Source organism: Vanessa atalanta, chromosome 23 (genome assembly GCF_905147765.1).
Source record: "Vanessa atalanta chromosome 23, ilVanAtal1.2, whole genome shotgun sequence".
Taxonomy (NCBI): domain Eukaryota; kingdom Metazoa; phylum Arthropoda; class Insecta; order Lepidoptera; family Nymphalidae; genus Vanessa; species Vanessa atalanta.
The window spans coordinates 5,815,452-5,887,540 of NC_061893.1; the positions used below are offsets into that span (position 1 = coordinate 5,815,452).

The 72,089-nt window shown below is 33.0% G+C and overlaps 4 protein-coding genes across 6 annotated transcripts; 1 reads left to right on the forward strand and 3 right to left on the reverse strand.

Moving 5' to 3' along the window:
- Positions 1-13,232: 13,232 nt before the first annotated feature.
- On the reverse strand, positions 13,233-15,535 carry LOC125073227. Its single transcript, XM_047683969.1, has 4 exons — positions 15,113-15,535; positions 14,620-14,946; positions 13,673-14,545; positions 13,233-13,451 (listed from the first exon to the last, which is right to left on the reverse strand). The coding sequence occupies exons 1-4, from the start codon at positions 15,290-15,292 to the stop codon at positions 13,242-13,244; spliced, it is 1,590 nt and encodes a 529-aa protein (XP_047539925.1). The 5' UTR covers positions 15,293-15,535; the 3' UTR covers positions 13,233-13,241.
- A 905-nt stretch (positions 15,536-16,440) lies between these two features.
- LOC125073014 (protein polybromo-1) lies at positions 16,441-32,163 on the forward strand. Of its 3 annotated transcripts, XM_047683673.1 has the most exons (33): positions 16,441-16,721; positions 16,894-17,043; positions 17,340-17,511; positions 17,929-18,059; positions 18,568-18,822; positions 19,151-19,306; positions 19,825-19,927; positions 20,378-20,609; positions 20,791-20,906; positions 21,278-21,528; positions 21,732-22,005; positions 22,467-22,731; positions 23,100-23,198; positions 23,596-23,757; positions 24,272-24,478; positions 24,893-25,072; positions 25,331-25,479; positions 25,612-25,730; positions 25,881-25,994; positions 26,492-26,658; positions 26,843-26,909; positions 26,988-27,093; positions 27,359-27,492; positions 27,882-28,001; positions 28,300-28,423; positions 28,801-28,992; positions 29,227-29,366; positions 29,667-29,769; positions 30,160-30,201; positions 30,554-30,782; positions 30,874-30,950; positions 31,357-31,486; positions 31,818-32,163. In XM_047683673.1, the coding sequence occupies exons 1-33, from the start codon at positions 16,596-16,598 to the stop codon at positions 32,095-32,097; spliced, it is 5,172 nt and encodes a 1,723-aa protein (XP_047539629.1). In that variant the 5' UTR covers positions 16,441-16,595; the 3' UTR covers positions 32,098-32,163. The 3 variants fall into 3 exon arrangements, with proteins under 3 accessions (XP_047539629.1, XP_047539630.1, XP_047539631.1); XM_047683674.1 differs by lacking the exon at positions 30,160-30,201 and having other exon boundaries at positions 30,542-30,782; XM_047683675.1 differs by lacking the exon at positions 30,160-30,201.
- Positions 32,164-32,905: 742 nt separating this feature from the next.
- On the reverse strand, positions 32,906-35,721 carry LOC125073086 (protein BCCIP homolog). The gene is made up of 7 exons (XM_047683777.1): positions 35,488-35,721; positions 34,983-35,109; positions 34,774-34,901; positions 34,076-34,212; positions 33,658-33,794; positions 33,347-33,492; positions 32,906-33,086 (listed from the first exon to the last, which is right to left on the reverse strand). The coding sequence occupies exons 1-7, from the start codon at positions 35,605-35,607 to the stop codon at positions 33,015-33,017; spliced, it is 867 nt and encodes a 288-aa protein (XP_047539733.1). The 5' UTR covers positions 35,608-35,721; the 3' UTR covers positions 32,906-33,014.
- A 457-nt stretch (positions 35,722-36,178) lies between these two features.
- On the reverse strand, positions 36,179-43,339 carry LOC125072983 (odorant receptor 4-like). Its single transcript, XM_047683619.1, has 12 exons — positions 43,286-43,339; positions 42,511-42,617; positions 41,727-41,875; positions 40,820-40,972; positions 39,693-39,872; positions 38,692-38,844; positions 38,018-38,141; positions 37,441-37,537; positions 37,141-37,242; positions 36,671-36,759; positions 36,309-36,375; positions 36,179-36,235 (listed from the first exon to the last, which is right to left on the reverse strand). Exons 1-12 carry the CDS (start codon positions 43,337-43,339, stop codon positions 36,179-36,181), a joined length of 1,332 nt encoding a protein of 443 aa, XP_047539575.1.
- Positions 43,340-72,089: the final 28,750 nt, after the last annotated feature.

Here is a 72,089-nt window from a genome sequence, read left to right on the forward strand (position 1 = left end):
CCACAATAACATAAGTTATAGATATCATTATTGCATGAATAAACTCAATCCTCAATACAGTTGACCACAAAAGTTATTTACAATTTAACTCAATAACAAACCTTATTTTAAAGACGTTTGTGCTAATACTAATAAGAATATTTTGCTCTTCACTGTACTGCTTATAATCGATGAGACAGTATCAAAATTGCATTAATTCGATCTTATCCGATATCGATGCGTGGACGATTAATCACTCGATGAAACTTGAATCGATTTTATTCATCGTAAATTTTCAGGCACGTAAAATGATGCATGGTCGAATATTTACTGATTTTTATTTACCAGTTACCTACGTCTGAAATGAAAGTTGATACAAAACCGTGTCATTTTTTTTTTTAATTTATTGTTTTGCCTGTGCACGCCTTGTAATTTTTTTTGTAATAAAATTCCTTAACATAAAAAAAATATCTATATAATACAATTTTTTATTAATAAATACATAAATAAATAAGTAAAATATATTAGTATAGATTTATATTTAAAAGCATTTGAGTCGTTGATTGATGTAAATTTACAAAACGTAGCGAAAAAATTAGATGCTGAACTTTTGAATAAAGAATACCCAGTCATCTAAAATAATATAAGCAGTATGCTAAATAGTTGCCGAAACTTCGTCACAGCGCAACATGTTATTAAATTAAAACCATCCTATTATATAATTACGTCTTGACCTTTGGCCATTACCCGTCACATCAAGCCGGGACATATTGGGACACGTTCGCACGTTTTTCCCGTCACCCGTCATTGAGGGCATGGCGTGTAATGGCAGTTTTGTGATGCGAAGACGTACAATCAATCATTCCGACGTGTATCAATAAGATTTTATGGTGTTCGTGGACAGAGTACTGTTGTTCCGTACAATGGGAAAATAGGAAAAAGGTTTACTAAGATCAGTCATACTTCAGCCCAGTCGAGTTACTGGGGTTTTTACGGTGATGAGTGTTCGAATCACGGACGGAATTTTCTAGGCACTATAATTTTACAACTTCGAAAAAATGTTACGGAATTGATCTTTTTTTAACATTACACCTACTTATTTGAAGTATAAGGTTAAATTAACTTCTTAACCTGATTTTACATTTATGATTATTTTTAATTCAGGTCCTTTTCATACGTGATTTATTTCTTTATCAGTTTGAGTCTGCGTTTACGCACATACACTACAATGATTTACACACATAATTACTTAGTAATAGGGCACTCAACCAGGGTCGGATATGGCTTTTTGGGCTTCAGCCCAGGGCCCCGTGGATTCAAGGGGGCCCCAGTTAAGTCAAGTCAAAGACAAAAATAGACGATAATGCGAAAGAATCCATAACTTTATTAAATTAAACATATCGTGTCGTTTGCGCCTTGCGAGTCCTGCAATTAATCAAACCCATTCAATTAATTTAATTAAAGTCTATCTTCAGATACGTCTTAGGTGTGCCCCTAAGTAGTGTTAGCCCAGGGCCCCCTAAACCTACGGCCCGGCCCTGCACTCAACATACATTCTACCGCCAAACAACAATACTTGATGTTGTCGTGTTCCGGCTTAAAAGGTGAGTGTGCCGAAATAAATAAAGGCACAGGGCATATAACATATTAGTTCCCAAGGTTATTGGTGCACTGGTGATGTAAGAAATGGTGAATAATTGTTACTACCCCTCGTCCGTGGGCGGTGGTGACGGTTCACCATCACTTGACACATTTGGCCATAGCTAACTCAATCCAAACAAAAAATATTTTTTTGGACGATCTAATTAAAACAAAAAAATATTCGCTTCACTTGTTAATTTGATTGATACCACTGTATAAACATCGAAATAAAATACTTTAAGCCAATTACTATCTTCAAAGAAAATAGTAATTGGCATAAAGTATTTTAGAAGTAGTATAGAGTATTTTAGAATAGAAAGAAAAACTTGAGTCTAGTCCTTAGATACCTAACTCTATTTTTAATTTATTTCTTGGACTTTAGACAAAGCTCTATCTACCTACCTAGACGACTAGCGACCTGATAAACGTGCAGGTATTTTCTTTCAACTAATATAAACTACATATTGTCATAATTATTAGTTCATGTTGTGAATAATTATTATTAAGAAAACATTTAATTAAAAGGTAAAAGAGAAGAACTGGAAAATTATTTAAGTATTATGATTTGTTCCGTCATCGATATCCGGAATCCATGTTGAGTTTAGTCTCTGTGTTTCAAGTGTTCCGGCGTTGTTTACCCCCCTGCTTCCGGCCACCAACGCCCTCTAGATTAGTTTCGCTCTTTGTCCGCAGAGAGTTTTGGTGGCCACATTTATAGTTTTATTTCCACATTATAGCGTCGTTTTTCAAAGTGTTCAGACGTGTTTCCTAATACTACCTACTTTTTGAATATAAAGTAGATTAATACTTTCGAATACAGTTTTGCGTTAAATTTGTAAAAGTTAAAGTAGAATAGGAATCCCCTTGCTTTTACAATGAATAATAACGAGGAAGAAATAGTGGTTCGACGAGCTGAGAAGAGACAAAGGAATGACAGTGAGGCTTCGGATACATCATCATGTTCGAGTAGCGTGGAACGAGAAAGGTCTGATGAATCAGAAGGTAGGCAATCTGAACCAAGACCAAGGAAGCGGGCGCGATCGGTGAGTCAGTTGCAATTTGAAATTTTGTCACAACAAGTAGCGTTCTTAACGAGTTTGATAACGCAGTCTCATAAAGAAGTGAATGCTAGTAATATTAATGAGTCATCCTCGAAAGCCGTACCTATTTCAAACGATAATATGGTCGAGGGAATCAATTTACAACTACCCGCCAATGTTTGTGTAGAAAAGGCTCGGTTAAATATTTCGGATTACACGACGGTAGTTAAAGATCCAATTTTTCCAAAATCAAAAGAAAGTTATTTGAAAAGGTTAGAAGAGTTACAAAGATTTCAGTCGGAAGAATGGAGTTCAATTAGATTTGCAGAAGTACAGAAAAAGTACCTTACTTCTCCGGGCTTTGTAGAACTCAGTGTTAATGACGAACTAAAACGTTATTTACCGTCTACTAGTGAACGCATTCGTTTAGACTTAATGGAACGTTCTTTTGCGGCAATCACTCACGCGCTTTTAGTTCAGAAAGATGAATTACGCAATACTTTACAATGCCTTATTAATTGGTCAACTGAAAAGGAAACGGTATTGACGGCCACAACCCTTTTTGAGAAGGTAGAAGGTTTATTTTGTAAAGATTCGAATTTTATGAAAACAAGTGACGACATATTACAAATAGTATGCGGTAGAAGAGCGGATTTAATTCAGTTACGTAGAGATTCGATTCTTAAACAAATTTCTGATGAATACATTAGTGCTATTTTAGAAAGGGTACCCCCTAATTCAATTAACTTATTTGACAGTAACTCGCTTAATAGTTACATGCAAAAAGTAGGGGGGGCTGAGAAACTTTATCAAAATATGGGCCCAGCAAATTCAATGCAAAATCAAAACTTCGATGCGGGTCGTCCCAGTACTAGCAGTGGATACAGAGGTAATTTGTCTAATTATAAGCACAACAAGGAAAGTTCCTTTCGAGGTTCCCGAGGCCCTCAGGGAAAAGCTAAATCTAGCAACCGAAAAGGAACTAAAGGTAAGAAATCCAGTGCGAGACCTGCAGGATATCCAAAAGGCAAGACATCTCGTTCCCGCTCTCCCGTTAAAAACAAAACTCGACGTGCATGACTACAAACGCTTTCAAGGTGGGTGTCTTATGCAATATCGACATATTTGGAAAGATCTAGGAGCTCCACGCCATATCTGCAAACTTCTAGGCGGTATTCACATTCCTTTCATAATGAAGCCGCCTCTGGTATATCCAAGCCAAATAACAATGTCCAGTTTTGCAACAAAGATATCTCCGGTAATGTCACAACAAATCAAAAGCATGATAGACAACCAGATTCTCGAAAAAGTAGAAGTCTCTCCCAGCTACCTGTCCAACTTTTTTCTAATACCAAAACAAGATGGATCGGTACGTCCAATCTTCAACCTGAAAAGATTGAACAATTTCGTGAAAGTCGGAAATTTTCGGCTATTCAGTCATTTCCGGATACCGTCTTTCCTACAAAGCAAGGACTGGATGGTGAAATTAGATTTGAGCCAGGCTTATTTTCATCTGCCAATCGCGCCTCAACATCGCAGATTTCTCAGAATGAGCTACGAAGGGTCGCTTTATCAAATGACGTGTCTACCTTTTGGTTTATCATCAGCGCCCAAGACATTCGCGATGGTCACAAATTGGATAGCGGAGTATCTAAGAAGCAACAAAATACGATGTGTTGTTTACCTAGACGACTTCCTGCTGGCCAGCCAATCCTACGAGCAGCTTCAGCATCAGGTAACATTTACAATATGCCTGCTGCAGCATCTAGGATGGACGATCAACTTCGACAAATCTGTTCTGGTTCCGACACAACACCTAGAATTTCTAGGTGTTACTTGGGATACACGGAACAATTCCAAATCCCTGTCGGAACCAAAGTGCCGGACGCTACGCATGGCATTACAAAAACAGATGTCGGAAGGCAGTTGGTCCCTCAGACAGGCCCAGTCCCTAATGGGGAGACTCAACTTTGCCTCCTTCGTTGTTCCCAGAGGGCGACTTCATTGTCGAACCATACAATACCACAGTCGACATTTTCCGAAAAGTCACCCTTACTATCAGGTGATGATTCCGAAACCAGTTCTTATCGAAATGGAATGGTGGATGAAGATGGCAACCAGCACATTACCGATACATTCGAAACCCATCACACATCTACTCACGACGGATGCATCCGATATAGGTTGGGGAGCCCAACTAGGACACATGAAGTTAGCAGGTCAGTGGACAACAGCTCAGCTATCCTGGCATGTGAACTGCAAGGAGTTATATGCGGTCCACGCAGCGGTATATCACGAACGACGATTGCTGAAAAATGCTCACATATTACTTCAGTCCGACAATCGTACTGTTGTAGCATACATAAACAAGGAAGGTGGAACGCGATCAAAAAACCTTCTGAAGTTAACCAGACAACTGCTAGTTCTATTGGACCAATTAAATGTACATCTGACTGCACAATATCTCCCAGGCCGATACAATACCGAAGTAGACGCATTGTCACGCAGAAGAACAGCCCCAGAATGGCATCTCCTAGAACCAGCGACGAAAGTCATATTCAAAATGTGGGGGACGCCGGTGGTGGATCTGTTTGCATCAGAGACAGCTCATGTCGTAGCCAGGTATGTAGCATTAGATCCAGACGAAAAAGCCCTAACTCGCAATGCTTTTCTGCATCGCTGGAACTACAGCCTAGGCTGGCTATTTCCACCGCCGAATCTGATACCGCAGGTGCTGTCTCATCTGAACTCTGCCCAAGGTCAGTACATATTAATAGTTCCGAAATGGAACAAACCTTTTTGGACTGCAGACCTACAACAGCGAGCTCTTCAACAACCGTTCCTGATACCAGATCTGTCGCAAGTCTTAATAGACACAAAAACTGGCCGTCATCCGCCAGAGATGAGGAACATACTCTTGGAAGCATGGTTGATTCGAGGTGGGTAGATTTAATTCAAGATTGGTCTGAGGAAGAAAAATCATTATTACTAACGAGCTGGAGGAAATCAACCATACGTACTTACATACCGGCTTGGAACAAATGGAAAAAGTGGTGTATAGATCAATCAGTTGATTTTAAAGATCCACACCCGTCATCTGTAGCTCGCTATCTAGCATATCTCCATAATAATCAAAGGTTAGCATATCGAACAATTCTCGTGCATAAATCGGCTATATCTACCTTTACAAAGACTAGTGAACAAAATATATCATCTAATTTCCTAGTAAAGCAAATTTTAAAAGCAATTTCTACAAAAAATTTAAAATCACCAAAACCTCCAATTTGGAATCCCAGAGTACTTTTAAAGTTTTTAAAGAATCAGAGTCCCGATGAAGAAAATTTCTTTCATGTTTCGAAACGCACAGCCATCTTGCTTCTTCTTGCTTCGGGTCGAAGAGTGCATGATCTAACATTATTAAGATGTGATCCAGAGCATCTAATAGATGAAGGTAATGTTATTATTATGTGGCCAGCTTTTGGTTCCAAGACAGATTCCGCTATTCATAGACAATCTGGCTGGAAAGTGACACAGCATCCCGAGAAGAACTTAAATATAGTATATTGGATTCGTCGATTATTGGAAATATCACAGGAAAGGCGTAATGAAGGTAAATTCTTAGAATTATTTATTACACCTCGAAGGCAATGTAAACCAGCATCGAGGACAATTATTGGAGGATGGATCAAAAGTGTACTTCGGGAAGCTGGGATTGAAGCGACTCCTGGCTCGGTACGTTCAGCTGTCTCATCATTAAATTGGTTAGAAAACTATTCAATTGATCAAATTCTAGCTACTGGTAATTGGAAACAGGAACATACTTTTAGAAATTATTACCAAAGACAGATAAGAAGTTCTGATAATATTGATTTAAATAAAGAATTATCATTGTCACAATATTTTGAGGCAGTATAGAATTTTTACGTTGATTTAATCAATAATTTAATCAAATATGATATGTAGTTAAGTATAAAAGGATTTTACTTGAATTAATTCAGAAGTAATGATTGTTTTGTATTACAACAAATTACAACACATTATAGCATTAATAGTATAATTATATAAGGTACCAGGAGAAAACAAACACATCACTCAACATGGATTCCGGATATCGATGACGGAACAAATAATAGAGAGTTTTACCTACCAATAAAACTTACCTATTATTTTTTCTGAGATATCCGGAATCCAAATAATTCCTACCTGGTACATACGCTTATAATGAGGAAATAAAACTATAAATGTGGCCACCAAAACTCTCTGCGGACAAAGAGCGAAACTAATCTAGAGGGCGTTGGTGGCCGGAAGCAGGGGGGTAAACAACGCCGGAACACTTGAAAAACAGAGACTAAACTCAACATGGATTCCGGATATCTCAGAAAAAATAATAGGTAAGTTTTATTGGTAGGTAAAACTCTCTATTATGTCGCAAAGAACATACTCCTATAATATAAAATACTAAGGAAAGTATTTTCATTGTGTTCATTTATACTTATATAGAGTAAGAAAATTAACTCAAAATAAAGTTAGTGGTTTTTAGATTCTCAGCCGGTCTGCGAAAGTTCCATTCTTCCATCCTCGGTAGTTATTCTACCACCAAACATCAAACCTTTGTGCTATTCTGTTCCGGGGTGAAAGGTGATTGAGCAGGTATACTCGCACAAGGGACTTAACATCTTAGATCCCATAGAATATTGTGCCTTGATTTTTTTTTTTAAACTTTTATTTAACTTGCGGTGTTATTAGTCAGTTTGTTTTGATCAAATCTTGTGAGCTGATTTAGAGCTAATTTCACGTATCTTACAGACCTGACATTTTGCTTTATGTATCAGTTACGATAGTTATGTATTTATATGATAAGCATGACCTAATTTTTCCCAGGATAGACCTGGATTAACAGTAAAGACAAGAAATATTGTGAATTTATGTTATTGTGATAACCTGTTCTAAGTTTCAACATGATATGAGTGCTGAATTTAGAGTTAGCTCGCGACGAGTGCACTCCTCAACAAACAACAGCACATACCTACACTAATTTTATATACCTACACATTTAACTGTAATAGCTTGTTCTGCGTGCTATCTTGCCTTACAATAGCTACTGCACTCGGAGTTGACTTCTGACAAGGTGCTTCTTAAATGCCAGCAGTGCCAGTTTTGTATAAGTACACATTCGCCGATGACAGCTTGTATTAAAGTCTGACATAACTGAAATGGCGTTCACATATTAAGTCTAAAATTAATTCATTATTGCAATTATAGCAAAAAATAATTACGATACTACTATAAGTATGTAGATTTTTTTTTTCATATTATATTATGCTGGCCAGTACACAATGGCCGATGGAAATAGACATGCAGGGCCAATGATCAGACTTTCAATTATTTCCAGTGAAAACTAAAAAATAAATAAATAAATTCATATTTAGTTTAAAAATATTTTTAAACTGTATTTTTTTTTTTTTTTACTAAAAAATCTAAATATTAAAAGAGTGTCTCGGGAGGATTTATTATATCTTACAAGTATATAATTCAAAGTATAAATTTATTCATTTATTATAAAAAAGACATACATTATAATCTCGGTACAAGTTTCTATACCATCTACATTATATTCGGTTAACTAATTTCGAAGATTATTTTCTCTTATTTCAATAATTAAAAAAAGCTTTTTTTATTTTTAAATATTGCTGGCAACACTTTTTATATAAGTTACCTGATTTGATCTTCTAATCGAATACATTAAATTACAAAACCACATGTAATATCTTAACTTATGTCTAGCTTCACTGGTGCTATAAGTAGGCGAACGGTTAAATAGGCCACCTGATAGTAAGTGGTCACCATCGCCCATAGACATTCACACTGTAAGAAATTTTACCTATTCCTTACATCGCGAATGCGCCACGAACCTTATGATTACACTGGCTCACTAACAATATATAGTTTGATGTTTATACATATATAGGTAGATGAGGATATTTCATTTAAAAAATTTCATTGAAAATATATGAGATGAGAGATGCGAGCCGAGATGGCGCAGTGGTTAAGTCGCGTGCATCTTAACCTATAATTTCGGGTTCAAACCCAGCAAACACCACTGAATTTTCATGTGCTTAATTTGTGTTTATAATTCATCTCGTGCTCGGCGGTGAAGAAGAACATTGCGAGGAAACCCCTAATCTAAATCTAATCTAAGTTTAATTTCAACGAAATTCTGCCACATGTATACTCCACCCGTATGGAGCAGCGTGGTGGAATATGATCCATACCTTCTCCTCAAAGGGAGATGAGGTCTTAGCCCAGTAGTGGGAAATTTGCAGGCTGTTCATGTATTGTAATATAATGACCATCAGTATAGTTATTTTTCCAACAAAATTAAACACTTGAAAACTAAATTTGCTGTTAATATCGTCATATTATTTCCGCTGTCAGACACATAAAGATTTCTACAGACTAAAATCTACCACACGCGTACCCAGTAACTTACACTGGAGTAGTGGAGTCAGATCTAAACCATTTCAACAGAAGGATCATGCCTTAGCTTAGAAGTGGTTCAGGTTCATCTACAGAATGTTTTATTACTTATTTGTATAAAATTAACGCCTTATATACTTGTTATAATAATTTAATCAAGCCCGCTATCTGTGATCACAGATAGCGTAAATTAAAACAATGTGTGTTTATTAATAAGCAGGTAAGTAAAATAATATAATATGTATTAACCTAAACCTAAGATTTAAGATATACCTATGTAGTGTTGCTTTTTTTTGCTAGGATTTATATTTTTATTACTTCTAGAATTATTTCTTTAGTCATCAATCCTAATAGGTATAGGTAAAATTCAAAAGCTGCTATAAAAAAAAGAATCCAACTTCTAAAATATAGATAGCTACATAGTAAAGTGGATGAGCTTATAACATACTATTGTTAGTTTGTCCGTTGAGTGGCGTTGATAAGGATTTCTTTTTATTTACTTATTACTTTTTATTTACTACTTACTTACTTACTTATTTTGTTTTTTTTTTTTTCTTTTAAACTCGTCGTCAAAAACTATGTACCTATATTATTATTATTGCATGTGTAAAAATATTCTAAGCCCAACCTATACAATATAATATATAAAAATAAAGATTAGAAGTTGCTTACTAAAAAAATGTTGCTGGTTTAAAAACAAATATATGTTTTTTTTTTTACTTACGAAATACTCTAGAAGATATAACGTACTTAGACATCATATTTTAAATTTATTTAAATACCAACAGGGAAAAACGTCTTCAACTAAAAATTACACGTCGTTTACTGTCAACATTAAATACATAAAATGATTATTTGTTTTAAATAACAACAAAAACCACTCTCAACCAAACAAACATTTACATACAAAGCTGCAAGTTCGCAATCCATATACATTGTTAAAGACATTATTTTGTACTGGTCTTACGTATGAGAGAGAGGGACTGTCATCTCTCTCGTACTCGGGCGGGGCTCTACGCGGAGTTGCCCACGTATTTAGAGGTCTCTATGTGAGGTCCCGAAAGTAATTTATTAAAAGGCCCCACAAATGCAGCTTTCGAAACACGATTCAAAAATTACCGTACGAATTAAGATGTAACGATACTTTCCTCGACACTGTAACACTGCAAATTTATATTAATTATTTTAATGTGTTGCCTTATCACTGCTCTAATAAAACAGACTATTAAAATTATATACAAACACGATTCTAGAAAGTCTCGATAAATATTAATAGAATTTGTAACATTAGTAGGCGTTTATGAAATGTTTTATGGCCTATTCGTGATTTATAATGTTTGGGAAAGCTAATAAACATTAGTGGCAAAGTGCATGTTATTTTATTATTCAATGAGAATAAAACATAACTCTAGGTCGTTACGAAATATTAGATGTTCGAAGTCAAGCCGAAACAAAAAACAATTTTATTTATTATAATTAATTATAATTTAAGTTCTTAGACAATATTAACCAAATCTTTCATACATGAATGAACATTCAACTACAATTAACTTATACTACATATTATGGAATTATTTAAAAAAAAAAAAAAATTTTGAAAATTTCTTGAATCTAGTTGTCTAAAGTGAATATCGAAAAATGTTTACATAGAGTCTTACGAGCAATTTTAACGAAAAGGAACTAATCTTGAAAAGTCATGACATATAAATAAATAATCCCCTTCATATTTTCATATATTAACAATACGGCAATACTGTAATTAGTAATTACTTAAATCACTCTTGTATTTCAATAAACATTTGGATTTAACGTGCAATCGTGCAATAACGGCAATCAAGATTAGATACAGGTTACATCATTTTTAAATCTTAATAATGTTATTGACATTATAGGTGTGTAGGTGTGACTCTGTAGAATAGATTAGTAGTAGATAGAGTAGAACAAAGTTGTTTCTTTGGTTGACTTTGGTAATTTTTTTTTTGCAATAGGTCCGCCCACTTTTGTCTGGTTGATAAGTGCTCATTACCTCCCAGCGATATTGGCACTAAGAAATATTAACCATCTCCAACATCGTTAATGCGCCACGAACCTCGAGGCTATATGATATTATGTCCCTTGTGCCTGTAAATAGACTGGCTCGATAACCCTTTAAACCTGAACACAGCAATATTAAGAATTGTTGTTTGGCGGTAGAAACCGTTGGCAGTTGGACTGATTTACAAAAAGCCATAATAATTTATCATCAGTTAATTTATATTGTAACGATATGTTTAAATACATAATCAATTATTTTAAGTTTTATTCTAAAAGGTAAAGAGTACAAAGTAAATGAACTTGAAAGACACTAAAAACAAAATTAAATTACTCAAAAATACATGGTTCTTTATACTAAATATTTATTTAAATCTTTATGTAAATCTTAGATTACAAAACAATAGGTTTTAAATCTCCAGATTTACGTTACAACATACAAACTATACCCATATAGATTGTCTGGTTTTTAAAAATTAAAAGAAATATAATATAATAAAAAAGGGTCCATGTCCGTTGAATATAACGTTGATTATAATTTTACATCGACCAATCAGCTTAGATTACCATCTAGCGTCTACAATATACATCTTTCTTTTATATACGCTACTGGACGCTAGATGGAATTAGCTATTAACATTATTTTGTTTAACCTTTTCCAAATAAAATTTATTTACATTATTTATTTAAAATGCATTAATTAAAACCATTTAATAAAATCAACTTTGGATAGAGGCAAATATAAAATAGATAATATAATCATGAAAGCTGTCAGCCTGCTGTGTCATCTGTCAGAAAATAGTAAACTCTAAATATATTTAATACAATCATTCTTTTCTTTTTAAATCTAATAATAAAAACTATAATAATGAACGTTGAATTAATTAAGAGATTGATTGAATCAAATAATGAAACCAGTCCAGAATTAACGTATTCCAACCCACTATTAGACAAAAATGTAACTAGAGCATTGTCGAAGAGCTTTCTGAAAATTCTAAACATTTCAAAAGAGAACTCAAATAAGAATTTAAGACTCGCGGTCTTAGAAAATATTCGTAAAATGTGTAAAATAGAACCAGACGAACATGTTAAGATTGATGAATCCTTAACTGAACTCCTAGTTAGTTATTATGAAAAACAAATTGAAGGTGTGAATAATCCAAACAATATTGACGCTATCGATAAAAGGCTAGACGCTTTTCTTATTCGAAAATCTAGAGAAATATCAATAAATTCTTCTTTTCAATCAACTATGAACCCTGAAGTAACACAGGCTTTATTAAATTTAGATGAAAAAGCGACACTAAAAGACAACATAGCAAAGGACATTATTCACTGGAATCAAGATGACAAAAGATGCTTAAAACTTTTAAACGAACTCTGGAACTCAGATATGCCTAATAGTGGCAGTGACATTTGTGATGATATATCTATAAAAATTAAAACTGAAATAGAAAAATTACTTCTTGACATTTCATACAATTTACTTCATGATGATAACATAGAAATTGAAGAACTATTAGCTTGGGATACTTATAAAACTTTAATTAAAACATGCTCAGTTTCAGTGGACTGTTTCCAAATATGTACATGCATACTTAATACTTTATTTCTTATGAATAATTTTCACTATAAAATACAAAATTTAATTTTTATTTTCATACAAAAAGTAAAGTCAGCATGCACAGAAGTAACTTTTTCTATTCTGTATCCAACACATCTCACCCACTTAGTTACACTTTTAGATATTAATTTAGATGAATTACCATCATCAATAAGAGCAAATTATATTCAGTCAACAGTCACATATTTAAAGACATTACATGAAAAATCTCAAAGTGATTTAATATTATTATTTTCCCATTTCCCCCAATGGGACGATATTTATTTCGAACAATAAAATTATTGTAACATTAACAACACACACCTGTCTAATCTTTTATTTTAAACAACAAGAATTTTCCAAGAAAAACACTAAGTAATTTTAAACATTTTTTTATTCATAATATTTTAATTAACAACAACTTACAAACTACAACTTTTATTTAAGTAAGTTTCAAAATAAAAATGTAATCAACCAAAAAATTCTCTTAATAACTTGTATTCTTTTATGTCTGCCAAAGAGCATAATGGATCCAGATACAATTTAGCACATATGCAACTTATAAGTTTTGATTTTTGACGTTGGACTGTATGTGGACGGCTTTTCAAGTGTTTCATCAAATTCTCCCAAAATGGAAAAGTCTTATTACAATATCCACAATGATATAGTCCTGGGTGTATCTGAAATTAATTAAATCTTATTGAACCTTGTACTTATTTACAAATTTTAAATTTGTTATGGTTAGTATGAAAGTTATTTGTCTGCCTTTTACACTTTGACACAAATTAACTGAAATACTTAATTAAACTTTTTCATTGTAATATTATTTATAAAATGTAAAATACTGAAAATAATTACACCCTCACTTAAATATAAACAATATTAAATTTATCTAATGTACCTGTCGAACAAATTCATCATCATCATCCTTTATTATGATAGGTAAAACTTTACATCCGGACAATATTTCTTTATGTTCATTTGTTTTTGCATGTTCTTTCAAATTGTGCACATCAATTATTGAATCACAACCAAAGCATTTTGTTGTACTTTTAAAATCATCTATGACACAGATTAGCATGTAACTTAGAGTGTCGATGCAGATACCATTATTTATAACAACAAAACTTAAGCCATCAATTTGAAATGGACCAAACATAGCATCTAAAAATGACTTATATGGAACACTTTTTATGGTAGGTTTGTCATGCTTTTGATCTTTAATTAAGCCTTTAAGTTCTAAATGTCCTCTATGACAAGCTCCTGCCACATGTTGTTTTGCAATGTTAATATGTGCAGACAGCCATATATTACATAGTGAGCAATAACCCTTGCTTCCACCCTCATTCAATCTTATAAAATTGTCTCTTCCATATTTAGCTAACTCTGCCCTTGCCTTGCCCTTATCTCGTCTAAGCCAAACTAAATCTGCCTCTACTATATCATCTAGTGACTGATGAAACTTCTTATGTTCCGATAATGCATCATATGTAGCATCTACAATTTCCTGACATTTTAAACATGTAGCTTTGTTTTCAATTTCGAAACTGAAATATGTCTTTTCAATTTTTTTTAATATTTTTATGGCAACTGAATCTATGTTGTTATTCGTATCCACATTTGCGTTTGATTTATTTTTAATATGTTCTTGAGATATTTTGTGTTTATTGATTTCATTTTTATTACTATTGTGATTATCAACCCAATGTGTTTCTAGAGATTTGTTATCCAATACTTTAAAACATGTAAAGCAATAAAAGTTATTATCTCCTACCTATAAGAGAAATGTAAAGTATTTTAGTACCTTAAATAAATATTATTTAGCAGTTAAATATATAAAAATTGTACCTGTCTATAGAGCTGACTATCCTTAACCATTGTTCCACATTGTATCAGTCTCATCATATGACTAAACGACTTCATATGAGTCAAGATTCTTTCAACTGGTTCATCGCATATGAAACACATACCATCTGCAATGCCGTGCCATTGCTGTTTAGTGATAACTCTATCTTGTATTCTTATAGACCCATCTTCATCACGATGTACATTCAATGTCCTTTGCTTATTATTATCAGAAATTTTAAATTCTAGATGATTATTTCCTTTTATGTGTTCTGCTGCATTTTGGAACACTAAATTACAAATTTCACAATAGAAATATTCATCAGCAATCTAAGAAAAGAAAACACAATTTTAGTTAAAAAAATATTAATGACTTCTACAACTGACCTGGCTACGAGTCTTCATCATGAGGCACGTATTAAATTCAAAACATATTAATCTGCAGTTTCATATCTACGACGGAAATAACTCGTATAATTATAAAATTGTTTATTACCTTATAAATACGATCTTTCTTAAATTTATGAGCATATTCCTGTTTTTTAATATTGTTTCTATGTTTCTCCCACCGCAGATGCTTTTCTACATGTGTTTTAATTTCAAAACCTTCTTGACATAAAATGCAATAGAAATTGGCTTCGCCGCACAATATGAAGTTTTTATAATACTTATCCATTACCGTTTTTTTTTAATAATTTTAATCAAATGTAACAGTTCGAACCTTCAGATAAATTGTAATAAACAAACGTTGCAATGAATGAGGGTAGAATGCAATAATACTTTGTCAAGAAATCTTTACTTAATCACTTACTACCATCTTCCAACACTTATTATTGGAACAAGCTTTATTCAAGTTTATAAGATATTTGCAAACACTATTAGAGGGCTAGAAGCCGTAACTACCATTACAATGAAATTATGATATTTTGGTTTAAATTTAAAATGCAAGTTAACGAATTTTTTAATCATTAGTTTTGACATTTGTATGCTCAGTAACCATTTTAATATTTAGAAAAATGTAAACAATATCGAAATATTTAATATAGCTTCTACTTCTTTTAGGAGAATCCAAAAAAAAATATAACTATATTAATGTACAAATATAAGTAAATTCTGGTGATAATAGATTTTTTTTCAGTATAATTATAATATCTTAAAAAGAAAGCCAATTAAGTAGGTAATATAAATAAAATTAGAAAAGATTATTCTGAAATAATGAAAGTAAAGTTTTTAATGCTTTGAAAATTTCAACTCCGTTTCTTCAATATGCGAAAAAATGACATGCTGGGTATTGGGCTAATGGGCAGGTAGTAGGTACCACCTCAATCACATCACATATTCCACCGCCAAAACATAGTATTCAATATGACTCGACTGATTACCATTCTAGCCGAAGTTGACGAAAATATTTCATATTATGTGACGATTGGGAGGATATAATCAAACCCCTTCCAATAAGTAAAAATTTCCATTTTCCATCCTTTCATGAAATCATTCCCACAGATTGCAGGTGTGAGGAAAATGGAAAGATAATAAATAAAGTACCTTGTTTTGGTTTTAGCAACTAGCAAAAAGCCATATGAACAAAAATGAGGCAAGTTTTCGAAATCACAAAAACTGTAAATTTTATTTATTTGTATTTTATATTTCTAAATATTTTCCACAAACGGTTTTTCGGAATTTAAGCATAAGGCAGTTAAAGTAATCTTTTTCATTTTAAAACAGACTAATAAAATACAAAATTTGACAACATATTATGAATTTAAGAATAGTGGCAAATGGCAATACTAAGCGTTTCCTTTCATAATATAATAAATGGCTTCCTTTCGTAAATTGTTGATATTTGTTATATGGACACAATTTTTATGATCTTGATTCACCTAATTTGTTGTTTATTATTGTAATGTTACTTTAATGTTGTTAAATTCACAAATTCGCTTTTTGAGCGGGTAAGCAGAGGGTCTTGAATATATAAGACAATGAGTAAAAGACGACGCGCGTCGTCGGTAGCAAGTAGAGGTGCTGATGGTGACGAAAGTGATGATGGAATAGAGCTTAGTAATCCTGGACCTCCACCAGCACGAAAAAAGAAGAAATTGGAGCCGGTATTTATATAATAATTTAATCAATTAAAAAATAAACACAAAAATAGGTCATTAAACGTGAATCTTGAATATATGTATATACAGTATAAAAATATGCCGGTATACTTAAGTGTTAAAAAAACCCATATAATTAATAAAAGTGCGGTATTTTAATGGACGTGTGTTATTGCAGAGTGAAATTTGCCAGCAATTGTATGACATTATTCGTACATATAAGAAGGAGGATGGTACGTTATTATGCGACTCTTTTATAAGAGCTCCAAAGAGGCGGCAAGAACCCCAATATTATGAAGTTGTATCTCAACCAATTGATTTGTTACGAGTAAGTAATTGAAAATATTAATATTAATGTCTTTAAGTTATAAAGTAAAGGTGTTAATGTTTTAGTTACATCTCCAACTAATTTCCATCACAGTTATACTATTATATTCCAACACATTATTTTAATTAACCTCGAAACTGAATTTGGTTCATGCATGTACAATCTATTGTATCTTAACATTACTTTTAAGATTAACATAAAATATATTGTGGCTATAATATTTATTCCCATCAAATTATATAGACTGTGTGAAACAATTAAATATTTATTTTATGTGTTTATTATCCTATTCATAGGTACAACAAAAACTCAAAACAGACACTTATGAGGATATTGAAGAACTATCAGCGGACATTGAATTATTAGTCAATAATGCCAAGGCCTTTTATAAGTCTGATTCTGATGAATACAAAGATGCCTGCGAACTTTGGAAACTGTATTCTAAACATAGAATGGCACTTGAAAGTGGTAATTATTATTATTTAATACCCATACACATACTCTGAACATTTTACCTCAAACATGTTGATAATACATAACACAGACAAAACACAGACATAACTTTACATTTAACACTGTAACTTGATTATTCAATAGAGCTTTTGTGAGCCTACTTGAATAAAGAATAATTTAATTTGATATTTTTTGAAACAAAATCATATATATAAATGTGCAACAAACTAAAATGGGTAATATAAAAATATCTATATTATGTGATTTAAACAATAATTATGATATCACATCATAATGTGCTGTGTTTCACGTGCTTTATAAGTATATACAAATAATTTTTTTTTATACTCTAGTTGCAATGATGTTTTAACATAAATATATATAAATACATCTAATTCTTCAAAAAAATATTCATGTTTTTTTTACATGCAGGTGAAGAGGCTAAAACACAGAAATTATCACGAAATGGCTCTTCCAGTCGGAGATCAGACGTTGCTGAGGATTTATCTGAGACATCCACTAACAATGAGGAGGAAAATATCTTTGAAGAACTATTTAATGCTGTAAGTAAAAGAAAGAATTGAATATATTTTATGTATACTTTTATTGTATTTTGTATTGCAAGAAGAAATACTTATTGATTAACTGTTTGATATAGAAGTAAAGAAGATTAAAAGAAAATATGATTGGATTATTGGAAAGGATTAATAATAGTAGATACAACTATAGACAGAAAAGCTGGCAAAAATATATGCTGGAATGTGTGCGTTGTGTCTGTACACTCACATGTGTACACTTTTGTGGCATTAGCATAAGTACTTCAATCTCCTATTAATCTATATTAATATTATAAATATGAAAATAAGTCTGTCTGTGAGTTGCTCTTTCACGGCAAATCACTTTATCATATTTTCTGAAATTTGAAATGAAGCAATCTAGATCCCCAAGGAAGGACAAGCTCCTCTTCTATGTCTAACACCTGACGACCAGCTCCTAATACGCGAAGTCGCGGGCGATAACTAGTGGGATATAAACTACATATAAAGTATGTTAATGATTGATTGTTCTCAGGTTATGATGGCTCATATAGATGGAAGACCATTATATACAGATTTCCAATTTCTGCCATCGAAACGACGGTATCCAGAATACTTTAGTATAATAGAATCTCCTATTGATCTTAAAACAATTGCACAAAAGATACAAGTTGGCGAGTACTCGAATTTAAATGAGTTGGAGAGAGACCTGATACTTATGGTTAGGAATGCGTGTTTATTCAATGAACCAGGCAGTCAGATATATAAAGATGCAAAAGCTCTGAAGAAGGTAATAAGATCATACATTTTTAGTAAGCTATAATATACAACACAAAACAACATATTGACTACTACTAACACCCAGCCCTATGCCTGGCTGTGCCTATGATGACAGATATATTTTTTATGATATTTATTTGGATTAATACTTTCATTTTTAAAGTTATGTATATGTATTTTAAAATTTAAGTTATACCTAATTTAAAAAAAAAATTATATGTCTTGTGTTAGATTTTCGGTCCCATTTACATTTCACCGAAGGAACCTACAGTAATTTCTTTGGAATTGTAGTTTTACAAATGATTCAATCACATAATTGAAGTCTCGCGTGTGCGCAGGTGATCCACGCGCGCAAGCAGGAGCTGGAGCAGCACGGACGCAACAAGACGTCGGAGCGCATCCGCAGCAAGCGCTCGTCGCGCGCCGCGCCCGCGCCCTCCGCGCGCGCGCTCGCCATCATGGAGCCGCCCGGGGGGGACGTCGCCTACGTCAAGGTTTTTATAAATTTAATAGAATATCAATTTACTTATACTTTATTCTAGTAGGCCCTTGAATTTTTACTACTTGTCATATTACAGTATTGAAATAAATTTGTCAATTCTACCCAAAACAACTGCCAATAAAATGTACTTACTAATTTCAAATAAGCTTGAGTATCTTAATTTAAATAAATTTGTCGTTACATTGAGGAAGCTGTACGACTCTGATATTTTATTCATTATTGATCTCGAGGTATTGCAGATAGACATTTTTTATATGTAATGATTATGAGGTCTGTAAATATGATCAGTATGATATATAAACATATAAAAGACTTGTAACTATTGAGTGGAATAAGGAATTATTGATTTCTAGGACTCATCAATTAATATTTATAGAAAATAACATTTTACATTGAAATTTAAAGCTAGCAGTGCTTGATAATTGTACGTGCTTGCTCAAACTATCGATTGAATCCTATAAAACGAAGCATTAAGAAATATTAGCTTACATTATTTTTATCTTTTTACAGCACTCTGAAGACAGCGGCGATAGTGATGAGGATAAAGTTGACAATGAAGATTCTCCGCAGTGGAAGCTTCTTGACGTCATCAGGAATCACTTAGGACCCAGTGGTAAATAACTTGATTGGAACAAATCTATACAACTGTACTTCATAAATAATTTAAATAAGTCAACGTAAATAATATTGATGTCCACTTGAATGATTTTGGTCAGGGTGAAAGTCTCATTGAATAATAGCCAACTGTCCAGGACATAGTATAGTACATAACTGTGTACATAAACACAAATGCACTCTATTCCCTCCCATTCATATCCATGCAATGAGATGGAAAACTGACATAACCAAAAAGGATTTCAGTTACAGGACCAACAACTTTAAGTGTTTTCCGAGGCACAGAGATGTTAACTCTAGAAAATTGTTATTTAACACTCGTTAATTTTATGACAGTGTTTCTTTTTAAGTAATATTAAATAATGGACTAACCTGGGTTTAAACTATCGGGATGCAGGGCTATAAGCTAGCCACAAGACTAATGATTCAAATTATTATATATTTCTAGGATCTCCAATGGCTGATCCGTTCTGGAAGCTTCCATCGCGTCGCGAATATCCAGACTATTACAAAGAGATAAAGAACCCAGTGTCCTTGAATCAAATTAAGAATAAGATCAGACGAGGCAGCTATGGAACACTGTCAGAAGTAGCTGGTGATATGAATATTATGTTTGAGAACGCTAAACAGTATAATGTGCCTTCCTCGAGGTTGTATAAAGACGCTGTTAAATTGCAAAGGTAAGTTTATTTGATCGTTTTAAATTCAGAGGCTTAATCATAATGATGGTGAGTGGATTGGATAGATAGTTATATTCCCTTTTATAATATTAATTTGACTCTACCTAAGCGTTATTATATCATAATACATAAATGTAATATGTAAATATGTAATGATTGAAGAATGAGTATTGCATTGTAGATTAATGCAACAGCGCGTACAAGAAATGCTTGACATCGTACAGAGCTCATCGAGTGACGACGAGAGCTTATCGTCTGTTAAGAATCAGGCGCAGGCTAACACCCCGCGACCAAGAGGTATGTACTTCTTATAAGGCTTTAAATATAAAAATCTTCTTAACGTGTGTATGTAACTGAACTCCTAAATAGTTGAACGGATTTTTATGATTTTTTTGTGCTGCGATCGGACGAATAATATAAATTATTACAAGCTGCCTTTTCCGAATATTATATATGTATTTATATATTTTATCGTTTTTGTTATAATATTTTTGTTTATGAATCAATTCGATGATTCTTTCTGTGTTGAACCTTTCGTGTAACTTTTCTATATATATTTATGGCTTTGTTTTTGATGTTTAAAAAAGCGAATATTAAAATGACATTAACAAATGTCAATACAAGTGGTATTTGATCAAAATATCTAAGAACGATGATATTAATTTCAGGTCGTCCCCGTCTCAACCCGAACCCGTCTTCAGCTCCCTCACCATCCCCCTCCCCGATCATACAGAAAACGAACCTCCCACTAAAAAAGAAGCTACACTACATATCTAAACAGCTGGTAGAGTTTACGTGTTCAGATGGAAGACAGCCCATGTTGTTGTTCATGGAGAAACCAAGCAAGAAGCTGTATCCTGAATACTATAATGTTATAGACCGACCCATTGATATGTTGACTATCGAAGCAAATATTAAGGTATAATATTTTATTTTGCAATGTCTTTGCTTAACTTCTAACGTGATATTTAAATTTAAATGTATTTCATTTAGTGTGGCTTATAATAGAAACATAAATAAGATATTTATATTAAAAGTATCATATATGAAATTATTATTTATCAACAACTGTTAGAAATAAGTAATTTAATATTTGAAAATGAAATTTGATTTCGTTTACAGAATGACAGATACAATAGTATGGACGAAATGGTCTCTGATTTCCGCTTAATGTTTTCAAATTGTCGTCAATTCAACGAAGAAGGTTCCATGATATATGAAGATGCGAATCTTCTCGAACGCGTCATGAACGAGAAATTAAAGGAGATTAATAGTAATTATGAAAGGAAAACTCCGCTAAAGACATTCAAAGCAGCCAAGTCGAAACAGTTGTCGCCTTTCGAACAGAAATTGAGAACATTGTATGATGCCATCAGGGACTACAGAGATCCAAAGGGTAAATCATTTTGTAATTATAATACTAACAATTATTTGTAGGAACAAAAGTTTGACTATTCAATTAAATATTTTTTTTTGTATATATATATTGAAATGGAAGGTGTAACTGTTTGAGAGTTATACTTTGTGATTTTAAGACCATTTGGATGAATGAAAGAAGGCTGGCACATTTTTGTATTTTTTTTTTCGTTGTAACTCACCAACTAATACTACAATTGATTGCCATGACTATTGAAAAATATATAAACAAACATTAAATATGTTTAATGTATGTTTTCACAGGTTTTTTAAAAAATAATTTCAAATATTAATTTAATAAAAAATGAAATTATCTCTATAACCGTAATTATTCAAAAAACATTTTATAAAATATTTGTATTCATCGTCCATCCATTAATAAATATTCAGAAACAAATCTGTGACTTTGAGAGTTATATTAAAAGAACAAAATTGTTTCAGTAAATCGCCAATTAGCCTTAATCTTCATGAAGCTGCCAAGTAAAACCGAATACCCGGATTACTACGAGCTAATAAAAAATCCGATAGATATGGAGAAGATCGCTCACAAATTGAAGAACGGAGTATACAACGCTGTCAACGAACTCGCGTCGGATTTCATACTAATGTTCGACAATGCCTGCAAGTATAATGAACCGGACTCGCAGATATATAAGGACGCGCTGATATTGCAACGCGTTTGCTTACAAACGAAACAATTGTTAAGGTAAGTGTTTTGTTCTTTATGAAGCTTTTAGTGATGATGTCTTAGTGGCCGATTTTCGCCGTGGCAATTCGTAAAGGAGTATTGCCATCTGTGCTAGATATATAATAGAGCACAAGTGTGTACAAAAGAGCATTTTTTCCATACTATCATAATCTGATGGGAAAGATTTCCGAAGCAGGATCAACGGCCTTACGCCTCGGGTGCGTGGCAAGTAATACTGCTAACTTCGTAAGCGGTTGTAGTTCTTATAGCTGAAATAGCTGATCAATTAGCTCCAAGTTTTGATAGTATTAAGGGTATTTTTTTCTTTCAAAACCTAATATTATTAATTTCGTTAACTGATATTTTAATTATATAATATTCAACAGAGAGGATGACGATGCAGTCCCCGACGTTCCAGCTGCGGTGCAAGAACTACTGCTAAACTTATTCACATCGGTATACAATCACCAAGACGAGGAGGGGAGGTAACTCAATTGATTGTTTAGATATATTCTCAATAATAATACGAAAATACGTAGAATATAATTTTTTCAAAAAATATTTTTTATCGATGTACTTAAGTCACCACATTGATTTGGTTGTTAATCGCATTGATACGGATATGGATGATAATTAAATATAAATTTAAATAAAAAAATAATAATTAAAATTAATAGTAGCTATTCATAGTTCGCGTTAAAGTTTTGTTATTAATAGAGCAGTCTCGAATTTACACAGATAATATTTGGTTTTTAATCAACTGACATATAAAAGAGCAGTCTACATGTGTGTTTTTTATCTATTTGAAAGGTTAGATGGATATTTTTTTTCATATACTCTGAAAAATAAAGAAAACTTATCTCTTTATATGATCATTTTCAGATGCTACTCCGACAGTATGGCTGAACTTCCAGAACACGACGAAGCGGCTAATGGAGAAAAAGTACGCGCTATTTCCCTAGATTTGGTTAAACGGAGGCTGGACAAGGGCCTGTACAAGAGATTGGACCACTTCCAACAAGACATGTTTGCTGTTTTCGAACGGTAAGTGAATTACTCATAACTATTTGATTATTTTAGTTAGACTCCATGATCATATTTTAGTTTTAACGATCGAACTACGAGGTTAATATTTCGGGAAGAACAAGTTTTGTGAAAGACAAATATATAAACCCAGGTTAATTTCTTCACCCATGGTAAAAAGTAACAGCCTGAAAACGGAAAACTGCTGGTTTAAGGCTTAGTCCTTGGTTCTTATCCTTGATCCACCTTGCTGCTCCAATGCGTGTTGGGGGATACACCTGTACCAGGTTTACATCGAAGTAATGCAGGTTTCCTGACTATGTTTTTCCCACCGAGTACCGAGTACTCTCACTACACTTATCTCGTAAGTTATGAATATGCATCTCGACTGGTAATAGATTAAGTGTAGTAATACAGCTGGTAGTGTAGTGTAGAAGTCTAGTATCCAAATGTAATGTTCTTTGTTATTGTTCCTGATAATTTCACCAATTGACCCGATAGCGATAATAATAATAAATAATAATGTTCGTTCCAGCGCCCGGCGACTGTCCCGCACGGACAGCCAGATCTTCGAGGACTCTGTGGAGCTGCAGTCGTACTTCACGGAGCAGCGCGACGCGCTGTGCCGCGGCACGCTGTCGTCGCCCGCGCTGGCCTTCACGCGCGACACCATCGCCACCAGCGTCGAGCTCGTCAAGCAGTGCAAGCTGCTGCAGGAGAACGACGACGAGGACGAGACCAGGTCCGACATATTTTTCGCGAGTTTAATTTATTAATAAATAAAATAACATCATATAAATATGATTTACACCTTATAGCACTCAGGAATAATGTAGCGTTCTACCAATGAAAAAAATTTAGAATTGAATGATTATTTCTGGAGATTATTCCTTGCATAGTAACAAAACAGATTGTACCACTTAATAAAATTAGTATATATTTAAGTGTGACTATAAAAGTACAAGATGCTACAAGTACTTTTGCATTGTAATTTTAAATAATTAATTTAAAGTTAAGATATCGCCGGCTCAGCGAGTATTTACTACGAAAAAGAAAATAAGGTCCAGAAATAGTAATATTTATTGTACTAAAATACCTTTAAATAAAATAGTTACCTGTTACATGTTTCTGGCCACTGACTATGAGTTTCCGGCAGATCGAGTACGGACGAGTCTATGCCGTCCGGTGCGGCGCCTCCCCACAGCCAGTACGGCAAGGGAGACTTCGTGTACGTACAGCCGGAGAAGGGCAGCAAGGAGCCCTCCGTGGTGCAGCTGCAGCGCATGTGGACCAACGCGGAAGGAGTGCCCATGGTCTACGTCAGCGTCTACTTCAGGTAATCTAATATGTTGCGTTATGTCGGTAGAATTCATTACTTACACATAAATTATTAAATTGAGATTAATTATTATTAAATTATCCGTGATGGCGCCGTATCTGTTCCTGATGCATCATTCATAATAATTATATAAAGTAAATAAAAAAATCCGTAAAAAATAAAAATATAGGTACAAAAAATGTAGAGACATTAAGTTAATTTTATAATATTTTTGGACTATTATTCTATATCGCCTCAAATGTCATCTGACCCCAGGCCTCACGAAACGTTCCACGTGCGCACGCGCAAATTCCTGCAGCAAGAAGTGTTCAAGACGGAGACTCATCGCACACTGCCGCTCGATCACATCATTGGAAGATGCTATGTCATGAACGTCAAGGAGTACTTCAAGTTTAGACCTGAAGGTATGTCTGTTATGTTGAGAATATTGTAATTTATTATCCTCGCGTGGTTGGAATACTCTCATATATCAGTTTCTATTCGATAATCACTTACATTTTATAAATGAAGTATCAATATATTTATTTTATATCCAGGCTATTTGGACAAGGACGTATATGTTTGTGAGAGTCGTTACAACAGCAAAAACCGCTGTTTTAAGAAGCTCAAGGCATGGGAAGGCGCTGAAAAAGAAGCCGCACTTATACCCCGAGAGGTGATAACATCTTTAAATTATATTTATTATAAAGAAAAATATTATTAATATTGCAGAAGTAATAATTGTGAAACAATATCCTGCTCCATGACGTATCAAATCATTTAAATTATAACAATTTCGTTTCTAATTGATATATTTTTGTTTAAGATTCATCTAGAGCCAAACAGAACAGTTTCAGTATTCCGTGAACGAGTTGAGAAACATAAGGATGAACTCGCCGAATTGGAAGTTTTGGAAAATGTTCAAGAAAAAGAGAGACCCGTAAGTTATTTGTATTTTAATATGTTCTGAAGTTCAGGAACTAAGAAAGGTACTTTTGTAAGAAAATAATTAAAGTATATACAATATAAACAACTGAAATAGCCTAGTGTATAGAGCAAGGGCATATTATGGGATTTTCCAGTTATAATTTCTATTCATTACTAATTATTCCTAAATTGTTGAAAGCGTGTTTGTGGCATAACCCCATTAAACCCTTTTTATATACTAAAATACACTAGCAAATTTGCTTTCGAATGGTACTAGGCCAATAATTCCCATAGAGATCACTACTTTAAGTAAATATATAGCATTTCTTAAAATCGTCAACGCGTCGCACGCCTTTACTGAGACGTCATATTCCTCGTGTCTGTAATTAAACTAGCTTATTCTCCTTTCAAACCGAAGTAGTAAGAATATAAAGTATTGCTGTTTGGCTCAGACTCAGATGATTTGACATAAAGCTTATCATTTATAACATTTGGTTATCGTTTTTGCAGGATGTGGTGATGTACAACCCGCTGGGCACGGACGACGAGAACACCTACTACGAGCAGTACAACACCGTGTGCTCCGGGGTCATCAAGACGGGCGACTACGTGTACGTCGTAACTGACGGCGGCAAGCAGCTCATCGCGCAGGTCGACACCATCTGGGAGACGGGCGAGTGAGTGCACTGAGCCCTATATATCACAGCATATGGAAATGGAAGGAACTGGTTGTGAATGGAGAAAATCGTCTTTATTTAAAAATTCTATTTTGTTTTATCAATGTTGCAAATAATGAGACAGCATTTTAAAATAAACTTAAGGCAGATTTAACATTGAATAAACTTTACCATTTGATTACAGTAATAAGTGTTACTTCCGTGGACCGTTTTTGATCTTTCCCTCCGAAGTATCGAACATTATCAGCAAGGTAAGATTTCATTATTAAATATTTAATTTCTTGTTTTTTATGATAACTAATAATAATGTATAATTTAAATTTTTCCAGCCATTCTACAAACAAGAGGTGCTCCTGACGACCATGCACGATACAAGCCCTCTTGTTGGCATTGTTGGAAAGTGTGCCGTTCTTGACTATGATGATTATCTCAAATGTAAGTATAATCACATTTGTTCACAGGTGGCACGGATTACTTAACTATTTGGACATTATTTTTGTACAAAAAATGTTAGTGACTTAATAATACCATGAACTGAGAAGAACTGTTAAAGAAACTTAATATGTTTCTATATATAAATACCATAAGAATGAACACAAAGCATACTACATAGGCACATGTGGTATGCTATGTATTCTATTGCTCAATAGGCTCATTGTTTATCGCATAAAGCATTATTATGTTTAATTATTGTCCACAGGTCGGCCCACCGAGATATCGGAGAACGACGTGTACGTTTGTGAATCCGTGTACGACGAGTCTAATCGCATCGCGAGGAAACTCAAGTCCGGTCTGCGGAAGTTTGAGCACACGAAGGACGTCACTGTGGACGAGGTAAAATATGTTACGTTTTCATTGAAAATATTCATTGGCGCGCTTTAGGATCAAATTCAAAATATTTATTCGATACAGAAACGTTACTCTTGCTTATCGATTGACAAAAAGATACCACAGGTTCGGAAATAAACATCTCGGACAATGAAGGGTTTTCTTATAATAACAAAATTATCCCACAAATGAGTTATTAACTCTGTGCAAACATTGTCACCACTCCGTATATACAAAACATAATCAAATACATATTGAGAAGAAACAATCATTATTTTTTATTTCTTTAAATTTACATTTATTTGGACCCACGCTTTAAATTACACGTGTATTTGTACTGGGTGTCTATATTTCTTTATTATTTATTCTAAATGTGGTGTACATTCTGGTTTTAGATATACTACTTCCCCAAGCAACTGGGCCCGCCTGCTCTCGCTTCAGCTCAGGACGTGCAGTCTTCGTCCAGCGCTTTCGCTCAGAAACCGTTCAACCCGAATGTTAATGCGGACTCGATGGTATGTTAAATACATATAAGTCATAATACCAATATACTATTATAATCTTTTTATAAATGTGATATGAAGACTTTTAAAGCATATATTAGTTTTCTTAGCATAAATATTCTCTTGATATATGAAGTCTTTAAAAAAAACCAGGTTAACCAGTAGGCATATAAAGCCTCTTATCTCTACCACATTCATTTAAGAAATCGAATAAATTATTAATATAAGTCTAAGGAGTGTTTCACACTCATTCTTTTTTTGACTCTTTACCATACAATGATATGTAATTAAACATTTGAATATATTTCAGGATGGAAAACCACAATTTACAAATCTCATCAACACTACAATCGGTAGTCAAGATGTCGAAATGATTTTAGAAAATTCTCTCGACGACTCATCACTGGCGTCGCCCGCCACACCGCTCTCTATTGGTAAATTATTGTAACATTGTTTGGTTTATATTAATTAACTTCAGTTATGAGTTTATCGTATTTTATAGTTAAATACTGTCTATGAATTATTCGAGGTGATTTAAATTGATTAAATACCTATTATGTATCGTTTTATTGGTGTATTACTTATTAAGGTTAAAACTTTTATTATGAAATGCATTTTTTTCATTATAGTGATTGTTGTCATTTTATTAAATCTCTAAACTAAGCTTTATACTTAAACTTCTGTATATATAATAAGCCCAAGGATTCTATTTGAATAATGAATGTATGTTTGTCATTTGGTAAAAAAATACCATGAAATATAGTATTTTTATATATATTGCGTAAGATATGTATTTATGTACGATTTTCAGGTGGTAACAGCAACCCCTATAACCCGTCAATGACGCCGTCAAGTCAAGAGCGATCGAGTAGTCAGACGACTGCGACACCGGCGAGCAGCAAGAAGAAGAAAGAACAGAAACAGAAGATCGTCACTGGATACATTCTCTACTCGAGCGAAGTACGGAAAGCTATCGTGGCGAATAATCCAGAGTCAACATTTGGTAAGTAAACTTTTCTAGAAATTAGATGTTGAAGACTGCCTCTTCGATTTAGCGGCGGCTATCTTATAATGCTTCAAACTTAACTTTAACCCCTAAGGTAAAAACAGTTCAATTTACTTCAATAATACAAGTACAAAGCAAGGCAACTTCTGCAAAAGCCTTTTGAAAAATAATAATATTGTAAACAGAGGTCACGTGTACATGTTGGTTTGCTTTACATTGCTTGTGTCGCAGGCGAGATCTCCCGCATCGTGGGTAACGAGTGGCGCTCCTTGCCCGCCTCCAACAAGCAGAGCTGGGAAGAACGCGCCGCGCGCTGCAACGAGGAGACCGCCGCCAGGCTCGCCGAGGAGATGCGCGAGTTGTCGCAGCACGTGCGTACACACAACAAACACATAAATATATACGGAAACGCACACTAATAACAATAGCAGGAGCCGTACTCTTCCTATAAATAAAAACCTTGAACTGACGTGGCATAAGGTCGAATTCTTAAATAATCATATAGACCGTAGATTAGAGAAATTCATTGTAATTCTAAGCTTTGTTTATCTCAGCTCCTTTTGCTATTGGAATAGGCTGTACTATGCACACAAAGATATTTTTTGTTTTAATTCACTGAAATTACTTATTTCTTGAGTGTATATGATAATTGCTATTGTATTATGATACAGATACCCATGGAGATGACGTACGAGTGTGCGTGGGACACGTGCGACTATCAGTTCGAAGACCTTGCCGATTGTATGGAGCACTGTATTGGTGATGGTGGTAATAGTATGTATCTATAGTTTTATACTAGAACAAAGACACAAATTCTAAATTAATAACAACTATACATTGATAATAAAGTATAAATGCATGAAATACGTAAATCTAAGGTTTGTTTATCTTTATTTCTTTTTTGATTGGAACAGACCATAGTCTAATCGTAATAAAAGTAATCTTTTTAAGACAACCTTTTCACAAACCTTACTAAAATCAGGGATTGGAGAACCAAAATGTGTTAATATGAGCAAATGCTTAACACAAACAGAAAATACATAAAACTTAATCCAATATATACGCAAAACAGGTTAATTATGACATAGTTAGATAATAATGTTTTTGTATTATACTTATAATAATACTTAATAATATTAAAAAATATGTCTTAAACGCTGCTAGTGATTGGAACGTTTATCGAAACTAAGAAGACTAAGCTAGAACGTGAGTATACCAAGCGAACTAAGTATAAAAATAATTTAAAACTGTGACGTAAAGGATTGCAGTTTAGTAAATAGCTTTTTTTTAATAAGTAAAACTAACGAAAATAGAAATGATCCATTTTATATTTAGTATTAATGTCGCTGTGCTAGTATCAGTGTTTCGTGAAAAATATATATGTATTAAAAACAAATATATTGGTTATTATAGAAAGATTTTTTGATAACATTTTTATGTTTGGATATAATTTTTTTAATAACAATAAGTGTAAGTGGAACTAAATGATTGTTTCATTTATGAGATGTTTCTAGAAAAATGCATTAACAGTATATTTATCTTACATGTGCTACGGCAGCGGGTCACGTGCAGCAACACTACCGCTCGGGCGGTTCTAGCGCCAGTGGCAGCGGGAGTGGGAGCGGAAGCGGTAGCGGTGGCGAGTACCCGTGTCTGTGGCGCAACTGCGCACGGGTGAGGAAGGGACAGGCGCCCTTCCCTAACCTACCGCGACTGCTGCGACACGTGCGGGACCTGCATGTCAACAAAGGCAATGGACGCATGATGGCAGTACACGAACGGTCACGGTTAGTTTCGTTTGTTTTTACGACAAATCTAAATAATAGAATTGATGAAAAAGTAAATATTAAAAAATATTAATATCGATAATGTTTTCAGAAATTTCGTTCTGTCTTCTAAGAAACCGCCCAAGGTATACTCGACTAGTTTTCGTAGTGGGCTAATGTCTCCAGGAGGTGAGAATAACATTTTTTAATTTTTATAACACTATTCATTATTTAAATAGTATATAGTTTTTAAATTATAATAATATAGAATTTGAATTTGAATTTAATACAATTTGAATAAAATTGATATTGGCTAATAATATATATTCGCCTTGGTTTCTTCACTTTAATGTTTCGATCGTTCCATCTGCCTTTTGTTTTATAATTTGAGGTCTATTTATACACTTTACGTGGTTTTAGATTGATTTATTTATATCATATAAAAACGACTGATAATCAAAGGCATTTTAATAACGTAAATGAAACAAAGTATCGTTTGATCAACGAATCATGAATAGTCAATAGAAATAAAAAGACACTCCAGACCAATGAACCCAGTAAGGTCAAAGTCTCCAAGCAACGAATGTATGTGCAGGCATGTCCCCGATGGCGCGCAACACGCCGTCGCCGGGCGCGGGCGAGGCGGCGCGGCCCGGCCTCGACCCGCTCTTCGTGCACGCGCCGCCGCGCGCGCAGCGCGTCACGCACTCCGAAGCCTACATACGGTGAGACAGACACTGCCTATCATTGTAGCTAACCACCCGAAGGTCTTTGTTGAATATATTGAATATTTAATGAAAATTAAAAGCTTTATGTACGCCTACGGGTCCCACTCAAGCCATGACACCGCCAAATATCAATCATTTGTATTGCGAGCGATACTACAGCCATCAGGTTACGTATATGAAAGGTATTATGTTTTAGATACCGTTGTAAATAGTCGTTAATATTTTAGTTTACATTGTTATGGTTACTCTTAGTGTAGGGTGTTATGTATGTGATTTAATTATTCAGATTTATTTAATTACTAAATAGGAACAATCTCTTTATTTTCAGATATATTGAAGGTCTGCATTCAGAGCAGAAGTATATAACACCGTGGGAGAAATCCCTCACACCGATGCCGGCCAACCCGGACCCGTCGCATTTCAATATGCAAAAGCTACCTTCTCACTGGATCACCGAGGAAGCTGTCAACGGTTACTTACAACAAGATAAAAATCTCTCTGAGACTGATGTACAGAAAATGGATCAAAATACAAAGATTTTGAAAGGACTGTGTGCGCTCCGAGATTTTATGATGAGAGATGCTTTATCTATATATAAGAGCTACTGATAATATAAGAATAATGTTTAGAGTTTAAAATCATGTATTGACCACTTAAATAAAACCTTTTAATTACATAAATTATAGTTTCTCTTTCATGCTGAAGAAACATCTATGAAGAAAAAATTTGTAAGGGACCTAATTTAAGCTCACGTTTCGTTAATGAAGATCGTCATAAAAATTGCATGATATCGGATCGTGGTACGATGCATGACTGTTTCAATACTTTTATATTTAGTATCCACAGATTTAGAGTAGGCTAGACACCACATTTTAATGAATGTATAATTATGTGGATACAGATACAGACAGATAGATATAGTAAAGCACAAGATATATACTACACTGGTTAAATGCTTCGCTGGGCATTTAATTAAAAAAAGAGCATCAACGGTATTAAAAAAATAAAAGCTTATAACTCTATAACTACCTACGGACACTTCTGCGTCGATTGATCAGTCTCATATCGATTCGTTTATATTCGAAAATAAATTAAGTACCAGCTCTTAATTTGATAATTAGTAATATTCTCCCGAGCCTCGGAAAGCAATTGCTTCGTTTCCTTTCACAGGTAGTGTCGGAATGCCGTAGGATCAGATTATGAGAATGCACCTAATTAGGGTTTTTTTTCACCTTTGATAAGATTGCCCGCCGTATATCATCAATCATCATTTTAGATTTAATTCGTTACATTTACATATTATAAATTCATCTCGCTGGAATTCAATGTGAGGTTTCTGTGTGTGTAATTGGAACTGCCCTTTTCTATATTATAACTTTTATAAATAATAAAAAGGAAAGGAAATAAAATTCAAAGTACTTAAGCTTAGCGTAAATTTAATATTCTTAAAGAGTATAAATATATAATTACATCCAGTGTAATAATGGCATAGTATGACATAACTTATTATCAAGTAAGCATTTTCTTATGCACTTTCCACCTCTTCTTTCAGCAGCCTAACTAATTGATTGAATTTACTGCCTTCAAAGATTAGTACCTGTAATTAAGATAGTAGTTGCATTAATTACAATATACTTAATGTATATATTATTGGATATTTTTCATATATTTATCGTAAATTATAAAAAAATTTCAAAAAACCTATTAATGAAAAATTGAGTATTCAGTGTAATTAAAATTGAAAAGAAATTGGTCTATATGTGCGAAATTGAAACAAATTTTAATGGAATTGAAAAATCATAGCTTTCACCATACTCTTGTGACATTTATAAAAAAAAAACTCATTTAAAAACATACCTTCCTACAAGGAGTCATAGCACCTCCATCAAAGTCCCACTGAGATAATTCTGCCTGTTCCGTCACATCCACATCAAAACTTGCTAAAGCCTCTTCAACTAAAGGCTTCTCCTCTTGGTTTGCAAACAATACTTCTGATTCCTCATCTTTAAAAGGAAACAAAAATATTAAATTTTATTTTGGAAATAGTTACAAATATTTTAATTATGAAATAAAAATAATATCAGTAAATAATTTAACTTATTCAATGAGATCTAAAATACTTTTAAAATGCTTTTATTTAACTAGAAGTAGTAAAAGGCGAAACCCACCACCAGTTTTGTATGTTTTGCAAATCCATACAAGGTACTGGAATGCATAGGGCATGTTCTTTTTTAATGCTTTGTCTAATTCATTCTGTAGTGATGAGAAGAGTGGTACGCTGATAGCAGCTGGAATGTTGAGAATCCTGTAATAAAATTATGTTTTTATGAAAACAATTTTATCCAAGAATTTACTTAATATAATTTATTTACATATTTTAGATAAAACTTTGGATGCAACAATTTTTTTTACAAAATAATTCATAAATCTGGATCATTAAGGTGACATGGCTCTTATTTTGAATGCAAATACTATATAACGAATATATTAACTTGCAAGGTATAAGAAGAACAGACTTAGTTCTCAATTGCTGTAATATTTGTTCGATTTAGTTTTAGTAATATGGAATGACATAAGGGTATGTACCTTTCATTTATAATTAAGCCTACGTGATTAGCATCGTCTGAGAGTATTTTGTTGACTAGGGCTTTCACTCGATCATCAGCATTATCATTGGCCAGTGTGGTTAGCAATAATCTGACTTGTTTTATGCAATTTTCATCCTGAAATAATAAGTTTTTTAATACTAAAACATATTTATACCAATTGCTTTGATTACTAGTAATAATTTATTTTAGCTCATTATTTCAACAGGTATATTATTATTGTGCAATTAAGAAATTTTTTGTTAGTCATTTGTAATATAATGGGAATTTGTTAAAATATATAACAAACAAATTAATTTAATGTATTTAGTCAGAGAAGCGATCAGTAGAAATAGCTTTATAACTCAAGTATAAATAAAAAGCAGTTACATATCCTGTTACTCAAAATGTAATGTTTTTGTGTTTGAATGTTTATTACTTAATCATGTAATGATGGCTGGATGGATTTGGATTATATTTGGAAGAATACAGCTTATACCCAGACTGAACACATAGGCTAACTAACAAATGTGAGATGCGAGAGATTTATGAAAATAACACTGGTTATACCTTTGTATGTAATGTTAATTGTTACACATATATATTTACACTGTGATGATACAAGCACAAAGGCTCAGGCCAACACTAACATTTAAGGGCATTGCTATTTAAAATTTATTATAAGAAAATAATGCTCACTTTTCTTTTGGTAATATTTATTACAGTGGTCATTCCAAAGACTCCATCACTGCCATCATCGTCATCATCATCATCATCTTGTCCATCATCTAGGCACTGTTTAACAACACTACCAATATAATTTTGTGCTAAAAAAAATAAAAAGATCAATTTTTTTATATCATTGTTTATAATTTTCAATCTATCATATTGTAAAAAAATTAACTTACAAATAATAATCTGTGCTAGGGCTCCCAAATCAACATTTGATTTAAGAAACAGTTGCCTCAAAAGTTGTTTAATGCCATGAAAGTCACAATCTTCTGGGTTTCGCCCTTCAAAGTCTGCTAGTAATTCCTGAAAAAAATAGTTTTTAATTTATACCATTTGTTTACTCTACATTATTTCCATTTTTAATACTTCATACATATCACGGTAAGTATTTAATGGCGAAACATTGTATCATCTCAATCGCCACATAATATTATAGACATAAGTTTTGGTTCGATTATACATAACATAAGTTTTTTGTACAATTTCCAAGACTTGTGAAATATAATTATACATATCATTAACTTCGCATTTGAATACTTAATACATTCGAATAAATATAAATTTAATGTTTTTAATAAAATTAATTTTATTTGAGTCATAAGTATACTATATCGGCATGTTATTCATGTTGTTATGACGAACGCCATGTGTTTTGTTGTCTAGGTTATGTTTTTGACTCACCTTATCGCCAACATAATTTCCATCGGAATCAAAGTCTGAATCCCTCTCGCTGCCAGATTCTTGTTCTTCTTCACTTTCACTGTCGTCTCTTTGTATTTCCTTGTTTTTTTTATTAGACATTTTGATATAATATTTATGTCGCCGCTAAGGAATTCACGATCCACGATCACGATCAAATTAAATTAAATATTGAACTGTTCCACAGATTATACACGGACTACAGAAAATTTTGTCGATTCTAAGAAAATCTAACTTGATAAGTTGATATATGGCATTGACATACCATTTGGCAACAGGTAAAAAAAATATAATATTTCATAGTACATGCAGATTATAAATACCTTTTGTTTTAATGTACGAAATTATTAAGCATCCCTTACGTTAACGTAAACAATCCAATTGTTAGAAAATTACCTGATTATTATTATTGGCAATTTAAAATTTTACATTGAATTATAATTTTGCAAGAATATTAGGTTATTGGAGTCTTTGGAATAAAATAAATAACAAATTAGAAGTTACACAAAAATATCTTTGTTTCATATGTTACTAAATTAAAATCAGTTACAGAACTTTAAATCTGGATATTTTTTAAAATATTTAATAAAATCCTTTTAAAATAAGCGAAGCAATTAACTACAAAATAATGAATTTCTATTACTTCAGGATTGAGTATTCAAATATCTATTTTTTATTCTTTATACATATTAATCAAAAGCGTGAAGTAAGACCAAGATGTCTTAAGAATCTGAAAATATTTTTTTTTAATTATTAAATTAAATTTATTTTAGCTTGTATTTTTCTTTCAAATGTGTTATTACCGTTGCATAACTGTCCAAAGATACGATTGAAAATCCATAAGTGGTTACATATACCTCTCTTTGCGACCTAAAAATGTAAAACAACTTTAGATAATATAAAATATATAGTTAATATATGAATAGAATTTAACAATAAACTTTATATAAGCGGTATCTGAAAGGTATTTAATTAATTTCAATAGACTTATAATATTTAGTTTTTTTTTTTTCTACTTATTAGGTACTTCTTAACAAGTAAGTATTCTATAGTTGTTTTATGAAATAAATATTATAATATAAGCATCGCCCTAAATTACTTTAAACGACTAGGTTGTTCATGCGATAAGACAGAAACATTTTTTTATTAATATTATTTGTTGTACCTTTGCATCATTATGAGCACAGATTTCTTCATTCCCTTTGAAGCCACGTACCACCCGCAGTTGTATAAAGCTTCTGCTACCCCAGTACTCTGGTAAAATGGTATAACTTAAGCAATAATAATAATATTTGTAAGCAACTTAAAGATAAGTTTTACCTTGTCTTGCTTTATAATGTTTTGTTTTCAAATAACTGCAATGAACATGAAGTATTATAATATTTTGTGCTAGCTCGCTTTGGTAGGTCGCTTTAGTAGGTGTCACACAAATAACAAATATTATATTGCCCAACAACTGTAATTTGGTTTGTCGTGTTCCGGTTTGTAGGTTAAGTGTACCAGTGGAAATACAAACTACATAACATGTTAGTTGATGAAAATGGAAGTTAGAAGATAGTGTTTAGTCTGTGCACTTACGATTAGGTGACCCATTTGACAGTTTGCCTGTAGGCAATATGATATAAAAAAACTCACTGTATCAAGTAACTGTTGTCCATACCAACATAGCATCCATATTTGCAAGATAGATGTTAAACAAAATATTTTATAATTAAATTCGTTCCATTTCTCAATAATCTATAAAAAAGTTTACATTATTATGAAATTATAATTGTCTCTATTATTCAGTTTACTAGATCGATAGAAAAAATAGATAGATAAAATAAAAAAAATGTATAGTTTCTATCGTTATTCGTTGACAATGTTATTTGAATTACTATAAATATAAAATAAAATATTTAATAACTATATAAAAAATATTAATTTTATACTAACCGCGCAGCAGAATAAGCAAAAACAAATAATTATCGAGCTATTAATAAAATTGACAAGGAGAGTAAATGTGTACATGTCTTCAACATCACTGGAGAGCCTGTGAAAAAAAAATTAAGTGTTCTACTCAAAAATGAAACAATTATAATATTTATAGGTTTACGAATATATATTTAAACGAATAAGTCTCTGTTAGAGGCGTAAAACCGTACAATCGGAGATCAAGCACATACAGCGACACAAAATAATGTATGTACATACATATCTACATCAATAACAAAAAATCATGAAAACTTGAGGCTTACAGAGATTATTCTATACATAACAAAAATGTATATATTGGTATGTATATATTGTGTAGGTGTTGAACGTGTATCTGGCCAAAGAACGAACTTAACTAGGAATACATTAACTAGAAATTTGTTTATGAGTAGGTACATTTTAAGGAATTAATTAATAAACAAGCCTAATTTCAACGATCAGTCACTCCGCTATATAGTAGCTATTATTTCGCTGTGACGCTATGAATAAATCATATTTTTTTTATTAAATAGTGATTTCCATTCATTAATAATATTACCTTATCAAAGCTCGATGTCTTTTAACGATGAAAGTGAACTCTTCAATGTATCTTTGCTCCGCGTCTTTGTCATTAGTACTCTTTGCATTATTAATATTTGATGTGTGTAATTTGCTGTATTCCGCTATAAATTTAACATATTTTATAAGCTCGTCTATAGTCTAAGAATCACTAGAATTTTGTAAACATCATTAATTCTAAATTTACTCTTACTTACGTACTTAATACTTACGAGTACTTATTTAAATAATTTAAAAATTGACAAGTTTTTTAAATATTATGAAGTAAAATTAAGAACTTGTACCACGTTAAATTAAAAAAAAAAGTGTTTTTAATAGTTTTGATGAATTTTAACTCGTGTTTTATTTATGTCTATTTTTATATATATATATATTTAATGCTGGATGTGGCCATAGTAACTTTACACAAAAGTTTAACGCAATTCTTACATCGGTAACCCAATATAACCATTATCACATGATTATAAGATGACGCACCACCCCACCCATTTTATGAGATGAAGCGATTCGGTCTTTTGTTGTATTAAACCAAATATACTTATTTTCTCTTCTATCTTATCGAATTACGATACTACTATTTAATACGAATTATCCGCGTCCATTATCACATCGAGTTTAATCATATTTTTTAAACTTTTGCATTCTTCATCTTACCAAGTGAATAAGATTCCACCAGTTGGTCGTCAATTGGAACGTAAATAAATTTGTTTATTCTGATTGCAAGCAGAGAAAACTGCGTTGTTATATGACTGAGGAAGATGCAAAATAACAAATCTCCACATACCATAAAGCCAGCTGAAAGAAAACCTAAAAAAATAATTGCTTGGAATATTAGAACATAAAATTGACAAATACATATTATATGTAAATGTAATAATTATATGTTACAAGATATATGTAATGTTTTATGTGTATCTGTGGCAAAAGCTGTGCTTCATTATTATCATTATCATTAGCAACCTGTAAATTTCCCACTGCTGGGCTAAGGCCTCATCTCCCTTTGAGGAGAAGGTTTGGAGCATATTCCACCATGCTGCTCCAATGCGGATTGGTGGAATACCGATGTGGCAGAATTTCGTTGAAATTAGACACATGTAGGTCACGATGTTTTCCTTCACCGCCGAGCACGAGATGAATTATATACACCAATTAAGCACATGAAATTCAGTGGTGCTTGCCTGGGTTTAAACCCGAATCCATCGGTTAAGATGCACGCTTTCTAACCACTGGGCCATCTCGGCTCAAGCTGTGCTTGGACTGTAGTAAATAAATTGTGCCACAAGTTTGAATTTAGAATAAAACAACTTTGAAGTAAGAAATATTCGTAAGAAAATATATTTTTGATGTACCTAATTATTATAATTTACTTTTAATTTCATTCATGTGTTTAAAAATAACCTAATGTACAAATTAGTGGGGATTTAGCGCCGTCCGTCTGATGACGGTCTGTCTGTTCTTAGCTCTTGCACGGCCAAGCTACTAAACCAAAATTTCATAAAATTTACGTATGTAGTAAGCTTAAGCTCCAATTAAGGACATATACTCAACACATGACGACCAATCCCTAAAATGCGGGCAAAGCTAGGGGCTACAACTAGTATTACATAAACTTTAACTTTAGACGATTAATATAATAAAAATAAGTAGTTACTCACAATGGAATGTCTGTACGAAATAAACGATTTCATATCGATTGCCCTGAAATGGATCGAAGGGCAGCCAGTAAGAGAAACCTAATATGAGTTCTACGTCTTGTCCAGTTCGATTTTTGATCCAGGCTATCATGGATGGCACCGTAAAAATGCTCGCTAGCATAGCGTTGCATAAGAAATACACTGTTGTTTGAAAATGTTAAAACATTTTAATATTTTTTTATTATAAGAAATTCAATTTCACTAAAAAATATTAACATTTAATGTACTAATTTTTAGCATATCATATTAGAAGACGAAGTTATTAAGCCTACGCGGCAGGTCGCACGCTACAGATTTGAGCCCAATATTTACGCGCGTTTTTAATACGCGAAAAGACGCGTTGCCACATAACTAGGGTTCATAAAATTACACCGCGACAATCCCCGGCGATTGCGCGCCACATGCCGCGCTAATGGGTTGACTTTTATACATACAACTCAATAGATATGGCGCTGAATATTTGTTCGACGCGCTTCATTACCAACATACATAACCTAACCGTATATGTCATAAAATATAGCGTTGTCATGTGTTATAGATAATTTTTTATTTAATATTTACGTGCTGCATTCATCTATAGCATTTGTATTATCCGGAATATTATTATATAAATAATGAAGGTTGTCTGCAGGAGACTTAAACTAATAATGCCGCTTTTGTACACTCTAATTCTTAAAGCTTGTTTCTGTATATATTTCTTATGTGCAATAAAAACTTTTCTTTTTGAATTGATAACTTCTTGTGGCAGGCTAACGCTTCGTTATGTAACGCGTTACGGAGCCAGTCTGTCTGGCTTCCCATTCTCTTACACAAAATTCCAATGCACATATTCAAGAATTGTAACTAAGAATAAACTATATTTTATAATTATTAAAAGATTTTATTATTAAATAACTTTTCCTTACATTATCATATTCTCTCTCTCTCTCTCTGAAGTCTGAATTTCAATTTTAATCAAGTTAAACTAATGTTAACTAGTGATAACTTAAAGTAATCTATAGTTTAAGTTTTCACTTCTGTCGGGCGTCCCGACTCCCGAGACGCACATTTAGTTTTCTTTTTTTACTTAAATAATATATTTTTCTAACCTTTTACAACAATTCGTAGTCGATCCATTGCATCACTAATAATCTTATGCTCATCTTCTGATATGCGTCCCGTCGGCCACATATCTCGTGGCTCCATCACCAGGTTCTCGAAAACGGACCTGTAGCGCTTGATCTTGTAGGTCTTGGCAATTGCTGTTTGGATATTTAATCATAATCAGAGGATATAAAGATAAAATTGATTTAATTCAATCGCATATTATATATATCATAAAAATATAATATATTTTTAAAGTGTTTCTTATACTCAAGTTGTGGTGGGTTTTTGTTAGAAAAAAGGAAATTTCTACAACTGTTATATCTTATTAAAGGTTAGAATTATTTACATAAATTCAATGGAGATAAGTTCTTACGGTAGAACTATATCTACTAGTATGGAGATGTTATTTACTGATTCTTTAGTTTTTAAAATATGCAGAAAATATAAGTTACTACCAATAGGTTCTATTCATGATTTTATGGAAAATTCATCGAAAACGTTATACAATGGATTATTATGGAAAAATCTTTTTTTTTTTCAATGTCAATAAATCGACGCAATAACATACGCAAATGCAACCTAGATATATTAGATGTTAACACATTTCAACTTTTTACAGTTTTTTGCCAAAATTTAGAAAATGTCAGAATAACGCCGCAGTCTAGAAGTTGTATAATACTTTACATCCCCATGTCTCGGCAGCCTAAGCCTTCATGCCGAAGAGCGTAAGGCTTTCGCGTCAGATTTGTCATCTTAAAATACTTACTCCAAAACGAAAAATGTTTTAATGTTAAAAACTTTATTTTTGATACACAGTGTAAGAGTGAAAAGTTAACATTTTCAATATGATTTTGGTATATTTTCTTATGGAGGTATTTATTATATATCTGTAGTGGAATGGATACATACCTACTAGAAGGAACCCGACACAAGGCATCATGGTAAACAGGTCAAGGAACGTCCCAATTGAAGCCATGACAAACATGTTCGTCGTCTCCAATGCAGTCGATAGCAATATATTGGCAAAGTTGAACCAGAATAGTGAATTCCAACAGAAACTAAAAATGTTTTTAAAAATGAACGTCCTTTATTTATGGTCCTTAGTGTCGAAATAAAAAGCTTCGTGTTTGCCCGGACAACAATTCTCTAGTGGTTCTACATATATGAAATTAATGTCTTACACACACATAAATACATATGTATGTATACTCATACATGCATTTTTAAAAATTACTTTTTAGTGATGCTTCTTATTGATATTTTTTTCATAATAGCATTTTTTGGTAATAATATATTTTTTTCTTTTTTTTATATTTAGTTTAAACACTTTTTTAGTATTAATTTTTGACATTGGTGCTGTTTGAAATATTACCGATTCCTTATTTTAGCCAATTGACCGCCGATCTCAGGAGCTAAGATGTTATGTCCCTTGTGACTGTTTGGCGATATATTATATATGATGAATGCTACTGGTACTAATGGTACTGGGTAGATACCCAGACGGCCTTGTACATAGCTATACCCCCGAAATTACAGTAAGCCTGTGTAAAACGGATAATCTGCCATAAGCGCTCTTTATATAAACAAAATAACTAGATAAAATACACTAGATTAATTATATATATATATATATATATATATATAATTTTAATTTAAATATAGCATTTAGCTATTAAATAAAGTAAACTTTTACCTTGAGAAGTTTGTTAGATTTTCGGTTAAGGGTACTCCAATCATTTTCAACAATTTTTTAGCAAGAATATAAGTCTTGTCGTAGTCGTCTATATTTCCTTCATAAACCTAAAAGACATTAATAATAATGTTCATTTATCAATTAACCTTTTCTCAGCTTTTGCCTTCATCTGCTTGAAGAAAGTGAATACAGAACCCCAATCATCGCGGTTTGAGCAACATCCCATATTTGCCACCTCTCTTAAATCGTTGGTTGGACCATCTTTTCATAGGGCTTCCTACACTACGTTTGCCTAAGTCTCCTATAGTACAAAGTAGCAGCAGCTGAGCATGCTGGACCGAAAAAAATTATACCGATAGAAAAGTATTTGTATGATAGAAATAAAAATAAAATCAAAATTTATTGAATTATACATTACGGAATCAGTTTGGGCAGACACCTTATAATAAATATAAGAAACCTGTGTTAAAGGGTCTCCTTTTTCGTGTATTACAATTTTATTATATAGATGAATTCAAATAACATTATTCTTCTGTATTATTATTATTTATTTTTGTATTATATGCTAAATTTATATGTATGTATGTACACACAACATATACGCGTAAGAGCGCGCGCGCTCGCGTATGCGTCTGTGGTTCATTTAAATAACCAATTTATTTCACTAAAACCAACTATATAAAATATTTTATTGTATTAATAGTTAAGTTAAATAAAATTAAATGAAAATAATAAACTTATTAAAATTACAATGTTAATACATAATATAACATACTTTTTCTTGTGTTTCCAATTTATTTTTTTTCGATGTTTTTTCTATCGACGCCATTTTTACTGCTAGCTAAGATCAACGCGAAGTAACTTTTATTAATGTAAAAGAGTTAGCACGTTTTTTCTTTTATATGTGAAGTATTGTGGGAAATGACAGATTTAAAAGAATATACAATTATTGGTACGTAAATACGTAACCAGTTATTAAGTTTGCAATGTTTTGAGTCTTGAATAAAATAATAAAACTCATACTATTATTATGGAATAATTTATTCATGTATATAATTATATACGAAACGCAAATTTTGTTTATTAATTTTGCATAGAAAAGATGATGATGATAAAGAAATAGCTGAACCTGTGGCTTTACCTGCGCGAAATATTATAAAACTACCAATAACACTTAAACCGTTAAGCCCGATTTTACACCCTCGAGGGGTAAATTTTAAAAAAAACGTTATCCGGGACTCAAACTATCTTCGTACCAAATTTCATATAAATCAGTTCAGCGGTTCAAGCGTGAAAAGGTAACAAACAGAGTTACTTTCGTATTTATACTTTTAGTATAAATGAATGTGCGTAAAATCATATTCATTAATATTTTTATTAGTTGTTATAATTATCTCGTTCTCTGCGTTGAAGGAAAACATTCTGAGGAAACCTGTATGTTTAGGGTGAAAATCTACCCCATATGTATCCACCAACCTAGAATAAAGCAGATTGTGTTAATATCTGCTAACCTTGTACTCACAAGGGGAGGAATCCTCGGACCAGCAGAATTTTGAGGATGTGACTTTTCTTTTATTTTCCTACCCTTATTGAGAACTTACAAAATATTTGTTATATCATACAAATGTCTTTAGTGTCCTGTTATTTATATTTGGAAAAGGAAAAGAGTCCTTTCTAATACATCTTTGTTTCTGCTTTTAGCCTTTTAACATCCAAACTAAGCTTCCATATTAATTTGGCGTATGATATTACCTTTTAGCTTTTCTGTAACAAGAGCTACTTGTATATAATAGATGGCTTCAAGCCTTGTTAGTAACACGTGTCACATATAATCTCAGGCTCAACATCCACCCTAAACGATATCTATTCTTTTACGACTCAGCCTGTTTCATAGATACTCTTTATTAGTAAGCCGTTCATGTTATTTATGTAAATAGTTATGAAATATTTCTCTTTTAGGAAATACAAGCAGTTCCATGAGTATTTAAATGAGTTTATCATTTTCTTTCCACTGGCATTACACTTTAATAGAGTACTTGTTACTTTCGTGTGTAAATACCGAACTATCTATTAAAAAAAATATACTGATTCTTCCAATAATTGTTAAATAGCGTTGAAGTTTATAGCAATTTTTATAATAATTATTATTAAAAGTGCCAAACAATGTCAATATTGTATATTTTAATTTAGTATATATATATTATATATCTTTCAAGGCGTAGAAACACTAAAAAGGGCATAATGCAATGATTGTCCTGATTTTATGTTTCTATTTAGATTAATATGTAACATTTATATATCGATTTCTTTCAAAACTAATTAAATAAATAAATAAAAAAACGAACATTATAAAAGTGACCAGCAGTAGTAGAATATCTGTACAGTATTTTTGATTCGGAGGATTGTGCTTTACGGACAATATGAGAAAGTTTTATAACTATTCCAATTTTGAATCGAACTGTTTTCACTCGACTTTTTTAATTCAATGATAAATGTATATCTATATAGTTTACTTATATTACTTAGTCTTTACTTCATTATTCGAAAATTTTATCAAAAGTTTTATTTTAAATTTATTTAAATTCACATTATTATTCGTAATTGACGACATGAGATTTTTTGTGAAAGAGTATCTTTCGCGTTGTAAAATTCATTATTATTTTTGTAGTCAAGCTAATAAATCAATTTCAAATAATTTACAATCAATGATAATTTGAACTGTTTCACGTTGAGAAGTTTGGCGACTGGAAGCTGTATAAAAGCAATTAAAATAAAATTTAATAAAATTAATAAGGACGAACGATTTGGTTCTTGTTTCTTGATTGAATTTAATTTTGTACTCATTATTACTTTATCTATATTTTCTATATGTCATAAAAATTAAAAATTGACTATTTCAATATAAGTTTTTCTTTTGAAAAAGAAGAAGAAACCTATTCATTTGCTATGCAACAGTATAAATATATATTATAAATTCTCATTACACCCCAAAATATCCAAAACCATAAATTCTTTGATTACTCGGATATTCATCTATAATTCGATAGTCTATACTATTATATTCAATTTGTCTCGTAGGTACAGAAAATATAGACTCTGACTGAGACACTGATTGAAAGTGAAGTGACAGTGAAGGTAAGGATTAATTTTTTTCACAGTCAGTACATAACCTTAAATCATGAGAAAACTATTTTTAACATATTCTGATAGAGATGTCATTGTATTATTTATAATAGTGTTTTATTTAATAGGTTTGGGTGCAGATCAGCCACGACTTCATCTCGTTCTTGCGATTCCGAATATACATCCAGCAAGTACATAGATGTAATATTGTTGCTGGTCATAATAAAAGCTGGAAGCGGGAGTTGTGATAATTGTGTCGGATGCTCACTTGATACTTCTGTAATTAGCAGAATAAATTACCCGAGATGCGAGTGACCTTTTAACATACCATAATCCTTATTTTCTTCTATTCTAGAAGTAGAAAAGGATATATTTCAAGGAACTTTTCAAATAGAAAAGGTTATATATTAAATCAACCGATACAGAACTTTAAAACGATACAAAGTAAATGATGTAATAAATAAAATATCGAAATACCTAATGGCAAAGTTTACACGTTCTTATATGTTTAACATTTATTTCAGACAAAAAGAACCAGGTGTTCTTTGTCCTTTATGGTACTTAGTATTTTAAAAGTAAGCGTTTTCGTTTGACGTCGTTTCTAAAAAAAATATTTAAATTGACTTTTCTGTATGAACTCTTTTTCTGTATGTAAAGAGTTTGTCATGGAAAATAAAAAAAAATATATATCATAATTTTTTAAAGAGGCACAAATCTCCTTCATAAATTAAAATCTACTTAGGTGCAGCTACAGGCCAAGTAAGTAGCTAATAAAACTAGTGTATAAATCTATTATACAATTTTTCATTGACAGTCGAAAATTTATGAACGCAATAATAAATGAACACGTATTTATTACCTTTTAAAAGTCTCGGTAAATATTTTATCGGTGGTTTACTTTGTTCCCTTTCCACGTTCCGCTTAAACAGGTATTCCTAAAATTTTCATTTTATTTAAAATTTTCAACTTCACATGCGTTGCAGTTTCCTGCTAAAAAAATATCTTTTACTTTCTGCTTTGGTTGTTGGCTTTTGAAACGCTGTTGTTTGTGGTTGTTTTCAGAATAATAGCAATATTTCGCTTTGCCTTTGAATAAATAATAATTAAATTATGTAGCTTTTTTAATATTAATTCGGAACAATTGCTAGATATTTTTTTTTTAACTTTATTATGACATTTACAGATTTTAATTTGACTAGTTTTCACTTCAGATTCATTCATAGATTTAACTATAGATATGTGTATGTCATTCCTTGTTGTTCAATCTTGTGTCATGTCAAATTTAATTAAATTCGCTTTATTGGTTTACCGTTTACACACATATAGAGTTACTTTCATCTTTTCAATATAAGTATAGATTATCACTACTAAGTTATTAGTATTGTTTAACTTCTAATTCCAAATACTTTAAGCCTATTTGACAAATTCACTGTAAACGTATTTATTATTATAGAGTTATTCGGGGTAAAGCCCACCGGTGTACTGTCAAATATAATAGTTAATAGTGTAATCAAAGACATCGTTGAAAAATTTACTACTTTTAACGATTTGACATAATTATAAAATTAAGTTGAGTAAAAATTACTTAATAATAGAGGAATGTACAATTATAACGTAATAATTTACAGTTTAAAGACGGATGAGTTTGAATATTGTGTAATAGTTGAATTAAATTAATATGAATACAAAATATATTTGCAATTAATTTACAATAAATATATATACGGTTTTTAGTTGTATTTAATAGTAATTTATAATGACAGGGGTTGAAACATAAAATATGAGAAAAAAACAAGGTTGTTTTCGTTATTAAAAATGTTTGTCACGTGAGAAATCACTCTAGCCGCAATGGACTTTTCTTGTTGCTGCCGTCATTTGCATTTTGCTTTTTTTATTCTTAGTTATACCACTTTTTGTATGGAGCTGAACTTAATGGGATAAAGTTTTTTATGAGAACTATTTATTAAAAGAGGTTCTTAGATTATGTTCTATAAACCAGTAATAATGCCCGTTAATGCTTCAATGCCTCTTTTCTTAAGAGAGCTCTATAACTTTTCATCCTTTTTTAATTTAACTATTTTAATGAAGTAACTACTGAGTTGCTTCTGAGATAATCTATATTCCGATAGAAGCTTTACATTTAAAATGATTATTATTTTAAAATGTACATTCTAAATGCTTGTAAAAGTATACTTGAAGTATATTTTTACCCGTGTTACGTCTTTTAAGTATACAATGTACTACTAAATTTATTCCTAGAATAATTCACTTGTATTTAATAGGACCGGGATTTAAAGCTGGTACTTTATAATCTGCAAGCGAACAAATCAGCTACTAGACAATTCAAGCAGTTGCTATACGTTACGAGATTTATAATAATATAATATTTACAATAATATAATATAATATTTTTGGTATGAACGGGTAATATTTCTTACAGCTTCAACGTAAAGTTACCCTGATTGGTGGCAGTTTAAGACAGCTGGTTTATTTATCCAATTACCACATCTTACCAATATTATAAATGTAAATGTTTGTATGTTTTAAGCTAAATCAGGCACAAAGCTGAAAGGATTTGGATGGAAATAGAAACAGCTAATCCTTAACGCATTGACTTACTACGCTTACTATTATTTGGACGGATATTATTTTACATTTTCCAATTGTAAGCTTTATTTAAGGTTCTTAGTTTATGTGGTCGGTATCTGGTCAACTGTGTCTTAAAAATATTCTGACACTGAAATTATCATAAATAATAATTCTGTTGAAAAGGAAAAGGCCTTTAACACGTGAAAACATTAACGATTAACAGTAATGTAGTACTTGTATATTTAACGAAATAAGAAAAATAATCCTTTCTCTACACAAACATATAAACAAAAATATTATTTGTACAATTCACTATGCACCGATATTTTCTCTATTATTGTTAATAATAGTTGATTTAGTATTAATAATGAATGAACCGAACGTCAGTTAATCGTGTAACAGGGGGTTTGGTGGTAAAAATAAAGCAATAAAAAGTCAGCTAAAACTATTTTCATAAATCTCTAACACACAACGCTTCCTGAGTTGACGTTAGATTAACTCATTAGTCACATTTGATTTATAGAGAAAGACTAGCTGTGCCCGCGACTTCGAGCGGATTTGAATTTAACAAAAAAGTTTATTGTTGTAACCTAAGTTAGTTATTCCTTATTACATCAGCTATCTGCCAGTGAAAGTCCCGTCAAAATCGATCCAGCCGTTTCAGAGATTAGCCGGAAGCGGACAGACAGACAAATATTGAAAAAAATGTTATATTGGTATATATACCGTGCATAAATACATATGAATTTAGTAAAAAGCAGTTATCTTAATATTATAAACAGACACTACAATTTTATTATATGTATATATATATATATATATATATATATTCTGTAGATTATAACCTAAATATTTATGCTTAATTGATTAGTGTAGAAATAATAAAATTAAGAATATAAGCATTAAAAGCGGTTTATTAAAAACAAGTTCTCATATGGTGTTGTTTCAGCCAGTACCCGTGATGGGGATCTGTTTATGGTATATGCGGCAGTGGCGACTGCCTCTGCCCAGAATGATTTTTGCAGTTTTGCTTCAAACAACATGCACTTTGCACGTTCTACCACCGTCCGATTCACCACTGAATTTTCATGTGCTTAATTTGTTTATAATTCATCATGTGCTCGGAAGTGAAGGAAAACATCGTGAGAAAACCTGCATGTGTTTAATTTCAACGAAATTCTCTTCTCCAACTTTAGCCCAGCTGTGTTAAATTTACAGTCTGTTAATGATATGTAATGTTATGATTATTGTCTATAGTGATTCCCACTCAATCTCAGCAATATCTCAATAAACTTGTTATTGAATTTAAAAAATTTGTACATAATCCATTTATAAAGAAAATGTATATAGTAGGTCATGTATTAATAGAATCGATATGACATTCCGTGGTTTCCAAGGTACGGGGTGTAAAAACTGACAATTTCCAGACCCCAGGAACTCCAGGTTGCTAATGAAAGTAGGCTGACTATTATTATTTCCTTGAAAAAAGCTTAAAAAATAAAAATTCAAATTGAAATCATTCCCGCGTATATTATTTCTTCATAAAGCAAAGGAAGCGACTTAAATAGATTACAGCTACGTTTAAGCGATCGAGAAAAATCTAGGGCATACTATTTGATTTAGTCGATTTAGCTGAGATAATATTAAATAAGCGGAAAGTTTTTTAATTAAATGTAATAAATAAAGAGTTACAATTCTTTTCTTGTACTTTATATAACGCAAGTAAAAAATATAATGCAAACATGCTTACATTGAATTAAAACGAAATAATATACTACCGTGATTTTTATTGATTCATTGTTCGAAAGAAAAAAGCGAAATGTTTGACATTTTTTTTTTATTACAAAATCCACACAAGGCTTGGCGAAACGCCAAAACCGTTGAAAGACCTTTTTGGTGTCCTACCAGGCTATTCCTTTTCGGATGTATAATTATAAGAAAAAAAAAACAATATACACTTTGTTTTAAAAATGTAATAAATAGGACACTCAACAAAAATACTAGATTCTAATGCTGATAAAATGGAGTCAGTACTGATTATTTCATTCAAAGAGCTGTTGATTCATTCGTTCAATGCAGCACATACATTTAATGACATAAATGATGCTATCCTTTGTGAAAAAAAAATTATGCCTCAAGTAGGCATAAAGTTAAAGATAATATAAAGTGTTTTGAAATAGTGACTTAATTGTATGTACATTTGTTATTAACCCCTAATGCAATTAAAGGTAACCAATATTAATCTAACAATTATAATCCTATCAAACTAAGCCGTCAAGGTCAGAGGAGCACATTACGAAATATTTGAAGATAATTTACTTAGCGAGCAGGCAAATATCTCTATTGTTCTGTGTCACTGTTCACCCAATTATAACAAACGACTTCCTTAATCAACCCTGTATATATTGGGAATGTTGCACAGTGAATGATGCGAAACGTATGCGTAATATATTTTACAATCAAACTGACATTGACAAAGTGACATTTCTAAAATCTTAACTTGCTGATCTGTTGTGTCTACAAGCGCATTATTTTATTTTTTTTATATCATTTTTATTAAATAGGAAGCCAACATAACGTACACTATTAATATAAAACTATCTTGAAAAAGATGTATATATAAATTGTTGCATTTGCGAATACAATCACGATTGTAGGCTAACTCATCATGCACAACTCCAGTTGTCATTCCAGATTAACATATTTTAATCTAAATATAGTATATATAATAATATACATAAAAACGGGCACGCATTAAAGTAAAATTATTTATATTAAGGTAACTATAACAAGATTACATCGATTTAAAAAAAAAAAAAGAAGAAATTGCATTTAGCAAAGGCTGATGATATCAGCTACAGCGGCTATTCTCACGAAAGACTACTTATAGATAACTAGCGGGGCATATTGTATGAAATAAATGTCTGCATAAAGACATTTCATGGTAACATCGATTTTTGGTGGGATCGTCAATCCGACAAGACTGCTGAGATGTCACGTGCAGGACTAACGCAACGCTTTTCTTTCCGTGGCAAGTGTATGAAACACTGCCGATTTCGAGACTTCTGTCTGCTAATAAGAACATTTCAAAAAAAAGAAGTAAAATTTTTATGACCTGACCCCAGGTAGAACTGAAGACATAGGCCATAGGATATGTGACCTTATAATGTATGTACTAGACCAACAAAGCGGACAAAACCACGGGAATATCGAGAATTATTTTTTTATCGGAGTCCAGCGTATTATCTGACAGTGACATCTGCTCGTAATTTACTGTTCCAAGAAAAAATTTTTTTCGTATATTTTCGGAATTACAGTGCGCCACACAGTTTAGGCTGTTTAGTATTAGTTAGTAGTAAATAAAGACAATTATTTTAGTAACTCATTTCAGTATTTTTTGTCCTTGATCTTCTTGGCATAATTGTGATTATCTCTTATAATAATTTTAATAAAACATGCCTCGTTGGTCTATTGGCTAGATATAAGGCCGCAGATCCCAAGTTCCTATTTTTTATCGATAAATTATTATCAGTAACAGCACTCTCGTGACTTGTAAAGCACGTAAAATCTTGTCTTGTGCCTGATCTCTTGAGAGAGTACATCAGTACACCTGTGTTTGCGCACATACTTGTGCAATATAGTATTATAGTGCACGGGACATATGTCCCGCGTAGTTATCTGGTCTACAAAGAGATTAGCCACTGTGACGAATACCGAAATCAGTCAGGACAACATAATCAATAAAACATAACAATACAGTACAGCTTATTATATTTTTAAATAACGTTCTTTTTTCAAATTTCGAAACCACCAATTTTTATTTAATACAAGTCTGGATTTGTAGTGTTTGTCAATTAATTACGTCTTTAGAACGAAGAAATAGCTTTAAAGGAGATTTGAATAAATATTACATTATATTTATTACCAATCGGTAACAAGATTTACAAAATAAGTTACAACTTTAAATTGCAAAATAAAGAGCGGACGAGATGTTCAATTTAATTGAATCGATCCAATTTGTTCAGACTCAATAAATACTCCTTACTGCTTTGTCTCATAGGATTTTATTTTTACATTTTATTAGCGTTTATTCAGCTCCATGATGTATTATTATTTGTACTATAATATATAATGACCTAATGGGTATTGAAATACGAGTATATGATGAGTTATATGATAATTTAAGGGGCAAGAGGCTATGTATATGTATCGGCGTCAATGTATATAACCTGTGGTGACCACTTACAATCAGATGGCGTTTGTACGATCAAAATTAAAAAATAAAACTTGTTTAATCATAACTGCGTGCAATTTGCAATTTTCTTTCCTCCCAAGGTCAGTGGCGCATTGATGTAATGTAAGAAATGGTTATTATTTATGCGTGTAGTGTAGGCACACTTGGTGCCATTCGCCCGTCTGTCTACTTACTACATAAAAAAAAATATAACTTGTTGCGGTATTGATCTAAAAATTGATAAAACGTGAAATAAGAATGATATTTAAAATAAAACAAATATAATATAACTAAATATTATACTAGAAGTTTCAGGGGCTACGTTTTAGGTAAATTTTCTATTCATCAATTCCAGACTATAGTCTAACTCGTTGCCAAATTTCGTACAGATCCGTTCATCCGTTCAGGCGTGATTGAGTGACAAACATCCAATTAATTTTAGTAAGATCTTATATTAAATTGAAACTTAAAGTGTTATCTTACTCTTAAAAGAATTCTTGGTAGGATGATTGAGAAAATGCCGGAAAATTAAAGAGACGTGTACGAACTAAAGTTGTAAGGATGCCAATCCAAGCGATTTTAAAGTCACACAAGAACGTACAGTTCCATCTCTAGAAGGACATAGAGGAAATAAGGTAACAAGAAAAGCCTAGAAGCAAATATTTTATGATAAAAATAAAAGACAAAAATGGTGTCTTACACAATTTGGGAAGACTTTAAACAAACAGTCTAGTCCGAAATCTCGTCAGTACTTATTCGCCAGCGTCCAAAACAATTGCAACCTACAAGCTATGTTCAGAGAGCGAAGGGCATGAAGCAAAAGTGACTGTCAACTCTTTAAATGAATGAGGATGACTATAGGATGATCATTAAGGACGTAAATAAAAATACGAAAATTTTATTAATAACATGAGCGTGTTTAGATAATAAGAATCGAATTGCATTTGAATAAAAAATGATGTATAATTTACAGGTATTCCGCAAGAGTTTACTGTTAATAAATGTTCCCATAGATCAAATGAAATAAAGTCACCGTAAACTTTACGGTAAATAAACATTGTCAGCACCAAATAATGTTCTGACGACTGGAAATTAAGACGCTATTTCGTGAATAACAAACATGCTAAAAAGGCGGGTACCTCGAGAAAAGGTATTTTCAATACATAAAATTACAGTGTACATGTTTTAATAGTTCTTGTTTTTCTAAAAGCTTGATCGATTGATGACATTATTTTATACTTACGGGATCATCTCGATGTTTTCTTGCTTAAATTTGACCCGATGGTACTGTTGTCGTCGTTTAGATTTTATTGTATCATTTTGCGAGCAAATTTTTTTTTAATTTTTCTTTATTATTAGTTTCACAGCACCTATTAATTAATCATTAATAATCTGTATTATATTTATTATATATTAAAAATATTATGATATACTTAATATTTATTTTAACATTACTAATGGCTAAGTTTTTTTTATTTATTGTATGTATTTTATTGTACGCTACTATAAATAAAATAAGTATGTTTACAAACTAGTTAAAAATAATATGTGCACTCAATGTAATTTATTATATAACAAAAAATATAAGCAACCATTAGATAAACTATGTAATAAATATATTATAATATTATAAATTTCAAAATATATGCTTCCAATGGCATTACAGTTGGAATACTTGAGACATAGTATCCTACATAGTGGCAGGATGGCTGTCTCATTCAGAGAATAGCGATTCAGCGAGAAATTCTAATAACATTTTGACCCAATTTTCAAATTTTATGTGTAAAGCTGCGACTTCTCTCGGCAAACGGAAAATTGTGTTGACAACACGCTTTAATGATAAAAGTTTCGGTATTTACATCAAGTTTTTAACGTAAAGACACAATTTATTAAAATGTTGTGAAACTATTGTTAACGATTTTCTGTACAATTGCTCTTATGTTTGTAAGTACCTATTTTAGAATAAAATTCGAGCAGTTGATGTTGCGTGGTTCAGCCGGTACAACTGTGTTAAAACATCCAACCAAATCAAAGACATGATCGCTGTGAAACCCACAATATATTTCATCAAATTTAGTATATCAATTTCATCATTAATCAAATTTTTGTCTTGTAAATGGTGAAACTGAATTAATATTATTTCTATATTTATAATATATATTTGTTGCTTAGGCTAGTTTTTTAATGGTAAATAAATGTAATAGTTGTACCCTGAATATGACCAGGCCTTCAAATAAGGTTTAGATAAGAGGTAGGTTTTTTTTTCGTTTACATAAGACCAAGACTATCAAACAACAAGTGATAAGGCCTTTAATTTTCCATCTTTATTTCATCGTGGATTATTGTCTTTAACACGCAGACGATTATATACATACAAAGTTCGTATTTATAACTAAGTTTTTAAGTGGACTAAAGAGACCTGTAGGACCTGCGGAAAATGTTACAAATTATAATTTAATTTTCCACTATTAAATTTTGCTATTAAATATTTTGTTTGTTGTGTTAGGTCACAAAAATAACTACGTCCATTGGTGTAATTTAGCGGCTGCGATTACTCCTAACAACTTCCAATACATATTGTAAAAAATACGGTAAAAGATGTGATCCAAGATCTCTACTCAGAGTCAAAGGATCGAGCCGATCGGAAAGTTTGATCGTCGACAATTCAAGCCGCCCTACGTTGACAGTTTGTTTTAAATACTTCGTTGAAATATTAGTAAAATATAAAATGGAATTTATATAAAAGTTAGTATCGATTAGTGCTAGTTCTGGGAGCGTAATTTGGTGTGCGCCGACCTTATTGCTTGCGTGCGTATCTACAGTCAATTAATAGTCGCCTAAAACGAAACAATTGTATGACATCCTTGTAGGACACTAACGATCCTCGCACCACAGCCACCGACATACGACGTATAGAAACGCTATCAATATAACATAACGTTACAAATATGTATTTTTCATTAAAATGAAGGCCATTCGTTTGTAATATAAACTGTACCGGTGTGTACAGAGTTTGTATTGGAATTTATTGACGATTAAAATAGGATTCACAAAGGAAAATTTGAAAATTATATTATATATTAATTTAATATATTATTTTATCGATTTAAGAAAATATAAATAACAATATTTTTTTTTACGATCCTTGTTTTTTCTTTAATTGTTTAATTTGTTGGTAAATTGTTTGTATAAAAGGATAATAGCCCTTAAACCCAATTTCAGCCACGGCAAGTAATCTTAAAAATAAAGCATCTGTACCGGAGATATTCTCGAGCAAATTGCTTGCGCCAATTTCGGTTACTGTAAGATTAGCTGAGAAGAATCAGATACAAGAGTGTTGAGTGCCGCTCTTGTGTTTGATCTTTAGCGGATATCGGAATCAGCTGTATTATAGGCTACTTATTGCAAACCGCAACATTCGAAGTAACAATGACATAACCCATCTCTGTGGATACAACGTAGCTTTGTATTGTTGTACGTTAGGAAAATTCCTAGATCGTTTGAATTTCGATTAAAAATTTAAAGTGAATTTGCACTGCGCTTAGTATGCTCAGGCAAGTGTAGTCGCAATCTTTATTTTATAAGCCGTTTATCATTTTATAATCCAGGGGAAATTTTAATGGCCAAGTATAGCCATTATAGATCAGGGTTTACATTTAACACATAAAATTACGATTCTGAGCATAGATTGCCTTCGTTTTTGGGATGGTATTGACTCGTAGTACACTTGTTTATTTAAAATGAAAGCGAATTATCCTTAGCCATTGGTCACTTGACCTTGGTCTGTTGCTTTGTTCCGTATCGCATTCGCATTGCTCCTTTCGCTCAGCGTATATATCATGTTATATTATGTATGCAACCTTCCAAGATTGTAAATTTGATATTTTTTAAGTATAGCTAAAAGAACCGCCTTAATTTTCTGAAATAAAATGCACGCGACTCGTAAGCCGCGGTATTGCTGACCCCTGAACCAGACCAACTTGACAGCTAGAAAATAATAGAGAATTTAGTTTTATCAGCGTTTTTTAATATAACAAAAGGGGAAACTCATAAAGCTTTATAAAAATACAGAAGAATTATTCGTAACACAAACAGAACTACGAAACGTATTTTAATTTTCGAATGCTTCATAATTTTTTTTTTTTTACAAATGCCTTTCAACCGCAATATGATACAAATAAACTTTTCTAAATTACAATCTAAACAGAAATATACATTAAGTTAATGTTATTTAATAAAAATAAAAATAGTTGTATCTGAAATATAATTTATCTTTACAAAACATCTACTCTATTTCTAAAGAAAATCATTAAAGAAAGAGTAAGTTTTAATTACGGCCACCTTTACAAGTTTATCATCTTCCATAATTATCAAACTATGAGTATTAATCCCGCTTCATTTTGTTTTTCATCCCGAGATGCAATGCGCCTGCGGAGATCTTACCCTCGTAACTCTCATTGCTCAGTAGTGTTCAGCTCACTTCATTCAGTCGCTCGCTTGACACGTAGCGCGTCGATAGACCGCGTGAAATGACACGATACAGATTAAAAAATTCTATTTTCCCGCGCGATTCCTGTGAGGTTTGAGTGACGTTCAGTTAAATAGTGAATAATAAAAAATTAAAAAACTTTTTTAAATTATTATTATTATTGTGTTAAATATTGCTTTTTTTTTTTTAATTTTTTATGGTATTTGTGGGTGTAGAAATCTTTATGCCGTAATTTCCAAAAAATATTACAGGAACGTGAAATAATAAGGTAAGTTAATTATAATTTTATGTAATATTTATTTTGTTTAAATATAAATTTTTCAATTAATAGTTTATACAAACGCATGTTATATATGAAGAAAATAATTATAGAAAAAGTAATAATATTTATAGCGAATGTGCCGTATTACTATGAACTATATTTTTCACGTTAAAACCATCCTTGAAAGTTTTTGAACTTGGAAATTGTTTTCCAAACTACTTACAACAGAAGGTATCGGAAGAAACTCTATTAGTAATAAAGCGATATTTAATATGTATTTCTGAAAAAATATATAAATTAATTATTTCGATTGCGACGCCTTGGATATATGTATATATTTTTAATGTTTGATAACGAAAAAAAACATTAACAATTTCACATTTATTTCATATTAATAAGCAGTTCGAAGGAATTCGATAAATAATTTAACGTCATATCTATAATAAAAGTATCAACAACTTATTTATATCTAATGGCACGTGTACGAGAAGGTACTGGCCATCACTTTCGGCTGATCACGTACAGGTGGCTCAATGGCCATGACATTAAGAATATCATGTATATTATTTTATGCCTACGAGATAGAAATGGTATTCACGTATGAAAGATAAATTATGTTATATATATAAGTATACTATTTAGACTGACGATACGTACAGAATACAAAAGTTAAGTCGGAACTAGTTATAAATATATATTATACGATTGGCAAGGTATTAAAAGTTAATTTATACTAGATCTGTCCACTCATAAAAGGTTCGCATGTTAAATTATCGGCGTACATTAACAAAAATAAACTAATTTATATTTTTTTTTTGCCGTCTTTATTCTTATAAAACTCATCCCACGCTCGTTAAGCTTATTATCAAATGCGCAGTCAATATTACAAGGCTATAATTTTACTTGGAACCCGTGTCTTCGTGTGTGAACACATCTATACCATATCCAGTAAGTGTTGTCCGTTATGAACAATACATATTGTAAGACGATGTCTGAAATCTATTGGTATCCGACGTGGCATCTCCCGTGGAACTTCTGCCTTTACCTCCGCTCGAATTACTCTCTTGAGGTCGGCAAAATTGTGCGGCCAATGTATAGCTTACTTAGAAAGACTTTAAGTCTAAAACTTGTTTCTTGTTATTGTTATTCCTGGAAAACTTTCATTTTATTTACTTTCTGGAAAACTGCTCTCGTTACGGGGTCGCTGTTGACGCGCTTACGACACCCTCGTTCAAATTTTTTTTTGCTTTGTCCTTAAATATATATAAATAAATAAAATTGTAGAATAATTGTTCATTTTCTTATCTTAACTAATATCTTAATAATGCGAAAGTAACTCTGAATTTGATAAAATTTGTTATGAAGCAAACTCGAACCCCAAGGAAGGTCATACCTAATACCTGACAACCAATCCCTAAAATGAACGTAGCCGTAGGCGACAACTAGTTAATAAATAAATCACTATTTTTATATATTTTAATCAAAACTTATATTTATACTGAACTAAATAAAAATAATATTGTTATTATTGCACCAATAAAGGGACATAGAATTTAATCGGTTAATTATTTATCTTCCGTACGGTTATATAATATCTCTGCTGTCTCTTGTGTTATTACGACGAATCACAGGTTACTTCGAGTATTTTTTGTCCCGTGAAAATGAGAGATTCTTTGAATAGTGTTAGAACTGAATTTAATTATTCTAAAGCGCTTGTAAATGCTCTATTGAGTAAAGTTTGTGTTATCTTTTAATGTTAGTATAATATAATGTAATCGATTAAATTAATAATTCACCAGTTATTTACTTCTATGTTAAATTTTCAAATTAAAAAAGAGGATACTGGTTCCTTAAGTTAACAAACTGAAAACAATTTAAATAAAAGCTTCAGTACAATGTTGTCCTTTCTTCGTTCATTGATATTTTTTTACAAAAACCTCGTAAGCCGATATTCCGGACTTTCAACGATCTTTGTTTATTTCTTACAGGCGAAAATTTATTATGGCGACTTGATTTTTAGTATAATAATTTTCCTGATATCGTAATTAAAATGCTAAGAACATCTTGACGACCTCCTTGGTCGAGTAGTGTGTATACCGGTTTAATGGGTACGCCACTCTGAGGTCCCGGGTTCGATTCCCGGCCGAGTCGATGTAGAGAAAGTTCATTAATTTTCTATGTTGTCTTGGGTCTGGGTGTTAGTGGTACCCTCGTTACTTCTGATTTTCCATAACACAAATGCTTTAGCTACTTACATTGGGATCAGAGTAATGTATGTGATATTGTCCAATATTTATTTATTTATTTATTTATCTTTAACATTTTGATTACTTTGTACTATGTTTGAAATCATTGGTATTTAAAAATTACACTAAATATGTGGGTTTAAATTTTAGATCGATCGTAATGACTTACCAAAAAGAATAATAAAAGACTTAGTTAGTTAACTTAGTGAGTTGGTGGTCTACATTTCTGGTTACCCAAGAGTTAGCGCTTACTCAGTTTTAAGACAGCCAAGCAGAGAGGTAAGAATGCCAGCTTACTGGATACATTGACATATGTGTTGGATCTTTTGGACGGCATGTTTTTTTCTATAATAAATTCATTTATTTCTTGCAAAATTAGTAAATTTTAAGTAACTACGAGGTTGTTATTATTTTAACGTAAAGTAATGATTTAAATTAATTCATGAAAAATTAAAATTAGGTACAATTGTTATGTGAAATATCTTACTATATTTAGAGGGTTATGCTTAACTCAAATAATAATATATGTTTTCAAGAAATGTCTTATTTCGTGACGAAGGTTAACAGAATTAGGAAAATTCTGTTTCATTTTAATACGATATAATGTTATCGTATTTTTGTTACACTTTAAGTTTGTATCCATGATGATTACAACTTTTATCTTCTTTATACACACGTATAACAACGAGTCATATTTTCTTTGTGCGCCAATTACGTAAAAACTATTATACTACCTATAGGTACGAGACGATGAGGAATCGACCTTAGATCATTATAGGCTGTTAATTTTTTTAATTTCATTGATCCATGCCCCCTTTTTTATGTAATACCCAGAAAAGCGGGTGGGTAACAGCTAGAAATGTAAAAGAAAGTCTTTTTTGTTTTATTTATTTTAAAGTTGATTGAACTAGATGCCAAACTAAAAAACACAGATAATTTTTACGGGTGGTAGGGCCGGCCATGTTATTGTACAACATATTGCTTATTGGCGGTAGATTGGTACGTGCCATGCACGTGTATACATGTTGCTAATGACTGCCAAGTAACAAACTTCGAAACTTGTGAATCCTCGTGCGCGCACTTGTGGATATATACTTATTCCTACTTTAGAGTATCCCCTGGGGAAACTCTTTAATTTTCCGTGACGATATTTTTCATCCCGGGTATAATATTACACCGTGTCGAGTTTCATTAAATATCTAATTCCTTATCAGTTTTTGCTTTCAGTTTTACCAACAAACAACAGATTATAAAATAAACATTTAATTTATTTTTAACATGTGCGGTGTGCGTATAAGACAAAAAATAATCAAAAAGTATATAAATAAGAAATTTTTGTTATCGATAATAAATTTAAAAAATGTTTTCATATCCACGGAAAAAGTAGTATGTTTTTTAATACGATATATTTTTTCCGAAAACTTTTATATGTTTCATACATACAAGTTTTCTCCGCATTATATAAAATAACATGGAAGTGATTAGAAGTTATTCGAGTTACTTGTTAAACTTTGACGTAGCGAGATTGTTAGACTACCATGAATACGTATTGAAATTCTATTGAAGTAAAAATAGGTATAAAGTCAATAACTTGTAAGAATGTTAAAGGGAAGGATTGAATAGTAATCCACAATAATGATCATTAGTTTAAGTTATTCCTTACATTAGTTGCATTTCAGTTTATATTTCCGCTCTTGAAAATATCACAATAGTTTTATTCAAAGAGAAGTGAAACCATTCGTATTTATCAGAGTTTTGCTATTATTATTGTATTGAGATAAGACTTTAATACGCTGCTGTAATAAAGTCAGTTGACGATGCTGTCCTGACCAATTTTGACCACAGCAGTTAATCTTAAGTCAAACCAGCCAAATACGCAGGACATATTTTAGTGCACAGGCGTATGCGTTTAAAATCACTTTGGCAAATCCAACACGACGAGAAAGAGTTTAGGCGCATTACTAACGCCTTTACGTGCATTCCGAGGCACGGGAGAGTACACACTTGCAACTTCCAAACTCCGGGCTTTTATAGAGAAAATTTCGATACAAAAATCCAATAACTTTTATTTCGAACTGGGTAGGAACCTAGGAGCCACTAGAACACCAAAGAAGCCCAAAAAAGTATGGACAAGTTTAAAACAAGTGAATGTTACACAAAGATTGCGAGTTTATAGTCAACCAAACTCAACTTTTGTATGTTTTTGTTTTATAACTCATCATTATAAGTGCGCCGAAGAAAATTATCGTAATTAAATCTGCTTGAGTCGGATCAAAATTTGCCACGTTTACCTACTAGTATAGCAGTGGCATATTTACGGCTGTTACGTACTTGCTGTTTAACTGTAGATCTACTTTTATATCATCAGTACTCCTATATAAAATGAAGAATTCATAGAATTACACTGAAACTACGTTTTATTAGTAAAGGAGATTGAACAAGAGGCTGAAATTTAAAAAATCAAATAAGGAATTTTAGAAAACTTTTTTCAAAAACATACGAACGATAAAATTAATGCTGGACGGACCTAAAAATAATTGATGATTTCAATATTAATATTATTTATTTGAATGTTTTTTAATTGTAAAATAAAAAAAAAAATACGTTTTTTTTCGTTTTTCGTCGAAAATAATATACATTTATTTACAGGTTACAGGTCGTTACAGCCGTTCAGAACATTTAGTTTTAGTCTTTGCCTTATCTCTAAAGAAAATAATCTCAAAGTTGCGTCTATCAAGTAGAACAAGGAAAAATAACATCAAAGGAGATTTAAAGAACCTTTTCTATTAAGTAAGTTTAGTACAATTATGGGCAAGCGGGCTATACGGGCTCTCTACGGATCACTTCTTAATGTGTCTGTTGTTCGACCGTTCGTTATAAGAATAAGTAATGTAATCGATTAAGCTAGTTCGAAGCTTAAGACATGAAAGGTAAGCATGAATGAAGGAACGCATTTCAAATGTAAAAATGTACTTTTAGTAAATGTTGGTTGTCGCTCAAGGCTTAGCTTTGCGTTTCAGGGGTTGTTCGTCATCTCCTTCTTTGGAGCTCAAGAGCTTTATACCAAAATTCGTCAAATTCATTAACAGACAGAACGTTAACGTTAACGGACAGACATAATTAATATAATTTTGTGCAATATATTTTTTGTTTATTTTGTTGAATATAATAAATTTATTTCGTCTTAATCTTGTTAACGGGGTTAATTAACGTCTAAATGTACTTTACACTCACAATAAAACAAATTCGAACACAATATTTGATATTCGAGTATTTTCGTTGCACATTATCGTACGATTTTAAATTTCACATAAGAAAGTAGTCTTCAAACTTTGTTTGCGTCTCATACATGTATCAATACTGATCGTAGACATTCGCTATGTAGGAAATATGATCATATCATTCCATATCTTTATATCTCGTCAAGGGAATAGGAATTGCGATTTAACACCATTACGCGCAGTCCTGAATTGTTCGGAGGCATTTTAATGGCTACAATTATTAACGGCTTCTATTTATGTGGTTACGCAGTGTAACAACATTACAACAAGATTAACCTGTAAATTTCACACTGCTGGGCTATGGCAACTCTCCCTTTGAGGATAAGGTTTGGAACATATTCCACCACGCTGCTTAAAATGTGGGTCGATGGATACACATGTGGAAGAATTTCGTTGAATTATAACACAAATTAAGCACATGCAAATTCACTGGTGCTTGCCTGGGTTTGAACCCTCAATCATCGGTTAAGATGCTCGCATTCTAACTTTCAAACCGGAGTACGAACATAGATCAGTGGGTAGTACGGTACTCGATGTAGAAGAAAATAATAGTAATTAATTTAAATTAAAAACAATAGGGTTCGGGAATTGGTATTTAAAATATATTATGTTTTGAAAAAACAATAAAAGTGTCGAATAACCGAATAATTATTCTGATTAAAATTATAGTAAATTATTTTTAGCTCCCTTATAGAAATAATAGTTGCGGCAGCTTCTATCGCACGTACCACCCCCTGTGTTAATTGCTTTCCTTTGCTATATTCTCAACAACGTGTATACAGTTTTATAGCGATAAGTAACAAATAAATAAATTCACTTTCGCAATTATATATGTTAGTTAGGACGACAAGGAACTAATTAGTAACTTGCTTAAAACAATTCATATGAAATTTAAAGCTACTGTAAAGTATACCGTAATTTATTTATTTTTTCGAATGGATAGTTGCTGTTGGCCAGAGTGGCCTCTACAGCGTCACCGGGCGGGTGTGACATAAGAAATTCCAAGCTATTTGAATATTTATTCAAAACATTATTATACCTACCGGTATTGATGAACTATTATGATTATTATAAAAGATAACGAAGTACATACAATATCCTATATATGGATGTAAAAAAGGGAAAATACATCCTATAAAAGATTAATTTTCTATATAAAATTTAATAAACATCTTACATGAAAAAGTAAGTAAATGGATTGCGAGGTCTTTTTTTTAGTAAAAAATGTCTTCGTATTATATTTTTACGATCCAAGTGCTTTGGCTTTAAGGAAAAAGATTTTTTTGAATTGAAATTGAAGAATTATTTTGAATTTATGAATATTCGCTCCATTTTCCTAAGTAGCATTTCCAACAGTGGCTCTCGCGGCTTAACGGCGTTGCCATGACAGAGGTTGGGACGGATGTGTCAATGTGGCGTCCCGCGAAAGGCCTGTCCTCGTTCCCAAAGAATAACCGTCATCCCAATATGTCCCTTGTCATCATGGATACATTAATTTTTATGTGCAATATTTTAAACACTGTAAATATCGAATTTGTATTAAACGGTATTATTTTATACCAGACTAGCCTAGAATCTTCAGCGATACAAATAGTCACATAACCTTATAAATTGTAACTGTTTAACTTGCAAAAATTTCATAAAATTATGTTTGTTCTACTAAAATATATAATTTTATTCGCAATTCATATAATTTGGTATTCTATAGAATTTAGGCAATCTAGGCATTCCCTACAATGATGAACGTTCAGCCCGTATGTCGCAAATTTCATAAACGGTCAAGTGCGAGTCGGACTCGGCCATGAAGGATTCTGTAACAGCACATAACAAAGTTTATGTTTATGAAATTAAATATTTTTTTATATTTGAGTTGATTGAATGAAAGGTAAATTGCGGTTTACGATTTATGAAATTAAAAAAAAACTACTTTCTAGATCTCGTTCAAACTAATTATGGGTGGAAGTTTACATGGTAATGTACATCATATATTTTTTTTGGTTTTATCATTCTCTTATTTTCGAAGTAACAGGGGGGGATTATACGACTTTGGAAGTGTCTCTCGCGCAAAAAATTCAGTTTAAAAAAATATGCTAGAAAGCTCGATATCATTTTTAAGGCCTATCCATAGATTAGGCCTAGACATAGACACGTATAGGTTTGATGAAAAAAAAATTTTTAAGATTCAGTTCTAAGTATTTAGTAAGATCTAGTTCTAAGAGGTAACCCTAAAATTTATTGTTTTTTTTTTCTATTTTTGTGTGGAAATCTTTATACGGTTTACATAGTTTCGGAAAAAAGTAGTTGTGCCATACGGACGGACAGACATGACGAATCTATAAGGGTTCCGTTTTTTGCCATTTGGCTACGGAACCCTAAAAACGAGTAAATTATTTAAGACTAAATATTTTTTTTTATTTCTTTCAGTGATTTAATGGTAAAATGGTTAATTGAAATGGTTTTTAAAGCAAACTAAAATCATTTTAAAATCTCTTACATATTCACCATAGTTATTTCAAATATCATCTTGTAACTTCTCCGCGCTATTCAATTCAATATAAACTTTACTTCTCTGCCCCGTGAGTCATAGCGAGTTGTTGTATGCTCTGTAAGCTTTTGCAATAAATGGACATAACGTAAGATTTTTTCACATTGGATTTATAGATCCGGAGATTAGAGCGTTCACACAAACAAACATTATATATTCGTATTGGTATGAAATTGTAATAAGTGAAACAATTTATTTAACCCTGCTTCTGCTGTAATCAAATATTCTTGGGAAGAACTTGGTTTGTACAAAATGTTTTTTTTTTTATGTCAAAAGGTGGCAAATGAGCAGGAGGCTCACCTGATGGAAAGTGACTACCACCGCCCATGGACATCTGCAACGCCGGGGGGCTTGCAGGTGCGTTGCCGGCCTTTCAGGAAAGAGTACGCTCCTTTCTTGAAGGGTCCCAAGTCGTATCGGTTCGGAAAAACCGCCGGCGAAAGCTAACAACTATTCTGATAACAAATAGTCAGTTTGTAAGAAATCACTTGAATATAAAGTCATTTTCATAATATCATAAATAAGTTGCGGAATTCTTGTTTTTCGCATTTCCCGTTAATTAAGGATTAAGACATAACTTGTTAAAAGTGAATCTATATATTATTTAATTATAAATATAAGTTTAACTATCAGTATTTTTTAGATTTTTACATTAACAGCTTGTAAATTTCCCACTGCTGGGCTAAGGCTTACTCTCCCTTTGAGGAGAAGGTTTGGAGCGTATTCCACCATGCTGCTCCAATGCGTGTTGGTGGATACACATGTGGCAGAATTTCGTTGAAACTAGACACATGCAGGTTTCCTCAAGATGTTTTCCTTCACCGCCGAGCACGAGATGAATTATATACACAAATTAAGCACATGAAAATTCAGTAGTGCTTGCATGGGTTTGAACCCGCAATCATTGGTTAAGATGTACGCATTCTAACCACTGGGCCATCTTGGCTCTCAATCAGTATGGTTTAGTAGTAATATCAGAATACTGCAGTTTTTGAGGCAGGACTTCAAACTTCGGATGGGGCCAATAAAATATACATTGGGCATATCTGTTAAGGTATTTAGACAGCAGTCCGAATTTTGAAGCTGTGTACTGTAATGTAATGCCTTAAAAAGCATGTGAAGTCCTCAAAACACTTTTATTGACGCTTAAACTCTTTCTATGGACTAGAGACTTCGTTTGATTGACGCTACTAATGTTTAGTATCTTCGAGTAAATTTGATTTTTTTCTGCACAAGTTTACCGAGGAAGGTTCAATAACTTGACGCTATTTTTTATGTTACAAGCTTTGAGTAGCGCCAGCGGGGTAGCTGTGAACGGCAAATGTGCTTTTAGGAATAGAGCAAGAAGTATAAACGTCAACCAATTTGTTAAACCGTATGAAACTAACACATATAATGCAAATTGAAGCTCGTGAAACAGTGGGACAGAGTTCGTTATATAAATAACTTATATTAAAAAGTTTTAAACGATAAAAGTTAATAAAATTTAGTAAATCTTTTGAAATGTCTATGGATAGTTTTCAGAAGAAGAGAGAGAATTATTAATACTAGTGGGTCGTCCGCGAAACTTCGCGTTTGTTCAATAGAATTTTTAGAAATTTTGTAACCTATGACATATTTTATTGTGAATTAATTTCGTTGTAAACTGCAAGTCATTCACCTACATTTGTCGTAAATCATAGCGGTTCACGCGTTTTTCATTTGTTTTTTTTTATAGTCAAACCGGCCAGTAACTTTTTTCGCTCTATAAAATTAATTATTTGTTAAACCATAACAATTTAGTAAATTGCAATCTAGAATCATCTTTATTTTTATGTACATCTATGGCTGAAGCTCTTCAAAATGAGAAGCATAACCGACTTTTTATGTGTAGCCATCGTCCTATAATCACTGGGACAAAAATCGGCTTACTCTATTAATATATAAGATTTTGTTAGGTGCGGGTATCACAGTAACCCATCTTTGCGCGAGTCCGTACGGGTAGGTTTTACACAGCACTACCGCTACACAGCACCATTTTGTACTTTTGTGTTCCAGTTTGAAGGATGACTGGGCCATTTATAGGCACAAATTCTATAAACCCCAAATGGTAGCACATTACAAGTCATTAGTATTATTCAAAGTTTCAATGGCTATAGACAGTGGTGACCATTTACCATCAGGTGGCGCATTCGCTAGAATGTCAATCAGTTATAACAAAATAAAAACTCATGAATTCATCATTAACAAAGCGGCAGACAGTGCATTACATATAAAGGAGTCTAATAGACCTTGATAAAAGTTGGTCAAAGGTTAATATCGTGGTAAAGTTAAACCTTTTAATTAAAAATAACATCTGTTGGGTGTTAAACAACCGACACCAGTTCATTTACTTTTTACTCACTAGTGAATTTAAAAACATGTTCCTAGCTGTAGGAGAAATTAACTTTATCTTAGAAATAATAGTTTATACTCTTTTGGTTAATATGGTAAACAAGGTGGTATTTCAAATATTTTGTACATTTACATCGCTCTATAGGTGAAGTTTATTCAGTCAGTATTAGTATACAGTCTACCAGACATAAGGGTTTTATTTTAGGGTTGCCAGCCATTAAAAAAGTTTACAATATTATAGGTTAACATTTTAGTATACAAATTGATTTCTACTAAATGATCATGTAAATTTTGTTCTCGATTCAAAAGTAGAATTGTCTGAGTTATTCAAATCTGTATCAATAAAAAACGTGTCGTAAGTTACAAAGTCGCATGTGACGATGTGATACAATTATAAGAAATAATGCTCGTTAATAAAACTATCGGTAACCGAACTATAAAAAATATTCGTTAAATATTATTACTATTATTGCTAAGGCTAAAATTTTTATAATAATGTAATATCAACATATGTCGCAGCCCTATTTAGGGTTCGTGTAAATGTAAGCTATCAACTGTGCCACAAGGATAAAAGGATTACTTTTAAATTCGCTTACTCACGTTAATAAGTTTGCTATAATTTTTGGAATGCAATCATTGTTTTTTTTTATATACATAATGTTTATGGCTGTTATAAAAAGATCACTTTTTAGAATTGATATCTTATAGCATCCATCATTCAATTGTTTTTTTATTTAATTTATATTTGTATAGTGCAAAAAAACTAGATAATAATTGTTAATAAAATACATATATTAACATATACCTTAATACTTCTTTCCTATTTCCAAGCTTATATTATTAATATAATTATAAAAAACACTATAGAAGCTAGGCTGTATAATTTTAAGCATTTACTACTTTACTTTTTTTTTTTTATAGCCCGGGAGGGCAAATGACTCTGCTCCACCTGATGGTAAGTGGTAGTAGAGTCCAAACGCGACGACGGCTAGTGCAGTTGGGAAAGGTGATCTGCTCTAGCCGCCCCCGCCTTGCCGGCCCGCAAGATGCCTCTTCACGCCTCGTTTGAAGGAACCCAGGTCATAAGAGGAGGGTAATACGTGCGCTGGTAAAGAATTCCATGTTTTGGAAGTGCGACAAAGAAAAGAGTTGCCAAATTTCTTTGTACGCGATGGAATTGATGTCACAGTTAGGCGGTGACATCGAGAACCAGCACGCGTGGACTTGTGAAGGAAAGGGGAAGCAGGAATAAGGGAGAATAGTTCCTCTGAGCACTCGCCGTGACACATTCGATAGAAAGCGCTGAGTGCCGCTATCTCTCGACGCAATTGTAAAGGCTCGAGGGTGTTGGTGACCTTTACATCGCCAATAATGCGAACCGCACGTCGCTGCAACCGATCCAAGGCCTCCAGTAGGTACTTAGCGGAGCCATCCCAGAGGTGCGAGCAATATTCAACGCAGGACCGTACCTGTGTTTTATACAGCAGGAGCAGTTGAGCAGGCGTGAAAAAACGCCGCACCTTGTTCAGGACTCCGAGTTTACGTGAGGCTGTTTTTATAACAGCCTCGATGTGATCCTTTGGATTGAGGTCGCACCGAACGTCGATTCCCAGTATGGCGACTTTGCTTTGTATCTCCAGCGTAGTGCCACAGAGGGAAGGAGGAGGGGAAAATGGTGACTTTTTCGCTGTGAGAGCGCACACCTGTGTTTTCTTGGCGTTAAACTCAACAAGATTGTCAGAGCCCCATTTGGCGATGAGTCCTAACGTCCTATCGAGTTCAACAACAAGATCCCTCCGTCTCTCCTCAGTTTCCGCCCGTCCAGCCGCTGCGCGTCCGTGGTATCCCCCGTGCACTGTACTGTCATCTGCATAGCAATGTATGTTCCCGAGAGAGAGCATATCATTGATATGCAGAAGAAAGAGTGTGGGGGATATCACAGACCCCTGGGGGACTCCAGCATTCACTACATGGGATTTTGAAGCGCAACCATCAACTAGAACGCGAAGGCTGCACTTGTGTAGGAAGCTAGCAATCCAGGTGCAGAGCTGAACCGGCAGACCGTATGCCGGCAGCTTGGAGAGAAGACTTCTGTGCCAGACTCTGTCGAAAGCCTTGGAGATATCGAGGCTGACGGCCAACGACTCTCCACGCTTATCGATAGCTTCACCCCAGAGGTGTGTTACGTACGCTAGAAGATCACCTGTGGACCGTTTTGGTCGAAACCCGTACTGACGATCATTAATTAGACAGTGATCTTCTAGGTAATGGATCAGTTGGTTGTTTAAGATCCGTTCCATCACCTTACAAAGAACTGAGGTGATAGCTATTGGCCGATAATTTGCCGGGTCAGATCGATCCCCTTTTTTGGGAACCGCTTGCACATTAGCTTCGCTCCAAGAATCCGGCACACATCCTGTAGAAAGAGACAGCTGGAACAGGCGCGTTAACATAGGAGACAGCTCCGCTGCACACTTCATCAGCACTATGGCTGGTATTCCATCGGGACCGCTAGCTTTCCGCACATCAAGTGATTGTAGCTCTGCACGTACATCACGTTGCCTGATTTTGATGTCAGGCATCGTGTAGCCACATGAAGGAATTGTTGGTGGCAGCGCACTACAATCATTGATTACGGAATTATCCGCAAAGAGTTTTGCCAGAAGATCAGCTTTCTCCTGCGGACTGTGAGCTAGCGATCCGTCCGGATACCTGAGCGGTGGCAGCGAAGGTTGGCAGAAATTGCTTTGCACAGCTTTGGTCAGACGCCAGAAGCTACGGGAGCCTCTAGGATGTGAAATAAGGTCATGGCCAAACCGCGCAAAGCGCTGTGCACCCGCTCTTGTGTATGCCTTCCTACAAGACTTGGAAGTTTTATTGTAGGTTGCTTTCAGTGAGTCAATATTAGATGCCCCACTAACGCAGCCATTGATCCACGCGCGATATGCCGCCTGCTAAGAAGACACAGCATCGGCACATTCGCGAGTGAACCAACGGTTACGCGTACCCTTACTGGCGAGGTCTGAGTTAGGAATGTAGTATTCCATCCCCAACAGGATCTCACCAGCAATAGCAGCGGCGCTAGCTGTCGGGTCATTCTCACTGAAGCAACGCTCAGGCAGGTTGGCCTGTGGCACTTTGGTAGATATCAGGCAGTGATCCGAAGAACCAAGTGGAGCCCGAACCTCAACCTGATATTCCACCGGGTGGCTAGTCAGCAGAAGGTCCAGTAGGGAAGGCGCTTGCCCGTCAATGTCTGGGATCCTGGTGGGCTGATCAACCAACTGGGTCAAGTCATGCGTGAGAGCGAAAGCATGGGCAGTCCTTCCCGCATGGTCAGTTTTGGAGGACTTCAACCATGATTCATGGTGAGCGTTAAAGTCCCCCAAAAACACCAGTTCCGCGTTAGGAAACTGCTCTTGCGCAGCATCTGCCACCCGACTAAGATGGTCAAATAGTCGGCTTGTCTCCAAGTCACCATTGTGGGATCTGTAGAGGCACACGTAGACCCGACTCTGACGAACCAAGTCCACACGTACCACTAACAGGGAGAGGGAAGGGTCCTCCAAGCAGCGCAGACGGTGACAACAAACATCCGTCCTGACGAACAAGCATACTCCGGCTTTCGCTTTGAAGGATTCTTCAAGCATGTAGCCGGGATAATTAAGGTAGCTGGTATCGACAGGACGGAGTATTTGAGTCTCCGTCAGAAACAACATTGCTGGCCGTGCTGTCTCGAGATGGTGGTGGACAGCATTGAGGTTAGCGTGGAGTCCACGGATGTTAACGAACTCAACCTCAAACAGCGTGGGAATGGTGGGGGTGTGCACCGCTGTACGACCGTCATTTCTTTTATGCACTGTCATGAAAAGGGGGAAAAAAGAGGAAGAGACGTGAAGCGAGCGATGCATTGCCACGATAAGGACGGTCAAAGTGTGGAGCTGTGTTTCCCCAATAAGTTGCCAGAAGAGAAAATAAACCGACCCGCCGGGCGGAAGGGCCCCCGAACCCTCCCGGTAGTGGCCGCCGGGACCCCACCGTCCGGTCACCAACCGGCACGACGGTCCACACCGGGATTATGCGTGGCCTGGTGGGGCAGCCTCGCGAGCTGGTTAGGAACGCTTGGGCCCCTGTACTCTGCCACGGGCGGCTAGCGGAACAACCGTTTCTACGGGTCTCCCTGACCGGCGGGTCAATATACTTTCCTCCAGCATTGGTTCAACAGCAACATCCACCGGACCAACACTTATCGCGACAATGCGCGCTCGGGCACTGGCTGTACGCCGGCTGATCTCGAAACGCGGCTGCAAGCAGCTTTACTATTGGTAAAGAAAAAATACAGGAAACTCATGCAGACGCCCACATACGTAGTATTCTACGTCTCCATTTACACGCTACGAAGGAACCAAAAGTAGATTAGAATACAGATCAACCTCT

What these genes read in the sequence shown, in the direction of transcription:
- LOC125072983 (XM_047683619.1), bottom strand. Translation starts at nt 43,339, where the DNA reads ATGGCGTCGATAGAAAAAACATCGAAAAAAAATAAATTGGAAACACAA. An exon ending in AATCTAACAAACTTCTCAAG is followed by an intron (nt 41,876 to 42,510) that starts GTAAAAGTTTAC and finishes AAACATTTTTAG; the next exon opens with TTTCTGTTGGAATTCACTAT. An exon ending in ACTACGAATTGTTGTAAAAG is followed by an intron (nt 39,873 to 40,819) that starts GTTAGAAAAATA and finishes TTCAAACAACAG; the next exon opens with TGTATTTCTTATGCAACGCT.
- LOC125073086 (XM_047683777.1), bottom strand. Translation starts at nt 35,607, where the DNA reads ATGTCTAATAAAAAAAACAAGGAAATACAAAGAGACGACAGTGAAAGT. An exon ending in GGCTTAATTATAAATGAAAG is followed by an intron (nt 33,795 to 34,075) that starts GTACATACCCTT and finishes ATTTTATTACAG; the next exon opens with GATTCTCAACATTCCAGCTG. An exon ending in CTATGACTCCTTGTAGGAAG is followed by an intron (nt 33,087 to 33,346) that starts GTATGTTTTTAA and finishes TCTTAATTACAG; the next exon opens with GTACTAATCTTTGAAGGCAG.
- LOC125073227 (XM_047683969.1), bottom strand. Translation starts at nt 15,292, where the DNA reads ATGGATAAGTATTATAAAAACTTCATATTGTGCGGCGAAGCCAATTTC. An exon ending in AGAAAGATCGTATTTATAAG is followed by an intron (nt 14,947 to 15,112) that starts GTAATAAACAAT and finishes TTCTTTTCTTAG; the next exon opens with ATTGCTGATGAATATTTCTA. An exon ending in ATAGTCAGCTCTATAGACAG is followed by an intron (nt 14,546 to 14,619) that starts GTACAATTTTTA and finishes TTTCTCTTATAG; the next exon opens with GTAGGAGATAATAACTTTTA.
- LOC125073014 (XM_047683673.1), top strand. Translation starts at nt 16,596, where the DNA reads ATGAGTAAAAGACGACGCGCGTCGTCGGTAGCAAGTAGAGGTGCTGAT. An exon ending in CAAACGAAACAATTGTTAAG is followed by an intron (nt 22,732 to 23,099) that starts GTAAGTGTTTTG and finishes AATATTCAACAG; the next exon opens with AGAGGATGACGATGCAGTCC. An exon ending in CGCCACACCGCTCTCTATTG is followed by an intron (nt 28,424 to 28,800) that starts GTAAATTATTGT and finishes TACGATTTTCAG; the next exon opens with GTGGTAACAGCAACCCCTAT.